General features: G+C 45.5%; 1 protein-coding gene across 1 annotated transcript; it reads left to right on the top strand.

Moving 5' to 3' along the window:
* The first annotated feature begins 11,997 nt into the window (after positions 1 to 11,997).
* LOC135883988 (rho GTPase-activating protein 20-like) lies at positions 11,998 to 71,836 on the top strand. The gene is made up of 15 exons (XM_065411265.1): positions 11,998 to 12,078; positions 41,634 to 41,716; positions 46,809 to 46,979; positions 47,599 to 47,748; positions 50,167 to 50,208; positions 55,569 to 55,653; positions 56,369 to 56,446; positions 57,624 to 57,690; positions 62,759 to 62,947; positions 64,979 to 65,154; positions 65,514 to 65,675; positions 66,731 to 66,840; positions 67,854 to 68,043; positions 68,969 to 69,086; positions 70,098 to 71,836. Exons 1-15 carry the CDS (start codon positions 11,998 to 12,000, stop codon positions 71,834 to 71,836), a joined length of 3,441 nt encoding a protein of 1,146 aa, XP_065267337.1.
* Positions 71,837 to 72,089: the final 253 nt, after the last annotated feature.

Raw genomic sequence — 72,089 nt, 5'->3', positions numbered from 1 at the left:
GGAGAAGTGTGTTGTAACTAGGTCCTTTGGCTGACTGTATTTGTAGTATAGCGAGGCCCAGAGGGTGGAAGCACATTAATATCAGCTGCCTTCAATCTGACACTACACTGTGTGTGTCTTTGGAATAGGCATTGTCAGACAATTTGTATTAATGTCCTAATGAGAGAGAAAGTTAAACAATTTCCAAGTCATTTTTGTAGGATTCTGTAAAAACTTGTGTGGAGAAAGACAATTTGAATCAGTTGGTTTTGAGCTTTCACGAACAGGCAGTTTCAACTGAGCACTGACATTTAATGCCCCTTTGAAAGACACCTAGGGCCTGGAGACCATAGATGCTGTCAGGTTTCCAAGTCTGAAAATTCCTCCATGTAATATCCAGGCTTGAAGCCAATATGGCTGGTTTGTAGCACTCATATCTTTTAAAAAATGTTTTTTAAGTGTTCATATTTCGGGTGAACACAGCATGAAAAAACATTGTGGAGTGATTCAGAAAGACAGGCAGAGGATGGACTGCATCAACAAAATCACGAGCAAAGACAATCCATGTAGAAATAACCTTCTTAAATTCCATGGCACCAGTTCTACTCTGAAGCAACTGTGCCCCAGCCTTTGTACTCTAGCCCTTCACATGATTCATCTGTTTCCTTTCCTCATATTTGATTCTAAACACAGCTGCTTTGACACTATAAAACAAACTTCTCTGAGAAAATGCTGTTCTATTTCTAAACCCTCTACCATGAGTATCATCAACCTGGACATGTAAAGCCATAATTTGTGAGCTTTTCTAGGAGGCGTTGTGTATCTTTGGATGGATGTTTATGAGAACAGGCAGTCAGGGAGCTGATACTCTTTCGTTAATCTGCAAGACAATGGTAAACCTGGTACCCTATCCCTCATAAATTAATGTCAGGTAACACAGTAAAGAACTGAATTCCACAGGACTATTATTGGGGTGTAGTAAATACACTGTACCTACGGCTTTTGGGCCCAGATCCTCAAAGATATTTATGTGCTTAACTCCCGTTGATTTCAATGAGAGTTAGGTGCCTAAATACCTTTGAGGATCTGGGCCTTGATAATTAATGTAAAGGTTGTTGTCAAAGTCTGATAGCTTGAAGAACTTAATGTTAGAAAAAGAGCATTCTTTGCCCATCAGGCTAGGAGATAGGTAGCAGGAGATTTAAATTTTAACTGGAGAGTTCCTCTGGGAGTTGTAAAGTCACTTTATTCACAAAACTTGTTCCTATTATTAATTATTAATATTGTAGTAGTGCTCAGAGGTTGTACTGGAACCCCCAGGGCAAAGATGATGAGGTAGGCCAAAGATAACATATAAATGTACAATAGAAACAGAAGTGAAAGCTGTCAAAGTGACATGGGCAGAAACTAAGACTGCAGCAGGATATTGGCAAAGATGGAAGGCAGTGGTGAAGTCCCTATGTTCTGCATGGAATAAAGAGGCATAAGAGAGAGAGAGAGCGAAGAGTGCCCGGAGGCCCATTGCACCAGGCACTGCACAAACACACACAAAAACACAGGATGTCATGTACCTAGGTGTCATTAATCCATGTCATATCAATCAACTCTGTCATTGTCTTGGATCCTAAATGCATCTGGCCTGTTTTTCCTGTTTGCCTTATTGCAAACACTGCCTAGAACTTAATATTCATAAATATTGTCCAACAATTAAATAATAAAATTAGAGCTGGTTGAAATATGTTGATTGTATGTTGTTTTTTATTTTTAATTTTCCATTATTTTGGGGGGGGAATGGGGTAGTTTTGCTTTGTCTGTCTTATGAAAAATTGAAACCAAAATCTGTGAAAAAATTGTTTTTCTGTTTTCACAAAACACTTTTTAAAAAAGATTTGGAGGATTTGCTGAAAAGATTTCAGGCAAAATGGAGATTGTCCATTAAAATATTTCCTTAAAGAAAAGGCCGATTTTTGTTTTAAAAAAAAATGGTTTTGAACAAAACTGTCACCTAGCTCTAATGAAAACATATCTTGCCACAAGACAGCCATTTTCATTCTACTACATTCAAATTCAGCAAAATAAGTAAAAGCCAGACCTGCAAACAGTTACTTCTATGTGTAACTTTGCTCCCATGCAGGACTTAATGAGGCTACATATTGCAATACAAATATTTATGGTGATAACCAATGTTGCTAACTCTTGAGATTTTATTGCAAGTCTCATTATATTTGATATTCTTCTTAAGGCCTCAGTTCCTGGGGATAAATAGGGGAACCTGATAATAGTCTTCAAATATGATAAGGGCTGTTATAAAGAGGATGGTGATCAATTTTTCTCCATGTCCACTGAAGGTAGGACAAGAAGTAATGGGCTTAATCTGCAGCAAGGGAGATTTAGGTTAGATATTAAGAAAAACTTTCTAACTATAAGGATAGTTAAGCTCTGGAATGGGCTTCCAAGGGAGGTTGTGGAATCTCCATCACTGGAGGTTTGTAAGAACAGGTTGGACAAACAGCTCTCAGGGAAGGTCTAGGTTTACATGGTCCTGCCTCAGCGCAGGGGGCTGGACTAAATGACATCTTGCGGTTCCTTCCAGCCCTACATTTTTATGATAGTATGTTTATGTAAGATTCTCAACTTCCATTTTAAAAGTAAATTTCTAATTCCCATGGTTTGGGAGAAAAGCTTGAAAACATGACTAGGGTGTACCAGAAGGCAAATGAAAAGAACCCAAAATGTACTATTATTTTTTAAATTTTTTTAAATCTCATGATTTGGGGGCGGGGAACTGACCCATGATTTTTGAATGCTTGAGGTTGGCAAGGATTAAGCTTTTCATTTAGAAGATATCTGAGTATATTATAGTTCAGGTTCTAGTCTATTTTCAAACACAGTCTAGGTCTAGAGGGTGTTTTATGGTATTGAAATCCCTCAAAGTGATGGCAATGTGAAAGTATCCCAGCCGTGTTATTTGTTTACTTTGGAAGATATTTTCTCAAGTGGCATCTTTAATGACTCAAAAGTGGACTTCCACACACAGGTGAGGTTTCCCTGTAGTGCAAATGAAAGACTTTCAACAGGAAACTTCACATGCGATACAAACTTTCCAAAGTAAATAAACTTGGATCCAATTAGATCTCATGTCCTTTTCATAAGGAATTATTTGGGATAAATTCTATGGCCAGTGCTATACAGGAGGTCAGACTAGTTGATCACAGTGGTCCCTTCTGGCCTTAGGGTATGTCTACACTACGAAATTAGGTCGATTTTATAGAAGTCGGTTTTTTAGAAATCGTTTTTATACAGTCGATTGTGTGTGTCCCCACACAAAATGCTCTAAGTGCATTAAGTCGGCGGACTCCGTCCACAGTACCGAGGCTAGCGTTGACTTCCGGAGCGTTGCGCTGTGGGTAGCTATCCCACAGTTCCCGCAGTCTCCGCCGCCCATTGGAATTCTGGGTTGAGATCCCAATTCCTGATGGGCCAAAAACAGTGTCGCGGGTGATTCTGGGTACATGTCGTCAGGCCCCACTCCCTCCCCCCCTCTGTGAAAGCAATGGCAGACAATCGTTTCGCGCCTTTTTCCCTGGGTTACCTGTGCAGATGCCATACCACGGCAAGCATGGAGCCCGCTCAACTCACCGTCACCGTACGTCTCCTGGGTGCTGGCAGACGTGGGACTGCATTTCTACACAGCAGCAGCTCATTGCCTTTTGGCAGCAGATGGTGCATTACGATTGGTAGCCGTTCTCGTCATATTCCTGGGTGCTCTTTTAGCCGACCTCGGTGAGGTTGGTCAGGGGCGCCTGGGCAGACATGGGAGTGACTCAGCCAGGTCATTCCCATCTTCTGCCTATCACCCAGGAGATGACGATGGCTAGCAGTCCTGCACCGTCTTCTGGCAAGCAGCCAGGAGATGATGATGGCTAGAAATTGCAGCATCTTCTGCCGAGCACCCAGGAGATGATGATGGCTAGCAGTCGTACTGCACCATCTGCTGCCAGCCTAAGATGTAAAAGATAGATGGAGTGGATCAAAACAAGAAATAGACCCGATTTGTTTTGTATTCATTTGCTTCCTCCCTCCCTCCGTGAAATCAACAGCCTGCTAAACCCAGGGTTTTGAGTTCAATCCTTGAGGGGGCTATTCTGTGTGATAGTTGTTTGTGTTTCTCCTTGATGCAAAGCCACCCCCTTTGTTGATTTTAATTCCCTGTAAGCCATGTCATCAGTCGCCCCTCCCTCCGTCAGAGCAACGGCAGACAATCGTTTTGTGCCTTTTTTCAGCCCAGACGCCATAGCACTGGGATCATGGAGCCCGCTCAGATCACCGCAGCAATTATGAGCACTTTAAACACCACGCGCATTATCCTGGAGTATATGCAGGACCAGAACCTGCCAAAGCAAAACCAGGCGAGGAGGCGACGGCAACGCGGTGATGAGAGTGATGAGGAAATAGACATGGACATAGACTTCTCACAAAGTATGGGCCCAACGCAATCAAAGAGCTGCTGATATCAAGGGTAGTGACTCTGGGAAATGTGCAGGTCATAGTGGATGGCTTTGCTGAAATGGGATTCCCTAACTGTGGTGGGGCGATAGACGGAACCCATATCCCTATCTTGGCACCGGAGCACCAAGCCAGCGAGTACATAAACCGTAAGGGGTACTTTTCAATGCTGCTGCAAGCACTGGTGGATCACAAGGGACGTTTCACCAACATCAACGTGGGATGGCCGGGAAAGGTACATGACGCTTGCATCTTCAGGAATTCTGGTTTGTTTCAAAAGCTGCAGGAAGGGACTTTCTTCCCAGACCAGAAAATAACCGTTGGGGATGTTGAAATGCCTATAGTTATCCTTGGGGACCCAGCCTACCCCTTAATGCCGTGGCTCATGAAGCCATACACAGGCAGCCTGGACAGTAGTCAGGAGCTGTTCAACTATAGACTGAGCAAGTGCAGAATGGTGGTAGAATGTGCATTTGGACGTTTAAAAGAGCGCTGGCACAGTTTACTGACTCGGATAGACCTCAGCGAAACCAATATTCCCATTGTTATTACTGCTTGCTGTGCGCTCCACAATATCTGTGAGAGTAAGGAGGAGACGTTTATGGTGGGGTGGGAGATTGAGGCAAATCGCCTGGCCACTGATTATGCGCAGCCCGACACCAGGGCGGTTAGAAGAGTACAGGAGGGCGCGGTGCGCATCAGAGAAGCTTTGAAAACCACTTTCATGACTGGCCAGGCTACCGTGTGAAAGTTCTGTTTGTTTCTCTTTGATGAACCTCCCTCCCTCCCCCCCTTGGTTCACTCTACTTCCCTGTAAGCTAGCCACCCTCCCCTCCCCCCTTTGATCACCACTTGCAGAGGCAATAAAGTCATTGTTGCTTCACATTCATGCATTCTTTATTAATTCATCACACAAATAGGGGGATAACTGCCAAGGTAGCCCAGGAGGGGTGAGGGAGGAGGGAAGCACCAGGGTGGGGGAGAAGGGAAGGACAAGGCCACACTGCACTTTAAAACTTATTGAAGGCCAGCCTTCTGTTGCTTGGGCAATCCTCTGGGGTGGAGTGGCTGGTGGCCGGAGGCCCCCCCACCGCGTTCTTGGGCGTCTAGGTGAGGAGGCTATGGAACTTGGGGAGGAGGGCTGTTGGTTACACAGCGGCTGTAGCGGCGGTCTCTGCTCCTGCTGCCTTTCCTGCAGCTCAACCATACGCTGGAGCATATGAGTTTGATCCTCCAGCAGTCTGAGATTGACTCTTGCCTTCTGTCAGCAAGCTGACGCCATCTATCATCTTCAGCCCGCCACTTACTCTCTTCAGCCCGCCACCTCTCCTCGCGTTCATATTGTGCTTTCCTGCACTCTGACATTGTCTGCCTCCACGCATTCTGCTGTGCTCTGTCAGTGTGGGAGGACAGCAGGAGCTCAGAGAACATTTCATCCCGAGTGCGTTTTTTTCACCTTCTAATCTTCGCTAGCCTCTGCAAAGGAGAAACATTTGCAGCTGGTGGAGGAAAAGGGAGAGTGGTAGTTAAAAAGACACATTTTAGAGAACAATGGGTAGACCCTTTCACGTTAAACCTTGCTGTTCACATTACATAGCACATGTGCTTTTGTTACAAGGTCACATTTTGCCTCTTATATTGAGGGCCTGCCGGTTTGGTGTGAGAGATCACTCACGCAGTGCCAGGAAACAGAATTCAGCTTGCAGGCAGCCATGGTAAGCCACAGTCTTTTGGCTTCTTTAACCTTCATAACATGTGGGAATGGTTTCAAACAGCAGCGTCCTCATTTCCCATACCAAGCGGCCGTTAGGTTGGCCATTTAAAATGGGTTGGCAATTTAAAAGGAGGGGCTGCGATTTGCGGGTTAGCGTGCAGCACAAACCCAAATAACCCCCCCCCCCACACACACAATTCTCTGGGATGATTTCTTCATCCCTTCCCCCACCGCGTGGCTAACAGCGGGGAACATTTCTGTTCAGCCACAGCCAAACAGCCGAGCAGGAACGGGCACCTCTGAATGTCCCCTTAATAAAATCACCCTATTTCAACCAGGTGACCATGAATGATATCACTCTCCTGAGGATAACACAGAGAGATAAAGAACGGATGTTGTTTGAACGCCAGCAAACACCGGGACCATACGCTGCTATGCTTTGTTATGCAATGATTCCAGACTACGTGCTACTGGCCTGGTGTGGTAAAGAGTCCTACCATGGCGGATGGAATAAGGCCGCCCTCCCCAGAAACCTTTTGCAAAGGCTTTGGGAGTACATCCAGGAGAGCTTTATGGAGATGTCTCTGGAGGATTTCCGCTCCATCCCCAGACACGTTAACAGACTTTTCCAGGAGCTGTACTGGCCGCGAATGCCAGGGCAAATTAATCATTAAACACGCTTGCTTTTAAACCATGTGTAATATTTACAAAGGTACACTCACCAGAGGTCCCTTCTCCGCCTTCAGGGTCCGGGAGCCCGCTTTGGGTGGGTTCGGGGGTTACTGGCTCCAGGTCCAGGGTGAAAAACGTATCCTGGCTGTTGGGGAAACCAGTTTCTCCGCTTCCTTGCTGTGAGCTATCTTCAATCTCTTCATCATTATCTTCCTCATCTCCAAAACCCGCTTCCATGTTGCGTGATTCTCCTTTGACGGAGTCAAAGCACAGGGTTGAGGTAGTGGTGGCTGCACCCCCTAGCATGGCATGCAGCTTATCATAGAAGCGGCATGTTCGGGGGTCTGACCCGGAGCGGCCGTTTGCCTCTCTGATTTTTTGGTAGGCTTGCCTTAGCTCCTTCATTTTCACGCAGCACTGCTTTGCGTCCCTGTTATAGCCTCTGTCCTTCGTGCCCTTGGAGACTTTTTCAAATGTTTTGGCATTTCATTTACTGTCTCTCCATACAGCGATGAGATCCCGTACCTCCCGTTCTGTCCATGCTGGAGCTCTTTTGCGATCCTGGGACTCCATGGTCACCTCTGCTGATGAGATCTGCACTTTCCTGCACCTTGCCAGGCTGGCCAAACAGGAAATGAGATTCAAAAGTTCGCGGACCTTTTCCTGTCTACCTGGCCAGTGCATCTGAGTTGAGAGCGCTGTCCAGAGCGGTCACAATGGAGCACTCTGGGATAGCTCCCGGAGGCCAATACCGTCGAATTGCGTCCACACTACCCCAAATTCAACCCGGCAAGGCCGATTTCAGCGCTAATCCCCTCGTCGGAAGTGGAGTAAAGAAATCGATATAAAGAGCCCTTTAAGTCGAAAAAAAGGGCTTCGTTGTGTGGATGGGTCCAGGCTTAAATCGAGGTAACGCTGCTAAATTCGACCTAAAATTGTAGTGTAGACCAGGCCTTAGAATCTATGAAACTACTCTGCCCTGTCAGACAGCAACTCTGGACTTTAGAGACCACTTTAGAGAGCATTGGTAAAGGAGGTATGCAAGGAGTTTGGGCCAGTCTCAGATGGAACTGACATAACACCCTACACCTCCATGTTCATCCTTATAAAATGATTGTGTGGTATCCAATGCAAAGTTTGTCATGTCGGGTGTCTTCAGAAGGCTCATGATGCACTGAGCATTGTTGTTATAGTGATGTTATAGTAATTGTTGTTATAGTAATGTTATAGGTTGTAATTTCATGTATATAGTTATGAGGCTGAAAATGTGTCCTCATGGCTTAAAACAAGCCCAAGCAAAAACTCTCCAAGAGCAGAGGGGCAGTTCACACCTCATCAGGGCATGTATGGGACAAACCCAGCCCAGCCTCACAGGAACAAAGGACACTGGCCTAGGCAGCAACAAAGGATCTGTTGGACTCTCGAATGAGTCACCCCACTTCCTTTGGTCAGTTTGGGACTACGATGAGGTAATGCTCACCTGACTCGGGGGGGAGGGGGGCAAAGCAAAGAGGGAAGAAAGAACATGATAAAAGGGAGAGACGTTTGCCATGCTCTTCCTCTCTCTTTCACCTCCATCTACAGACATCACCACCAAGCGACTGAAGCGCTGATCAAAGGGGAGAGCCAGGCTGAAGGGCAACCAGCCAGCCTGTGGTGAGAAGCATCTAAGTTTGTAAGGGCACAGAAAGTGTTAAGATCAGCTTAGAATGCGTTTTGCTTTTATTTCATTTGACCAAATCTGACTTGTTGTGCTTTGACTTATAATCACTTAAAATCTATCTTTGTAGTTAACAAATCTGTTTGTTTATTCTGCCTGAAGCAGTGCGTTAGGTTTGAAGCATGTCAGAGACTCCCCTTGAGATAACAAGCCTGGTGCATATAAATTTCTTTGTTAAATTGACGAACTCATATAAGCTTGCAGTGTCCAGTGGGCATACTGGACACTGCAAGACAGAGGTTCCTAGGGTTGTGTCTGGGACTGAAGGTATTGGCTAGTGTCATTCGGTTCACAATCCAAGCAGCTTACATGCCAGAGAGGCTGTACGTGAACAGCCCAGGAGTGGGAGTTCTCACAGCAGAGCAGGGAAGGCTGGCTCCCAGAGTCAAGGATTGGAGTGACTTAGCAAATCACCAGTCCAGATAACACCAGGGGAACGCTACATATCCCTTAGCTACATATATGGGGCCAAGAAACTGTGTTGATGGGGGGACATTAGAAAACCAGCTGGTATTTTAAAGTAGTGCCTAAGGATTTTAGCCTGCCACTGACTTTCAATGGGATTTGGGCACCTATCTCCCTTAGGGTCTTTTGAAAACCCCAGCCTCCTATATTATGGTAGTACTAATAAATAATCACTTCATGACAATGCCCACAAACACAATTGGCATTAACTGGCTTCCTTGTTGGCAGGCTCCAAAAGAGGCCAAGGACTGAATAGACCAATGAGACTGACTGACCCTCTCACATACAGAGATGGTTTCTCCACTCCAGGGCTCAGTCTCCGAGGGTGTCTAGCTGCACCTTTCACCAGTGCAGAGTTCACTGTTTTTTGTTTTTTTTAAAGAAAGGTGGGAAAAAGTGGTGAGTTACTCAAGTGACACAATGTTCCTGTCAAATATCCAATTGTAGAAAAGAGTAGATACCCAGAGGGAACAATACTGGTCTTGCCAGTGTGTCTTGGCATCCAAACAGGCTGGAAAGACATTGGTCTGGCAAAGACCAGTGCTGAGCCACAGCTTCCCAAAAATGTTTGCCTAATAAAAACAAGGAACAAAGCAATAGACGCCCATAGAGATCTTTCCAAAAGCAAGGATTTGCATTATTAAATGCACTCACCTTCCCATTAATCTGCTCTTTATGATCCACTGTGTTTTTCATTCGTCGATTCTCTCACACAGTGTTACAAACAAGACACATACCTATGTTTAGCCTCAAGGAGAGGGTCAGTGGATTGTAAATTCTCCATGAAAGGAACAGAAGAGTGGGAAATTGGGTGTCTGCCATGGCAGGTTGTTTCAGATCCATGCAGTGTGCTGCAATTATGACTTTTATTGACATGGGGGAAGGAATTACGGAAATAGTCCCAGGGAAGAATGTATGTCATCGCTGCATGGATTTATGCTCTCAAAAGAATTTCTGTAGAGCTCTCACCATAGAGTGTTTTATGGAATGAATGTGTGGCCAACGTGTGCGTCCATGTGTACCTATCTATTTTTTTATTTGCATAGTATTGTGGTAGAACTTAGAGGTTGCAATCAGGATTGAGGTTACATTGTGCTAGGTGCGGCACAAACTTAGAAGAAGATATGGTACCTTCTCTCAAATTAGATTGCAAACTCTTTTTGGAGAAGACTCAACAAACACATGTGACAAGGTAAAGTGAACCTAGTGTTGGTGGTGAAGGGTACCAGGATAACAGCCCCAGAGCCTGTAGTCTTCTATCCCAGAATGGGAACAGCATGGGCAGTAGCAGGGCAAGTTTCCCTCATGCCACCATGCTTCACCCCTGACATGGAGCAGCCACTTCTCAGAGTGGGGGCATTGTTCACTATCCCTGGCCCATTCAGTCCCTGGTCTCACAGTTGAGTCTGCTCAGAAAAGGAACCTGTTAGTGCCAACTCTGGGGTGATGCAGATGCAGATAGCTGTCCACTGGCTGCTAGACCAAGTCACGAATGGTACCAATTCTGGCTTTGTGAATTTTTATTCTGCAAAAACTGAGATTCTGCACTATGGGGCAAGAATTTGGTCAACGGCATGATTTTGCCGCTAATGCTTTAAAATGTGTTGTTGTTTTTTTGTCAAAGAAAGATATGTGCAGCTTCTACTCTGGAACAAATGGCAGGTTTTACCCTGTGTGGAAATGTCCATATTCAACAGAGATTCTGCCTTTTCCCCAGTAAACTACCTTCCTTTTTTATTATTATTTTTTTTTTATTTACTTTTTTGCCACATGGAGAAAAATGTGAGGTGAAAACATGAAGGTTTGTTTGTCTCACGCGCTCAACCCTGAAACGTGACATTCCTCCTGGTTTCATCAGTGGTGTGAATTTTTCCACTCTGCTTTCACATCTTGAGTTTATCTGGAAGGAATACAGAATGGGAAATGCCTGGCTGATTTGCTAGGGGAAGGGTTTGCTGTTCTAATAAAGACCAGGTTGTTTCCTAATATCTGGAATGTGCAGAAAGATTCAGCAGGCGAAAAAGAGGTATTGCTTGAGCCTTCCCAAACCTCCTCAACTTTTGAGGGGCTTGCAAAACTTTTTGAGTTCATACAGGCCTGATCCAAAGCCCACTGAAGCCAGGAGGAGTTTTTTCCATTTTCTTTGGTAGGCTTTGGATTAGGCCTTAAATAAAACGGAGGGTATAATTCAAACCATTGCTTTTCAAGGAAGATGGAATAACGAACATGTATTTTTAAGTCACTGGAAGCCTGTGCTGTGTAAACAAGAAAACTTTCTGTTTGAAAGTCATTCTTGCCCAGCCTCGGCAGCGATCGAGGCAGTGCCGTGCTTCTTTATTTAAAAAAAGCAGGAAGCAGCCCAGAACTGTGTTTTGTCAGAACCAGAACCTCAGAAGTGTTGTGTTCTGTTGTGAATCGATAGAATTCAGTCCTCAGGGAGTTCTGCATTTGGCAAAGCAAGGACTCCTGCCCCTTATTTCAAGAATGAAGGATCCCCTTGTGATCTCAGACTCTGAGTTCAGGTTCCTTTTCTATGCTCACTTTATGCAGCATTTTAGTTAAAGAGCAAGATTGCTGTTAGCAGTAAGTGCTTTCAGAAAGGAGCACCGTGTAGCCAACTGTGAGTCAATGTCCTTATTTAGGCAGTGCAAGTAGGAGGAACTTAGCTGGATCCCCTCTCAGCTGATCAGAAAAAGCAAGCAGGCAATGTTACTTGCTCCGGTCACTTGCTCCTGTGCTTTGGAGCTGGCAGCACCTAACGGAATCCAAGGATTATCTGACTGATACTCCAACAACTGGGACTTGTAAAATAGACCCAGTAACAACTCCCCCCCTCCTTGGGATTTTCCCCTCTCTCCCCTCTGACTGTGGCGATAGACAAACATGTGAGGTTGGGAATAAATCATGTACTCAGAAGAAGGACCAGCACCCAGCCAGGAGGATGACTCCTCAACAGAAGGCTAATCTGCCCAAGGGACAGAGCGAAGAAGACCCAAGAGTGTGGATGCAGGAGTGGGGGAAGGCAAGTACATGGCTGGCATGTTAAAGGGGAGATGAAAGCACAGCTGAGTTGTGTTTGGGGCTTCGGCATGTGGTTTAATTTGTCTGCAGAAACTGTGTGTTTCCATGCTAGGAACCAGTAAGCAAATCCCTTGGTCTTTTTCACATTCCTTCTACCCACTTCATTTGCTTAACTATCCACCACTTCTGTTTACTAAGCCCATGTTTATTCCCACTTAGAATCGGTCTGAAAACTGTTGTCTTTTTTCCTGAGGGTCCATAAGTTGCAGTGCCTCCATCTAAGGGGTTAGGTATTATTTTGTCTCACATGGTAGGTTTAACTTCTCAAGCCATTCAGCTGGCCTGTAACCTGCCTGTCATTCTCTCCATTAGAAAGCTGTAATAGGAGGTCATACAAATATCTCCCTACTCCATCTCATTGTGCACTAATATTCAACAATGAATCTCCATCAGCCCCTGGGCTATTTTATGGCTAAAAATAAAAGATGTGAGTTATCCCTAAAATCTGGAAAGGAGCAGATGCAGTTTCTGTTGGTGTCACACTGATCTTAGTAGTTTATTTCTATACAAATGATGGCATGATATCATTTAATCAGTGCTATGTAATATAAACAATCCAGTATTTGGCATTAAAGGGAGAAGTGTAGATGCCACTAGATTCAGAGTAACATCAACAGTCTTTGAAATGCTTAACTCACCACTCTATGCTTTTCACTTGGGATTTTTGGTAAAGATATTAGCCTGGGTCTCCTGATAACCAAAATTCTGCCTTGGGTTATTACAAACCCAAATCCCCCCTGCAGGTTCATTTGGCCACAAATTTCTTCTTCCTTTCTGAAACTGTTCTGTGGTGTCCCTGTTTATTGTGAAACAACTGATGTGTTCCACTCCAGAGGTGCTTGCATTTCAGTGGTAGGTGAAGTGTTTCCTATGTCAGTAATGTTTGGGATCCTTTGGGATGTAAAGTACTAGATAAATATCACATGACAATGTTTCAAATGCTGGTCGATTCAGCTCTCCATCCATAAATAGCAGGTTAAGCTTCACACCTATTGTGTTAGCAGGACAGCTGCAGTGGGCCAAGGGGAGCTATTGGTGCTAGCAACTGGGGGTGGAGGGGACTGTGTTCTCTGCCATATCTCTTAACATTGAAAAATAACAAACTTTTTTTTGGGGGGGGGGGGGATTTCAACACAAAAAAGTGGCTACCCTAATCTAAACCTATTATGAACTCTGAGCTAAGAGAGGTATGTCAGAGCTCTGCAGCTGCCTGTTTGCAATGCAATCCTAGTGATAGCGATGTTTTCAATGGCCTGATTATCAGTTTTGTCCCATGTGGCTGGGAGCTCAAAATCAAGGCACTGAGACTCGACTGCTTTGCAGAACTAAAAATGTTATTGATCATTGCTGCCTTCTCAAAAGATCTATATCCTAACCACACAGCACTGACGAGACCACCCAAGTCCTGTTCCACTGTGCACTAGGCTCAGTGGGTTCTCTGGGGCCAGTCTCTTCTACAGTTGTTACAAAGTGCTGGCGAGCAATCTGGAGGGGATATCATCAGAACTGAGGTTCAACTTCTGGTCTCCTTTTCTCTGTGTCCAGCCAGAACTGATCTTTTCTCCTACCCTTTCATATTGGGGCATCACTACCTTTTCATCCTCCATAGCAGCACCTTTCCTCTATCATTCTGACAGCAAATCCAGCCAGCAAAGGCAAGTAGGAGTGAATATTAATGCGTGTATCTCCTTGCCCCTGGAATTTAGGGATTAGGGATGGACAAATTGATTCAAACAAAATAACCTTCCAGAACTTTTGTTCAAAACTTGAACATTTTCTAAAATTGAAAGAAAAGCTGGGTTAATTTTTTAATGTCTTTATTAATTTTTAAATAATACAGCATCGTAATCTGGAATGTGGACAAGAAAAATAATTAAAGTGTAAAAAAAAAAAAAAAAAAGGCCTGGTCTGATACACCACCTCACCTCACCACACTGTGTCATGTAATGTTGGCCCCACATAATGTTTTTGTTGGCTTGACTGGGTCTATATTGCAGGCAGTGCCCCTGCAGATAATAAAGGATTCACTCAGAGAAACACTACAGCAGCAAGGAGCTTCACTAGTGATATGCACAGCTTCTCAAAAGAACTATATCCTAACTAACAAAACACATTTCTCCAAGATCGAATAGTCTATACAGTCAGTCAAATGGAGCTTGAAAGAGAATTTGTAATAGCATCTTTTAGTGACTCCCAATAATTTATACATGCTCCTTATAGAAGAAAAGAGAAAATCTATCACGTTTACTCTTAAAAAAGACTTATAATTTGCTGAAATCAGCTTTTTCAGGGTATTACTATTTAGCTTTGAGCCATGTTATTCAAATATGAATTACATAGCAAACATTTAGAAATGAAATCTCTCTGTTGTTTTTAGAACATGGCCAGCATGGGAGATATAGTGGCTTGCAGTGTCTTCTGGCTCCTCTGTGTTCTAGCAACTAAATACAAGGGGTTGTCAAAGGCTTTGTAAAGTTCTCCTGGTGAACAAAATTGTATATGGCTTATCTTTGTCTTCAACTTATTTTTGAGCATCTCTGTAGTCTGAGTTCCAACTGGGACCACAACCAGAATAAGGTTCTCCTGAAATTTCCAATTGCATGAGGCTGGGGTCAATGTTTGAATGTGGAGTGCTTCTCCAATCTGTCCCTCTTCATTGAGCCTTAGCTGCACAGACCTTGGAAATGAGAAAGTCCTGGGACTACTCTTGCACTGCACACAAATCTCCTGTGTGGTAATGTGTTACACTGCTACCAGGACTTCAATGGATGTGATCCAAGAGCTTCTATTCTAAACAAACACTAGTCAGGCTGCATCTTCTGCTTAGGTATATCAGATGATGAACACATCAGTATTTTTTTTTAAAAATTTAGCCACCAGCCTGAAGACCTAGTGGACATTCACTCTAATTAGCCAAGAGATGCTGAGTCCCCTTATTCATAATCTATGTAGGATTCTGACTTATTTTTAAAAATATGTGCTTTTTTTTTTTTTTAAATTCACAGTAGCAAACTATACCTCTTCCACCCCAGGCCCCTTAGGGGAAGCATTGGGTCTAGCCGCTGATTGTTGTGCTTCGTGTAGAATTGTTATTTCTATACAAATTGCATCTTGGTATGAGAAATAAGGAAGGAAACTGTTTAGCTGATTTGCTGTTCTCAGACAACTATGCATGTTACAGCCGTTCACACCTAGACACAGCCACGAGAGCATCTGATATCAGCACACCTATATGACATCCGCCTCCATAGCCGCCTTGATTTCATCTGTACTGTCATCTTCAGACACCTACATGACACCAATTCACATGTACACTCATAAACACCTACATAGCCTACATTATATCTGCACACATTCCTACATTACACCAGTGTACTCACTCAGACCAGTTACACACTCCTTCATGGATACCTATGCTACCATTCCAGAAACCCACATGCTGATATTACACTACTAAATCTACATACACATTCAAATCTCTACACTTCTGGAATACAGTCAGAAACGTCCACTCCTATTTACACCCACATTGTACTAGCACACATTCACATGGCCGCCAATCTTACACTCATTCACTCACTCCCGTGCTACCCTCACTTGCAGTCATCACACCCACTGTGCACCAGTACTTTATTCCAGAAGTACCATCTCCAAATGGCAATAGGATTGTGCCAGCCAGCCAGTGTTTGTCAGCTGGTATAATTCCAGTGGTTGGCAACTAAAATGTAGGTGTGGTCTTCCAGAGATGGTCCCTAAAGAATGGCTTGATCTGCACATCATTCATTGCCCATGGATGAAAGTTGGAGATTTGCAGGTTGCCAAATCCCCCTCGTTCTGTGGGTGCCCCTGGTTAGAGCTCTAACATATACACATTCTCAGGGGTACCCTCATCACCATGGCACAAGAGGATATCATCAACCCCATTACACAGGCGCTGGCATGTGTGTTTTAGCAGGAATATATATGATCCTCCCCATCACTGCCAGGGGCCCAGATTTACCAGTAAATGTTTCAATCACTGGGATCAGAAAATGATGCTGTTGCTAATTCTCCTGTTTCCCCTCTCACTGAGGTTGTCAGAGACTATACGTGAAAGTGTTGGGGGAGGGGGAGACACTCTCTCTCACCCCGTTCTCTTCCCCTTCTGCACCTCTCATCCCCCACCCCATAGTGAACAAACAGGCTGTTCAGATAAGAATTGGAAAAGTGACTGAGAAAGTTTCCAAAACCCAGTGCCCATAATCAGTCCCTCTGAAAACAGGCAGGGTGGGGTGTAGCCTATAGTGAGAGAGAGAGAGAGAATCTGAAGGAAAACAGGATGTTTTTGTGATAACTTATTTTTCATAATTCTCATTGAAATGTTTGCTTTGTTCTGTTTTTGGAGTTGCCTGCAGCCTTTATTGGAGACGAGACAAGCCAAAGAACTTTATGGGGGGGGGGAGAGGAGTATGTTGTGGGAAGATACTGCTAGGTAGACAACAGATAGGAGTAATTTAATGACTGCTAGCATATCACAGAGCATAGTCCCTCTCTATATATCTGGTGCAAATGCACCTGGGATGTTGTATTGAGGTTCTCAGTACTGAATACCAGACAGATTTTGACAAATTGCAAAGAATTCAGAGAAATGCAACAAAAACACTCAAGACACTGGAGGGATTGATGTAAGCATAGAGCTGTGGTGAACTCTGGGGGTAGTCAGTAAACTTCTTTAGGGTTTGTTCCCATCATTCTGGGGCCTTCTGCACCCAATAATGTGCCATGGCACTGTTTCCAGTTTCACCTGACTCTGTTTTCACAAGAATGTCCCTAGTGATCAAACAAAACAAACAGGAAAAGCAGAAGACAGAAAATAATATATGAAAAAAAGGAGAATCATCTTGAAATAAAACATTTCTCAAAGTTTCCCATTGCCCATTGGCAGTTCTTTAATGCTGCACAAGAAATAGAGACATAAGAATTGATACTGTATATCAAAACAGCCCGATGGCCTGCAATCTGGTATCTCGAGCTGCTAACCTGAGTTGCCGAGTCTTCAATGCTATTTTAACTTGATTTAGGTACCCTTAGTTAATAACACACCTTTTGTTGTAGTGTAGACATGCTTCAAGAGTGGCCAGTTGTGGGTGCTCTAGAAACTTTGGGAAACTTTGAGAAATGTTTTATTTCAAGATGATTCTCCTTTTTTTCATATATTATTTTCTGTCTTCTGCTTTTCCTGTTTGTTTTGTTTGATCACTAGGGACATTCTTGTGAAAACAGAGTCAGGTGAAACTGGAAACAGTGCCATGGCACATTATTGGGTGCAGAAGGCCCCAGAATGATGGGAACAAACCCTAAAGAAGTGTTACCTCCTTCTTCACAATGGCACTCTTTTATGCAAGTTCATCCTATGGAACAAAATGTCTTCCTGAGCTGAGCCTATTAAGAGTTAGCAGTACTATATACTCTCAAATCTCTTTGTCCCTCTCTAATCTCTCCTTCACCACCTCCGTGGGCAACTCCTCCTTCCTATGTTAGCTTCTCCCATTGTCTGTTCTCAGCCCTCTCACTGCTCTTTTACTCCCTGTTCCTTGCATGAATTCAAATAATACCTTTATGCTGATCACTCCCAAACCTCTGTCTCCACCCCAATCTTTCACCACCTGTTCAGTGATGTGTCTCCAACTGCCTCTCTTACAGTTCCACCCACCTCTTGCAGCCCTCTCAAAAACTAGCAAAAAAAAAAAAAAAAAGGCACTTCTTTGGCCAAATCCTCTTGCTATTTACAATGGTTGTGTAAAATCCAGAGTTACTCCCCTGAAGATTATGAGGTTCAGATCCAGGTTTTGATTCTGGAATGTTGCTTTCCAAAGTTTGGGGGTGCTTGAATCTTTCGTGAGCCTATCTCAAGTTTTAAGAAGGCGTTGGAAGGTGGGTTCTACTTGGAAGTATTCAAGCTGTCCCCATTCCAGTTGGCAGGTGGGTGAGTAATGCAAGGAGGGGACTTCTTTTCATGCTGTGTGCTTTGTAAGGGTCACTGCTGATTAGCCTGTTTTTTCCACCAGCCAGTTCTGAGAATGCCTTTAGTAAATCCAAAACTGTATAACACTAACGTGATGCTTATAAGGCATAAAGGGATTAATGTTCAACTCTAATGAAATCCAGATGCACACAGCTGCCTCTTTTCAAGCTCTCTTCCATTGCCAAGTTGCAAATGAAATGATTTAATTAATGTAAATACACGGGACGCACCAGACTCAGAATAGCTATAATATCTACTACATACTTAAACCCACAAGATACCAAGGCCATTGGGTTTCTGTTGACAGCTCATGCAGTAGGGAAGACTTAGTTATCCACAAACCAACTCCATTTGCAAATAATTCATTCGTGAGATAAACCTCATGACCTTCTGCAAAGGGCTCTGATGCAATAGAGCTGGGGAAAACTAGCAGAGGAATAAAGTTGCTTTTATTAATCAAAGAAAGCAAATGTCTGTGTAATGAATTGGTGGGTCTCAGCCCAGTTTCGAATGGATAGGTGTCCACATCACTAAAACCACCAGCGCAAATAGCAGTAGATGGCCTCTTTGATGGTAGTCTCATCTGAGGGAATGTCTACACTGCAATTAAAAACCCATGGCTGGCCCATTCCAGCTGACTCACGCTCGCAGAGCTCAGGCTAAGGCACTGCTTAATTGCGGTGTAGCCGTTCAGGCTTGGGCTGGACCCTAGGTTCTAGGACCCTGTAAAATGTAAGAAGCCCAGGATTCAGACTGCAGCCCAAGCCCGAACATCTACACTGCAGTTAAACAGCCCCTGAGCCTCAGCGAGCCCGAGTCAGCTGACAAAGGCCAGTCACAGGTGACTAACTGCAGTGTAGACATATCCTAAGAGACCAAAAATTCAATGGCTCATGCAGACAGAACTTCCTTCTCACCCCTAGGGGCTAAGCAAGGGAAGGTTGGTGCTGCAGCATTCTACCTCAGAGGTGGTTGTATTTTAGTGGAGGGGAATGAGATATCTGAAACCTTTGGGAAATGGGGATGGAGCTGGGGTATCATATCATATTCCCAATGGACCTGAAGTATTACTGCCTCACATAGTGTTTATTGTTGGCCTTTTCTCTCCCTTGCATGGTTATATTTTCCTTTTTCTCACCCCTCTCATGGTGTACTGTAAAGTCTCAGCCCCTGCCCACCAGAGGAGAAAGGAACAAGCCTGACTCTCAAACTCAGATCATAGAATCATAGAAAATTAGGGTTGGAAGAGACTTCAGGAGGTCATCTAGTCCAACCCCCTGCTCAAAGCAGAACCAATCCCCAACTAAATCATCCCAGCCAGGGCTTTGTCAAGGCACGCCTTAAACTAGGTAACCCATTCCAGTGCTTCACCACCCTCCTAGTGAAATAGTTTTTTCTAATATCCAACCTAGACCTCCCCCACTGCAACCAGGGGTGGCTCGATGGTTTTTGCCGTCCCAAGCACGGCAGTCAGGTGGCTTTCGGTGGCGCGCCTGCAGGCGGTCCGCTGGCCACGCGGGTTCGGCGGCATGCCTGCGGGAGGTCCGCCGGTGCCACGCCTTTAGCATTCCCGCCGCCGAATTACCGCCGAAGCCGTGGGACCGGCGGACCTCCCGCAGGCATGCCACCGAAGGCAGCCTGACGGCCGCCCTCACAGCAACCGGCAGGCCGCCCCCCGTGGCTTGCCGCCCCAGGCACACGCTTGGTGCGCTGGTGCCTGGAGCCGCCCGTGACTGCAACTTGAGACCATTGCTCCTTGTTCTGTCATCTGCACCACTGAGAACAGCCGAGCTCCATCCTCTTTGGAACCCCCCTTCAGGTAGTTGAAGGCTGCTATTAAATCCCCCCTCACTCTTCTCTTTTGCAGACTAAATAAGCCCAGTTCCCTCAGCCTCTCCTCAAAAGTCATATTCCCCAGCCCCCTAATTATTTTTGTTGCCCTCCACTGGATTCTCTCCAATTTGTCCACATCCTTTCTGTAGTGGGGGGCCCCAAACTGGACACAGTACTCCACATGTGGCCTCACCAGTGTCTAATAGAGGGAAATAATCACTTCCCTCAATCTGCTGGCAATGCTCCTACTAATGCAGCCCAATATGCCGTTAGCCTTCTTGGCAACAAGGGCACACTGCTGACTCATATCCAGCTTCTCTTCCACTGTAATCCCCAGGTCCTTTTCTGCAGAACTGCCGCTTAGCCATTCGGTCCCTAGTCTGTAGCAGTGCCTGGGATTCTTCCGTCCTACGTGCAGGACTCTGCACTTGTCCTTGTTGAACCTCACCTGTTTTCTTTTGGCCCAATCCTCCAATTTGTCTATGTCACTCTGGACCATATCCCTACCCTCCAGCAAATCTACCTCTCCCCCCAGCTTAGAGTCATCCACAAACTTGCTGAGGGTGCAACCCATGCCGGCATCCAGATCATTAATGAAGATGTTGAACAAAACCCCATGGGGCACTCCGCTTAATACCGGCTGCCAACTGGACATCGGGCCATTGATCATTACCCATTGAGCCCGATGCTCTAGCCAGCTTTCTATCCACCTTATAGCCCATTCATCCAATTCATACTTCTTTAACTTGCTGGCAAGAATACTGTGGGAGACCGTATCAAAAGCTTTGCTAAAATCAAGGTATATCACATCCACCGCTTTCCCCATATCCACAGAACCAGTTATCTCATCATAGAAGGCAATCAGGTTGGTCAGGCATGTCTTGCCCTTGGTGAATCCATGTTGACTGTTCCTGATCACCTTCCTCTCCTCCAAGTGCTTCAAAATGGATTCCTTGAGGACCTGCTCCATGATTTTTCCAGGGACTGAGGTGAGGCTGACCAGTCTGTAGTTCCCTGGATTCTCCTTCTTCCCTTTTTTAAAGATGGGCACTATATTTGCCTTTTTCCAAACATCCGGGACCTCCCCCGATCACCATGAACTTTCAAAGATAATGGCCAATGGCTCTGCAATCACATCAGCCAACTCCCTCAGAACCCTCAGATGCATTGCATCCGGCCCCATGGACTTGTGCATGTCCAGCTTTTCTAAATAGTCCTTACCCTGTTCTTTCACCACTGGGCTCCCCACACTGTGCTGCCCAGTGAAGTAGTCTGGGAGCTGACCTTGTCTGTAAAGACCAAGGCAAAAAAACCCAAACCTGAGTACTTCAGCTTTTTCCACATCAATTGTCACTAGGTTGCCTCCCCCATTCAGTAAGGGTCCCACACTTTCCATGACCACCTTCTTGTTGCTAACATACCTGTAGAAACCCTTCTGTTTACCCTTTACATCCCTTGCTAGCTGCAACTCCAATTGTGTTTTGGCCTTCCTCATTACACCCCTGCATGCTCAAGCAATATTTTTATACTCCTCCCTAGTCATCTGTCCAAGTTTCCACTTCTTGTAAGCTTCCTTTTTGTGTTTAAGCTCACTGAAGATTTCTCTGTTAAGCCAAGCTGGTCGCCTACCATATTTGCTATTCTTTCTGCACATTGGGATGGTTTGTTCCTGCAACCTCAATAAGGCTTCTTTAAAATACAGCCAGCTCTCCTGAATTCCTTTCCCCCCTCATATTAGCCTCCCATCAGTTCCCTGAGGGGGTCAAAGTCTGCTTTTCTGAAGTCCAAGGTCCGTATTCTGCTGCTCTCCTTTCTTCCTTTTGTCAGGATCCTGAACTCAACCATCTCATGGTCACTATTGCCCAGGTTGCCACCCACTTCTACTTCCCTGTTTGTGAGCAGCAGGTCAAAGGAGCATGGCCCCTAGTTGGTTCCTCCAGCACTAGCACCAGGAAGTTGTCCCCAACACTCTCCAAAAACTTCCTGGATTGTCTGTGTACTGTATTGCTCTCCCAGCAGATGTCAGGGTGATTGAAGTCCCCCATGAGAACCAGGGCCTGTGATCTGGAAACTTCTGTTAGTTGTCCAAAGAAAGCCTCATCTACCTCATCCTCCTGGTCTGGTGGTTTATAGCAGACACCCACCATGACATCACCCTTGTTGCTCTCGCCTCTAAACTTAATCCAAAGACTCTCAACAGGCTTGTCTCCAGTTTCATACTGGAGCTCTGAGCAATCATACTGCTCTCTGATTCCCTGTGTAGAGCAGCATGAAATAATGCCACTTGCCCATCCAACTGTCCATACATTTGTATTTTTAATATGGAAGCAGTGGAGAGAATTGTGCTAGAAGAAAAAACAGTGTGTGTGTTTTTTTTAAAGGCACAAAGGCATGTGTTACATTCTTCCATTCCTTGGGTTTGGCGGCTATGCAACTTTTTCATTTGGCTAAATCTTGGTTCAGTGAAGAATTTATTTGCACTTTAGAAAAAAAAAACTCTGTTCATAATTTACATTGGACTCATTGATGAATTTTTATACATAGAAATCCAATAAGTTCCCTCCCATTATATATACATCCGACTTCACAGTAGGGGCTTCTATTCCAAAGTCCCAGCTTTCATTAAAAGGTTTAAAAGGCATTTTTAAAGTCTGTCTGCATTGGTTTCCCATGCAGCGCTTCTTGGTTGTTTCTTTGGAATTGTTTAAGGGCATATTCATTACTGGAAATCATCCAGGCCTGATGGTAAAAATAATAAATATGTAAAAAATGAGAGAGACTCTTTCACAACTGGAGAAGCAAGAAACCGTTTCCTAAGAAAGAACGTTCCCAAGTAACTGGAGGGAGTAAGGAGATGAGAGTAGAGACACTCTACTGTCAAGAGAGTCTGTCCTGGTCTTTCTTGGGAAGACAAGTGACAAGGGAAAGTAATATTTAAAAAAAATAGACTATCTGGAATCTTTGAAAAGAACATCTCCATATGAGGCACTCAGATACTATAGTGATAGGTGTGGCAGTAGAACCTCAGAAGAACAGAACAGAACCTTCCTTTGTAGAGGGAATGTAGCAAATATTTCAAATATTAATACCTATAGATCAGAGATGAGTCTCAGTTTGGGTAGACGAAGAACTGCTCAAGGCTTGAACTAAAGCCTGTGGGAGCTTTGTGCATGTTAAAAAAATATTTAGCTAAGTTTACAAACTAATGTTTCACTTTTTCTGCTTCTTGTGGCCCTCTTAACTTGGACTCGAGGGGAAACCAATGAACTCCCATTCCAGAGGCTTCTTTTGCTGTATAATGACCTGGCCAGAAACAGGAAGAACTGGGCTCTTCTAAGATGTCTTTACTTATTGATTTCTTTAGTACCTGCCAACTTGTGATTTAATTGTTTTGATGCACACTGGAAAGATGTGAAAAGCTTGGTCTTGTGAGACTCTCAGCCCAGTTACTCAGGCAGATAGGGATGAGAAAAGCTTCTGAATTTCTGGGTGCCTCTTTGAACTGAAACTCAAACATTCAAGACCTGATCCTGTTGAAGTCAATGGTAAGACCTTGGGGGAACAGGAGCAAGCACTTAGTGGGTATCTGCCACCAATATAAATATCCTAGAACGTAAGCCACTGAATAAATTACACATACAAGAAAAAACAAACAAAAAATGATTGAGTACTCAAGCTGCCTCTTGTTAGGAAGAGGGCACCTTACTTTGTGCTTATACAGTGCTCTGATCCTAACTGGGGACTCTAGGTTCTATCACAATCCACATAATAACAATGCAGTGTGCACAGCAATACATTGCCCTGAGGATTGCGAGGAAACTTTACATACTTCCAGCTGCACCATAAATTGGTTGGTTCATTAGGGGTAAACACATATAACAGAATGAAATATTCTAGTTAGATAGAAACATACAAACAAGGCTCTAAAAACGGGATCTAAAACCATTAAAGCTTAGGAATAAGGCTGCACTTGGCTACTTGTTAAATAAACAGTTCTAAAACTTCACTTTATCTGTTAAGAGTCACCATGTCTATAACTGGCCATTGTATCTTCCAGTCTGATCTTTTATTTTCTGTACAGGATGGTATTTTATTCTGATAGGATGTCCCCAAAAATACAGACAGACACACCCAAGTGCTGAACTTCGAGATTTTTGGAGAAAAGAGGAAGCTTGGATGTTTGCAGCAGTAGAGGCTCTCATAAATTATCACAAATTCTGCCCATCACCACAGTGTCAATGGGCTGAAGCCTGAAAATATCAGGAGTTTTGCTTCCCTTGTATGTCAGTTCTCTGTTCCAGCAGGAATCATCTTTCTGTCTGTGATGCCAGATAATGAAGTGACTGCTATCTTGCACCATGACAGGGACTCCTAAGCACTACTGCAATATAAATAATAATAATATCTGTCCTTACCCTTCTGCTCAGAACTATGGGATTCCTTTCTAAAGAACTTCAACCCGTTTAGGTTTAGGTGTTGTTGCCAGTCACTAAGTTTGTGGGTCATTTACAATTCTCATAGGACTATCCTCTCAGAAAAAAAAACGGGAGTACTTGTGGCATCTTAGAGACCAACAAATTTATTTGAGCATAAGCTTTCGTGGGCTACAGCCCACTTCATCGGATGCATGTAGTGGAAAATACAGTAGGAAGCTATATATATATACACAGAGAACATGAAACAATGGGTGTTACCATACACACTATAAGGAGAGTGATCAGTTAAGGTGAGCTATTATCACCAGGAGAGAAAAAGAACTGTTTGTAGTGGTAATGAAAATGGCCCATTTCCAGCAATTGACAAGGAGATGTGAGGAACTGTAGGGGGGGGTGGGGCGGGGAATAAGCATGAGGAAATAGTTTTACTTTGTGTAATGGCCCATCCACTCCCAGTCTTTATTCAAGCCTAATTTAATGGTGTCCAATTTGCAAATTAATTCCAATTCAGCAGTCTCTCGGAGTCTGTTTTTGAAGTTTTTTTGTTGTAATATTGCGACTTTTAGGTCTGTAATCGAGTGGCCAGGGAGATTGAAGTGTTCTCCAACTGGTTTTTGAATGTTATAATTCTTGACGTCTGATTAACATCAGCATCATTTTTGCCATTCGTTTTTATGTTGTTCCAGAGATCCTGAGCATAACCTGCAGGTATAAATAATTCATGGGAGCTGAAGAGATGAAATGGAACAGAATAGTGTAGGTCAAACTATTCCCCAGTCACATCTCCTGGAAAACCCACTTGGCTGTTGGCAGATGAGTTCCGCCCCTCCGCTACCCACTGATATGGGACATTTTAAAATAAATTGGTTGGGTTCCATTTCTTGGAAGGAAATGAAGCTATTTTCAAAGCACGTCCTTCAGATGTGATTTAGCACCATCGGGCTCTGCATATTTTAAGAAATGTTTGGATTTGGATTTTTTCTTTTGGAGAAATAAAAAAGTAAAGAAAAGCAATTAGTAAAATGCCAAGTGAAAATGAGCTTGTGTAAAACAGCTCAGATAAATATATACAACCAATCTTCTTAGCTCTCAGTTCACCCTCAGCTGGCTCTTTCTCTGATGGGGCTTTCATCCCCAGATAAAATGCTGTGGCCACCCAGTGTTATTTATGCTTCCTCCTTTGACTAATTGTGGCTCCAAGAAGAGGCTGAAGGGTTAAAGAAACCTGACTACTGTTCATAGGGAAAAGTTAATGCTTTACCATATGCCTCTGCTGGCAAAATCCATCCCAAGAACTAATAAAACGGCTGCTTTCCACTGGCACCTCCCTTCTGAGTATGGAATAGTTTTCCCTTTCAAAGTGAAATAACATGAAATACTAAAATGTCCTTACCTGACATGAAGCAATATGGCACAGCTAGGCTAGTCAGTTTTTAACTTGTGATATTAGCCAGTAAAGCACTGAAAATGTGATGGTGTTGTAACTGGAAGATTTTCAGAGCAACAATATGGGCAATAGTTACAGGATAGTTATATGAATTGGCTAGTATGTATGTGAGCCACAGCCTTCTACTGGATGATTCAGAACTCTTAACTCCATGTCATATGCCCTATACTGTTTGTTGTTAATGGAGATTCTCCTTCAGTTCAAGTGGCAAGGGTCTGTACTTTTGGAGCAGAATATTCTGAGTTCAATCCTCCCTGATGCCAGGAATTTCCGAGTGGCTAAAGATTAGTTACAATGCTGTATAAGATTAATCTTCTTCGACTGTCTGCTCCTACCTTCCCACTCACTCCTTACATTATTAGTGTGGTGTCTGTCCGGATTAGAATGTAAAAGCCTGGGGCAGGGGCTGGGTCTCACTTGTGGTTGTTTACAATTAATAAATTGTAATAATAATTGTGGGGGAATGTTTCTAGTGATTAGAGGAGAGGACTAGAGTAAGGAGACCTGGGTTCTCTTTCTAATTCTGCTACTGCTTCTTTGTGTTATCTTGTGTTAGTTACTTAAGCCTTTTTGAGCCTCAGTTTCACCATGTTTAAAGTGGGCACTCTAATGCCTATCTACTGTGTGTAACAAGGATGCTGTGAGACTTAACTGATTCATGTTTGTAAAGTGCTTTAAGATCCTCAGATGGAAGACACTATAGAAAAGCAAAGCATTAGTGTATGTCTAGAGAAGATATAAAACAACCAATGGCACCTTTGCTGAGACTGGGCAGCATCCCACTTCTTGCAATGGTGGAAACTCAATCATGATCATATAGAGTTGTGCCAGTTTGGGTGCTGGCCCACAAGTAGGTAATGGACTAAAAGGGAATTCTTAAAAACAAATCATCCTTTTTCCAAGACGGGGTTTGCTTGTCTATTATAAAGCTATCCTGTCCCTACTTACATACACACATGCCACTGGAACAGAGGTTATAGCTTTGTGTAATACAAACACCCCAATGTGGCATTCATTCCTGGGACTGGAGTAGCTGAAGAAAGAAGAGAATCATAGTTCAATGCAAGTGGTGACTCCTCCAGCCAGTAAAATGTTGTTGTTCCTGAAATGAAAACCTGGCAGATTAACACCACAAGTTTAGCCCATTTCATTTTCTCCTGGGTATTCTGAATATTGGGAAGAGGCCCACCCCATGCTGTGGGATGGAATATCTGACACAGGGGTGATGTTTGTCGGCAAAGTCCAGCACTGCACGGAGGCAAAGACAGCAGAGTAGCGGAGGTTGCAGATAATAGAACCAGAACCAGAATTCTGGGCACCCAAAAAGGAAGAAGGGGAAAAAATTTCCCTCTTAGTTCATGAGTGAAAGTAGAGCAGGACAAAAGTGCAGCCTGTGGCCAGAAGTGCCCCACTGACACCAGAGGCTGAAATCATGTGACAACAGCTTACAAGAGTTCAGAGTCAACAAGTCTGAACCTGAAATTTTCCCGGGCTTATCCCTGAACCCAGGATCTCAACATGATTCACAACATTTAATTACCTGGGCCTCAGAGACCCCTAGGAGGCAGGGAAGTACATTATTAGCCCCATTTTACGGGTGGGGAAAGTGAGGTGATGTAAGTTGTCCATAGTCAGTAAGGGCTAGATTGTGCCATATAGGCAGAGCCCTGCATTGGGGACAGGGAGAAATGGCAGTGCCCCAGAGGGAGTACCAGAGATGTGGTGCCTGCACAGGGCAGAGTACTTTCCAATATACTCCTGTGTGCGGGGGAGCATACAAATTCTACACTTCTTTGAAGGGTGCAGCATACCCTATCCCACCAATGCATTGTGGGGGGAGGGGGGGGAAGGGTGCTGCCTACTTCACAAGCTTTCAGGGAGCTGTGCTCCCAGTGAGAACATCGCACTTCTCTGAGAGCAGGGGCTACAGTTTTGGCCAGGTCCGGATTAACCTTTTGTGGGCCCCCATGGAGACAATGGAGGATGGTGTGGGGAGGTCAGTCCCTGGAGCGAGGGGCCAGCCAGAGGCAATGGGGCCTGGCATGGCAGGGGTGGCCCCGCTCCGCCCAATGCAAGGGCACTATTTACAAACTGGCAGTTGCCAGATGCACAGTGGCCTGCCCAGCTCTGTGCTGCCAGCATGCCCCTTCCCCTCAGGGACAGGCTCATGCTGTGCCACACAGCCCCCTGCCCAACACCCCCCGACTCCCTATGGCCAGAGGCCCCCCCCCCGGACCCACCCACAAATGCACAGTGCCCTGAACACCACCACCCGTGCCCAGCGCCCCCTGCCCACAGCCCCACCACAACTGCCCAGCACCCCCCACAAAACCCCCACTCCCTAGTGCCCCAACACACACAGGTCTTCCCTGCCCCTCCACAGCCCAGCACCCCCCCCCCCCAGACGCCCCCCAGCCCTGCCTCCTGGCCGCACTCACCGGCCCTGCTGGGAGGCGACTGTGTCTGCCAGGCTGAGCCGGCAGCGCAGCCAGGGCTGGGAATCACTCCATCCCCTCAGGAGTGGTGCGATCAGCCAGGCCAGGTCCTGCCCCGGGCAGGGTCCCTTAAGATGCACTTGCCTGGAGGGGCCTAACCAAGCCCTCCACATTGTTCCCCCACACACACACCTGGCTGAGACTGGCCAGGTTTCTGCACCAGTCCCAGGCGGCTCAGCTCTGTGGAGATAGGTGGGGCTTCACAGGTGGTGGGAAGCAGAGACTGCCCAGAGCCAGAGGTGCACTGGGGTCTGGCCAGGGGGCTGAGAGGAGCAGGGGGATGGGGCCAGGGGGCAGAGAGGAGCTCTCGGCCAGCCGGCGGGCAGGCTGAGAGGAGCAATTGGTGGGCGGGGGGAGCCAGCGGGGTCTCGGGGTGCAGTGCAAGCAAAGCAGGCCAGGGCCCCTTCTGAGCATGGGCCCATCTGCATGGAACCACTGGAGCCATCGTAAACCCGGCACTGGTTTTGGCTGATCCTGCCACTGGCTGCACAAGGAAAGGAGCCTCTTTTTCCCTTCCCCATCACTTGGCAGCCACATAAGGTCTAGGCTGCATCTAGGCCAAAGTGGGTCAGTGCAGAGTGGGAAGTAGAACCCGGGATCCTGATTTCACATCCCTTGCCCTAACCACCAGAGGAGTCTAACCCTGCATGCAGGATGGCCAAGAGGCAGACAGCCTTAGGGATGCTGTGCATGGGAATGTAACACTCAGAAATATAAAGCATCCCCAGTTCCTTTCCTTTAGCATATGGAGGGCCATATTGCACAACCCTTACTCTTCTTCACTTCAGTGGCATTACTCATGTGAGCCAGCACTCCCCAACGTATGGTCCTCCTGAGTATTACTGCTCAGGTACGTGAAGGAATTTCCCTGAGCTATTCACTGGCCTTATGAGGGTTTATGTTTGGTCATAATAATGATTTCTAGCTGCACAAACACTAAGTAACCACACCATCAAGCAGCAAAATCTGTCTGAAAAATAGAGGCACAGGCATGCACTGGCAGAGGAATGGAGCTGAGCCACTCAAGTGCGACAATGGGAAGCATTGTGCCTTTCGGAGAGACGGTGCCTTCTGAAGGACCTCACTGAGCAGGGGGCTCGCCTCCCGCCCCTCAACTCAGGAAGAGGCAGTGTGCACTCCCTGTCCCTGTCTGTGCAGAAGGTGGGATGAGGTCAGGGTTCCACTTGCTCTTTGTCTCTCCTTAACTCTTTTGGGGGGTGCTAGCCAGGACTGCAGTTGTGGCAGTCCCCGGAGGGGAAGGGCGGAGACTTGCAAGAGCAATAAGCTGTTGAAATGTCTAAATTCTAGGGGCCTGACTCTCCCCTGCCTTGCACCTTGTTCTGTCACCTCCACCTTTTCAGAGAGGAGGCAGAGCTGCATGTTGGCATTTTGCAAGCACTTCAGACGTGTGCAAATGAAAGTTCAAGTTTCAAGATGGGAGAATCGGGCTCTGTTGATCTGCACCCTCAAGTGATTGTTGTCCCCCAAAAGGCACTCTCAGATATGTTCAGGAGCAATTTTGGAGGCTTTTTTTGCCACTTTAGCCTATGCTGCCTATACAAGCAAGGCACTGAAATGTCCTGGTAAAAGAGGCAACAACTATTGGCCATTGCTTGTTACTGAAGATCAACTTCACTTTCCCATCTGAGCATAAATATCCCAGTGCTGGCGCTGAGATAACGCAGGAACTGCCAAAGCAGCAGTGTAATTCCAAACCCACAGGTGAAAGTAAGCTGGTACGGTCCGGTACGGCGTACCAGCAAGAGCCAGTACACCGTGCCGGACCGCACCGGCTTCCGCCCGGGGCTCCCAGCCCAGCCGCCGGAGCTGTGGGCAGGATTTAAAGGGCTCTGGGCTCCCTGCCGCGGTCCCTTGTCCTTTGTTTTGTTTTGTTTTGTGGAGTAGACCAGCCTGGGATTTAACTCCGAGGTGTTTGTTGAAATTTGTCACCTTAACCTCCACTTTGACCCCTACCCAACTGTCACTCACTCGCTTGAGAGCAAATATCAAAAGTTTGGTGGAATTTTTCAGCCCCTCCACTTTGAGCCAACATCTCCCCGCCCCGGCCACTGGGACTTCAGTGCAGCCTTCTCCATGATCAGTGGCATTTAGTGAGAGAATCCTGGAAGGATGTGAGCTGCATGCTAGCAGGCTGGTACAGGAAGCAGCTGTTGGTGTCAGGAACTGGTTCATACAAAACACATTTTCCCAGAGAGGCTGTTTCATTAAAATCTGCTCCTGGCCGCCTCTGTCACCATACGGGTTACGTTGACCTGTCTGTTGCTGACAAATGCAAGGAAATCAACTAACAATGCATCATAATGATCATCATCATCATGCTTGTGCTGAATATAGCTTCTTTCACCAGGCAGGCATAGGGGAACGGATTTGGAGAAAACAGACACTCCTTTGTCCTGCTCCAGACCCAAACACAACAAATCTATTTGAAGGATCACATTTGGATGAGAATTTGGGGGGGGTTTCTTCTTCTAATAGCAGCTCACTAAGGAGAGCAAGACTGTGAAAGCACTCCTCTTATACCACCAGAGGGGCTCCTGGTGGGACAGGAGTGAGGCACGTGGCAGTGTGTGTAGATTGTGCTGCACTGACGAAACAGCTTTTCCTCTGACTATCTGAGGGCTTGGAAAAGTGCGGGAACTGCTATCCCCATTTTACAGATAGGTCAGATGACTTCCCAAAGGTCATGCAGTGAACCATAGTAGTCAGGACTAGAACCAAGATTTCCTGGCTCCCATTCCCCCATGCTAACTATTACTCCATATGCTCTATACGCCACACTGCACGTAAATAGCAGGACTTCATTCTCCACGGTATTTAAGCCAGCACTTTTCCCCAGCCCTAAAGTCACTTTAAAAGGAAACTGAGTAGACATAAGTCATCATAAAAATGACCAGTCACTGTTTTCAAGGTGATCTAATTCCAGATTCCCATTCACACAAAGCCTTCATCTCTTTCACTCCCTCTGCCTCTTGATTCTCTAAATAAAAGGCAAATGGAACATCTAAAAGCACTTTGCGAGACTGTCCTCCAGTCACATAAACAGAAGAGAAAACATCATGGCAGTCTCACGTCAAGAGATTTTTGTTGGAATGCTGCTGGTAACACAAAGTCATTATTAACTGGAAGGGACGCAGCAATTGATTTCATATGGATGGCTCTGAGCCCAAGTTTTTGATTTATTGTTCCTCTACTTTTACTTGATTCTTAAATAAAGCCCCTTCAGAAATTTCCTAAAAGCTGAATAATGACGTTATATCTGCATGGTGACTTTACAGTGTATAAATTAATCATGGACTCCATCAATGTGATACAGCCACCTCTGGGGTGACAGTCATTAGTTAATTAACATTATTCCGCAATTCGGCACAGAAAACACTCTCCAAGTGAAACTGCAGGGAACATTTTGGTAGGCAGAAAGCACTTAACAAAAAGTCATTTGTGATACTAACATCATCCCTACTCTAGTCCAAAGTGTTTTGAAATGTAATGTAATGATACGGAACCACCAGGACCTTGGTTTTGTGTTTCGTCTGAAAGACAGCACCTCTGGCAGCAGGGTGCCTCCTAACTGGAGGGGGTGTAATATTTGTAATGGAATGCAAAACTACTCAGAGTTCACATTTCTTCGCAAACTTAAAAAGCAAAATACCTTGCTTCAGTACATGAATTCTTTTGAGCAAAGTGGACATATTTTTCCATTGAAAAATAGACCAATTGTTCAAACTGGCTTTGGCTTTGCTTCAAAGACATGAGGGAAAATGAGCTTTGTCAGGTTTTCTTTGTAAACTGACACATATTTCCTAAAATTTGGGGAAAAGTGAAATCTGGGGAGGGTGATATTCATGTGAAATATAAATTGTGAATTTGCACACCTCCACTGCTACCATCTTGCTGTGACACTAGTTCTCTCTCTCTCTCTAGATATTTTATATATATATATATATATACAATATAGCTTCTCCTCTCCAGAGTATCTGAGAACTGACTCTAAGCCCTGGTCTACACTAAGGGGGGGATCGATCTAAGTTACGCAACTTCAGCTACGTGAATAACGTAGCTGAAGTCGATGTACTTAGATCGACTTACCATGGTGTCTTCCCGCGGTGAGTCGACTGCTGCCACTCCCCCGTCGACTCTGCTTGCGCCTCTCGCGGCGCTGGAGTACAGGAGTCGACGGGAGAGCACTCGAGGTTCGATTTATCGCGTCTAGACTAGACGCGATAAATCGATCCCCGCTGGAACGATCGCTACCTGCCGATCTGGCGAGTAGTGAAGACATACCCAGAGAGAAGAGTGCCCCCTTCTCTAAAACCATTTATTGATTAACCAACACTGCTTCCTGTAGCACCTGGATTCACAAGTAGTGCCCAGGCCTGACTCTCCTTGGCTTGTTAGGCCTGGTGAGATCCCTTTGCAGTGAAGATGTGCAGGAAACCTCCAGATCCAAACATCCATAAACTCTAGAGAAGCTCAGGTCTGGAATCATATCTGAACTCTGAATTTTGTATCGTCTCTAGAAGTTGAGTAACATGCGGCAACTCCATGATCTCAACACACAGTGCTTCTTTCCTGAAAGGCAGATGGAGAAAGTCCGTGACCCAACAGGGAATGCATTAATAAAGGCACAGGCACATTGAGTATGTCTTGCTTGACGTCCGTTCTGTCCGTACAATGTCAGAAGGAAAATCGACCCTGCACTCAGCAGGTGTATTTTTCTTCTGCTCCATCCCAAATTAATGGTCTGGATAATAACACTTGAGCACAAGGGTCAATGGGGCGGGGGTAAAAAAAACACCCAGTTTGCGCTGGCAGGCTGACTTGATATTGTAGGCCATACATGGGTTTGGAATGAGGGATATTAGACTCACAACTCTTGGCAGTGCCAAGAAATACACAGCTAAAATTGGCAGCTCTGGGATGAGTAATGTACACAAACAGCCTGGAGTGTTGCAAGTGTTCAAGCACTTTGGAAGTATGTTGAGTAAACGTGAATCTGTTGCTACGACAACAAAACAGAGGGGAGATCGTGCTGCCTCTCTGTGACAGCTTTCAAATTCCAGTGCCTGGTTAATTTGAACTGTGCTCACTTCAGTCTAGAACAGCTGCTCAACATAATGCCAAATGATGCAGGAGAGAGTTTCCCTCCACCTCTTCAAATAACGATTGTGGAACAAAGCCAGAGATCTCACTGGGCCAGTTGGAACTCAATGGTGACAGTGCAGGTAGAACTCAGATCCTCCTGTTTCAGAAGCACAGGCCTCTGCCAGTTGAGGTAAAGGAGAAAGGCTGTTAGTTGTTAGCAGCATGGGGTCTGTGACATAATTTAACAATGCTGGTTCTATCCAGTAGAAGGCAATGATACACATGCACTTTAGCCAGTTCAGAACTAGCACTTCTATTGTCATAGGAGTGCCCTGTATGTGAGAGGTCAGGAGATATGCAAATAGTTAATAGACAAGGTGCCAGTAGATGGCACTGAAGAATACACAGCTTTGTTGCTGGCTTTTGTAAAACCAATAAATATTGTTATGCACTGCAGATGGCTTCTTGAGCCCAGCTCTTAACATCCATAGCATATCACCCAAGAAACTCAAAGTACACCTTTAACTAATGAATCCTCATCACATCTGTGTGAGGCCCCCGTCTGTTACTAGAGAAGGAAAGTGACTTGACCAAGGCCCCTCAGCGTCAGAACCAGGACAAGAGCCCAGCAGGTCAGCCTCATAGCCCTGTGCTCTGCTGGGCCACAATGAAATAGCATACATGAGAACTAACCTCCGGAGAGCCAGTTGTGATAAAATAACTGACCTGTGCCTTCACCCAAACAGTTTCTGATGTGATAAAAGTGAGATTTTGACCGGGCTAGATTTTAATTTATATGCTGCCACTCCACTCTTCATTTCAACAGAAACGTAGTAGCTCCGGGGTACCATGGGAGAGACTGTTCTGTGGCGTTTCCAGCCCTGATGAAGGCAGAGAATACTCGGAACTTTCCTTGTATTCATCCAGAGATTCAAAAAAGCCTGTGATTATTCCAGGACTTTCTTGCGAACTAGACACAAGTCTGAACCAAGATACTGGAGCTTTGACTGTTTACTTAAGTTTTAATTTAATTTGGAACATAGGGAAGGGAATGTAACTTTCCAGAGAGAAACCAGTCCATGTGCTGTATGAGGACTTTGGAACAACCAAAGCGTAGACAGCCTCCTGAAGAGTCCAGCTCAGGTTTTATGTGACACCCAGTACATACAGGCACAGGACACTGTGGGAGTGTTTAGTCAGTTCTCTATAGCAGTGCTGTAGCCAAGTTGCATGCATTGAATAAAGCTGCTTGTCCTACACCTTATTACTGAAGCTTAGCATGCTTACGAGTTAGAACATGACAGAGAGCCTTCATGTGTGCTGTATAATATCCTTGTTCTATAAGTAACACAAGTTATATAATAGCATTCTTGGGAAATAAAATGTTCACAGGAAAATGGCACTGCGCAGAGATCTGGGACTTGCTATTTTAAATCCTGAACCAGTGCCAAAATATCACTCCTGGTCTGAGTGAGCAAGGAGTGGTTAATGATCCATGTCTGTACCACAAAAGGACTAGAAGTGAATGTTAGACACTACAACTAATTGGAAAATAGCAAGTATTTTTCAATTTTTTTTTCAGGTTTTTCAATGAAAAAGCAATGACCAAACATTTTTCACAGATACAGCTGTAAAATAAAAAAAAAATGTTTTTAAACCTCAAACTTCTATTGAAAATCTTTTTTTTTTTAGTTTTTTTTCATAATAAAAGGAAAATGTCATAAGAAATTAAAATTTTCATTTACAATAATAATATGAATTTTCATTTGGAAAAGAGTTTCAACTGAAAATTTGTGACCAGTTCTACTGAACACCATAGGAAAGATCCTGGCAGCTCCCTGCAGCAGGGAAATGTGCAGGCACAGAGGAGGCAGTGGGGGAGTCCTTTTGGGACCTGGCGGTGGGTCAAGTCTCTGCCACTTGGAACGCTGGTCTCTGTAGGTCTAGAATTGCTGCCTGACCCATGCACTAGATCCCACAGCATTTCAAAGCCTCCCTTAACCTTTGTGGGGAGGGGAGTTCATCAGAGACTCCCTGTGCTGCCCTGCTTGCCTCTCAGCCCTGGTCTACACTACGAGTTTAGGTCGAATTTAGCAGCGTTAGATCGATTTAACCCTGCACCTGTCCAAACGACGAAGCCATTTTTGTCGACTTAAAGGGCTCTTAAAATCAATTTCTGTACTCCTCCCTGACGAGGGGATTAGCACTGAAATCGACATCGCCGGGTCCAATTTGGGGTAGTGTGGACCCAATTCGATGGTATTGGCCTCCAGGAGCTATCCCAGAATGCTCCATTGTGACCGCTCTGGACAGCACTTTGAACTCAGATGCACTAGCCAGGTACACAGGAAAAGCCCCGGGAACTTTTGAATTTCATTTCCTGTTTGGCCAGCGTGGTGAACTCAGCAGCACAGGTGACCATGCAGTCCCCCCAGAATGTTTCTACGCTCCCTCTATCATCTCTGTCCCTGAGGTTATCGCAGATTAGAAGGCTAAAAAAATGCACTCGCAATGACATGTTTTCCAAGTTCATGCAGTCCTCCCGCACTGATAGGGCACAGTGTAATGCATGGAGGCATTCAGTGGCAGAGGCCAGGAAAGAATTGCTGTGTATGCTTAACGGCAAAAGTATCGTGCCTTGCTAGCGATCCTGCCCGAGCCAGGTTGCTGTGTCACATGCACTCCGCGCTGTGTCAGCCTGGGGCGGGGGCATGACCGCTTTGTGAGCAGGAAGGCCATAGAGATAGACATTGCATTAGGTAGCTTCTCTAGCTAGAGAAAACATTCCTGTGCATTCGGCAAAGTCTGTGGCAAAAAAAGAGAAGCCCTGTAGTGTAGTGGTTATCACATTCACCTAACACACAAAAGCCCCGTAGTGTGGTGGTGATCGCGTTCACCTAACACGTGAAATGTCCCTGGGCGGAAACAGGTCACTGTTCCTTTTTCTGACTCCCCTCCTGCATTTTTAGTCTTAGAACAGACCCGCGCTGTGAAATTTTACTTTGAATTATATCAATTATGAGTTAAATAATATGGAAGCTCTCTCTCAATTATAGTCCCGGGTTCCTTACCCTTTCAGCTGCTCTGATAAATTAACATTTTTTGTTAGGGGCAGGGGGAAATTTTCATGAAGCCTTTTATAGGGACTAAATGCTATCTAGGACTCTGAAATAATCTTAACGTGGCCCATAGAGTGCAATCCTTCGTTCTGGATTTGTCATTCCACAAGTTGAACTGCTCCTTACTACTGTCCAGGCTTCATGAGCCATGGGACCAAGGGGCAGGCTGGGGTAGGTGCGACCGCGCAGTAATGCCGACTGGGAGAGCAGCCTGAGGCAGAAGCCTCCAGCTCGCATGATATTCCAGGCAGGACTGAATCTCCATGAGACGAAACTTAAAGAAGAGAATGACCTGGAGTCACTCCCATTCGGTGCTCTAAGAGGAGGATAGCCATGTCTGTCCAGGCACCCCCTGATCGACCTCACCGAGGTCTGCCAGCTGAGCGGGGCTGAGCAAGACCCCGGCTGGCAGGAGCCGGCGGATGGAGCCCCAGACCGGTAGCGGGCTAAGCCGCTCAGCCCACCGCCGGTCTGGGGCTCTGTCTGCCAGCCCCGCTCAGCCCACTGCCTGCCTGGGGTTCTGATCATCCAGACAGGCAGTGAGCTGAGCGGGTCCCGTGGACGGGACCCCGGAAAAAAGGCGCAAAACGATTGTCTGCCGTTGCTTTCACAGAAGGAGGGAGGGAGGGGGGCCTGACGACATGTACCCAAAACCACCCGCGACAAAGTTTTTGCCCCATCAGGCATTGGGCGCTTAACCCAGAATTCCAATGGGCAGCAGAGACTGCGGGAACTGTGGGATAGCTACCCACAGTGCACCGCTCTGTAAGTCGATGCTAGCCGCGGTAGTGAGGACGCACTCCGCCGACTTAATGCGCTTAGTGTGGACATACGCAATAGACTGTATAAAATCGAATTCTAAAAAATCGACTTTTATAAAATCGACCTAATTTCGTAGTGTAGACATACCCTCAGCTCCCAATTACTCAAAGCTTAAAACTGAAACTAAACTGAGTCTCTTAGTCTCTTTGTCTCCGAGTCAGGCTGTTCCCTCACACTGAAGGGGCTGAGCAGCCCTGGCTCATCACTGACCCAGCAAACTGCTTTGCTATATCACCCCATGTAGAAGCCTCCGATTGGCCTCAGCAGGAGTTTCTAGTCCATTCTGTTCCTACTTGGACTCCAAGCATGCTGGTAAATGGGGTCAGAGGGCTCTGGTAGCCATTATGTTGTAGTCCATAGGGTAGGACCTCCTAGAAGCTCAGTCCAGAATTCCAGGAGTTGACAAATGCCAGATGAGGATTGCATAATGATCTCCAGAAACAAGCAGTGTCCGGAGCACTTTTTGCACATGGGAGTGCATCACTGGAAGAATATCCAAGGAGTTATGAGACTTATTTCCATGTCTGATAGCCTCTTGAGGATTGCATTAGCAAAGATGTCTTTCCCTTATAAACCAGAGATAGTCAAAACATTACCCTAGGTATAGCCTGATGCACCTTAAAATGGGATGCACAGCCCGGTGCTCTCTGGAAGGAGAGGAAAAGCTGAACAGTTGTAGGTTTATAGTATATTGCTACTGACAGTAATTTCTTTCCATCTAGCAAGGAAGATAAGAGCCAAAGCATAAATATTTCTAAAGTTATGCCAGTTAGGTCCACCTCCTATGGCCCTGGCAGATTGCCCATTGTACCATCTTATTGCGGTGTTTGGGTAATGCTATTAGAAGCAGAACAGGTGATTGGCTAGGGCAGCAAAATAATTTGTGACTCTGGTATAGGGTTGGGAAAGAGATTTTTCTAGTTTGCCAAGAGCCAGCGTTGTATCTCAAATGGATTTCCAATCCAGACTACCTTTTCTTTATTGAATTAGAGCCTGACCCAAATAAAACAACTTCAATACAGCAAAAGGATTTTGTCTGAAGTCAGTGAGTGAGAGACATATCCTCTTGTAGCCATAACACCTCAGATTAAGCCTGGTCACTTCATGGATTTGAGACTTCCACAAGTAACCTACTTGCTGCTGGGAGTGATGTCAATGAATTGTTCAGTTATGCTCTTCCTGCTAAGTCAATATGGATCCAATGCTTCTGAGACTGCTGTGCTGCTGGAGTTGCCAGTGTTCAGATAAGATATAAAACCATTTATGGTTATCCAAAAACCCACAGTGCTATTCCCAAGGATTCTGGCCACACTCCACTTTGGGTAATTACATTCAGACTGCCTGAACTTTAATTGAGGTAAGACATCCTTCCACACTGTCTATCCTGTGTGGTGTTGATATGCACTGCTAAACAGCTGCCACTAGGGTGACCAGACAGCAAATGTGAAAAATCGGGACAGGGGGTGGGGGGTAATAGGAACCTATATAAGAAAAAGACCCAAAAATCGGCACTGTCCCTATAAAATTGGGACATCTGGTCACCCTAGCTGCCACATTATGCCACAGATGAGACTGCACTTCAGTGGAAGGTGATTCCTTTACATACCAGTGGCTTGTAATGTGCTTTGAGATTTTGGGGGGCTGAAAAGGGCCAGGTGCATATAATATTATTAAAACAGTTTTAGGTGATACATTAGTCTCCCTGCCCCAAAGTGTTGGCTATATGCATCAACTCTTTGCAGATGCTCTACTGCAGGGGTGGCCAACCTGTGTCTCCAGAGCCACTTGCGGCTCTTCAGAAGTTAATATGCGGCTCCTTGTATAGGCACCGACTCCGGGGCTGGAGCTACAGGTGCCAACTTTGCAATGGGCTGGGGGGGCACCTGAGCCTGCAGTGCCCTCGCTCCTCCCCCTCCCCCAGAGCCTCCTGCATGCCATGAAACAGCTGATAGGGAGGTGCAGGGAGGGAGGGGGAGGCGCTGATCAGCGGGGCTGCTGGTGGGCAGGCGGCGCTGCAAGCAGGGGTGGGAGCTGATGGGGGGGCTGCTGACGTATTACTGTGGCAATGTACATTGGTAAATTCTGGCTCCTTCTCAGGCTTAGGTTGGCCACCCCTGCTCTACTGCATTAACTCTAGTCACATCTCTAACTGCTGGAGCCCACCCCCAACCCTGGTCTCCCCTCCCTAAGATGCTGCATGACTGCTGCTTTACTGTATCATGTTTTGTAAGAACATTTTATCCCACTGGGGTACCTCTGAAAGCCAGATGTTCCCTCTCAGCATGGCCTCTTCTTTTTTTAAACAAACATTTTTGAGCTGATGTTATTTTTATTCAGTTCCCTCTGTGAAACTCCTTAGGACAGAAATGGCTCTTTGCTTAGCAGAGTCACATCAGGGGAAAGGGGGAGGTATATATATATATATATATATATATATATATATATATATATATATATATATATATATATATATATATATATATATATATATATATATATATATATATATATATTCAAGTGTTTGACCTTGCAACCTTAATAATGATATATATATACACACTTGAAAGTTAGGAAATACCTGAATTAAGGTTGCCTGGGCAACCTTAGTTCAGCCCCCTTGTGCATATGCATTATGATCCAGTCTTTAGTTACATGATCACACGCTATTTTTTCCGCAGGACCCCTGCTTTATTCAGTGCACAGGATGGACCTGCTCTGGGGGGTGAATTGGGGTTGTGAAGTAAAGGAGACTTTCATCTGCAGGACTCCCCACCTCATTTGTTGTAGATGATGAAAGGTGTGTGGTGAATGAGGCAGGGATTACAGGAAAAGGAAAGGAGTTCAGTTACCATGGTGATGAGCATAGTTTAGACACTAGACAGATAATAAAAGGTGCCTTCTTGAGGAAGACCATGCAGTGTATTCAGATTGTATTTAAATTGCTACCTCTTTGGGGGCAGGAACCTTGTCATCCTACATGACTGCAAAACAGCTAACAAGCTTTTGGCTCTATACAAATAAATATGCTTTTTTATTGTTATTATTATTTATTTTATTATTTTATTATATAAAACAAGGAGGGTAAAAACTTACTTTCCCCTGCATTCTCAAAAAGAGTGTTATCAAGAAAAGAGAGCAAGTGTTTCAATGAGCTTAGAGGTGTCTTTCCCTGATAACCAGTTTATCCCTGGCTGACCTCATGAATGGTAGGGACATTAGTGGTCCTTCTGGTGGAATGTTCCATTAGAGAAGGAATACTCCCTCTCTAATTGAACATCCCACCCATGTCGATGTCCCATGATTTATAATTCTCAACATACTCTCTGCTACTGGGTTCTTAAAGCTGGAAATAGAGGTGCTGAGCTGTTTAGGGTAACTTTTTCTGCCACCCTTATTCTCAGTTAGTAGTGCTTTACTCTGCAAGTAGTATTAATGATTCCAGGATTTGTCACCAGGCTGGAAATCTGGCATCTTTCCCCAGCACAAAATTTATTGAAAAAATAAAAGACCTCCCCCCCCCCATCCCCTCCCCCCCCCCACACACACACATTCACTGGAGGCCTTACCCTTCAAACTGACAAGGATCATCATTATAGTCACTTCATTCACATGGCAGATAAGATTTCTCTGGTTCAGACAATTAAAAATGATGAGTGTTCCGAAGAGAGACACACTCTTAGGGGTGTTAATAATAGGCTGTATGCTGAATCCATGAATCATAGAAATTAGAGATAGAGGAGACCTATTAGGTAATCTCATCCAACCCTCCAGCCAATAAATGATTGCTCCCTATATACTCTCCATGGCTTTGTCCAGTCCAGTTTCAAATGGGGTCTCCATTATTTCTCTTACTAGACTGTTCCACTGTCTACTAGACATGAATGTTAGGTAGTTTTTCCTGATATTCAGCCTAAATTCTCCTTTGCTCTATTTCAGCCCATTACTCTTACTCACTTTGATTTTTGGCTGTGAAAACTGGATATATTTCCAGTTAGGAAAATCTTGAATCTCTTGAGTAAATGTGAAAACTGACGAGTGTTTGAATAGCAAGGAAAGGAAGTGAAACTTCAGTGGAAGCACAATTCATGTTGCTTTCTATGTCTAGGGTCAGTGAGTGGTAACTATAAAAAAGAAATTGCATATAAAAAAGCAGAAGGCAATAAACAGAGCTGCAGTGGTAAACTGAGTGCAGAGCGGGTGCTGGTTACACTAACTGGAATATATCTTTCTCCCACAGAAAATGAAGCCCATAGTCCAAAGGAGACGCTCCACCTCTTCTGCCATTAGCAAAGCTCTCAACAAGTCCAAATCCCATTCCAGGTAAGGAATCGTCTCCCCAATATCCCCATCAGTCCTTTAGCCCCCTTTTTACAAATAAAAAAATCAAATCAAATAGATTTGCTAATCCATGTTTTAATTCAGCTGCCGATACCAGGGACCATTAGTGTCTGGACAGACCTCCCATCTGGAGGGGTTCCAGTTTCCTTTTTGGAACATGCTTTAAAAATGTGATGCTGAAAACATGTAGTGCCAGACTGTGATCTCACCTACACAGATGTAAATCCAGAATAACTCAATTGCCCTCAGTGGAGTCACTCAGGGCTTACACTGGTGTAATGCAGGTCAGGATCTAGCCTTTACTGCCTGGAAAAGCAGATGACGTTAAGGTGAAGTTTGTATGCCAGTACCAAGCCACACATATGATAAATATTTGGTTAGTCATCACAGCCTAACTGTAATCTCTCTGGAAGCCAAACAACAGATGTCCAGTGAGTCCCTTAAAAGAAATCAGGAATTTTTACTTTAAAAAAAAAATGTCAAAAACCAACAAAGAACAAAAATTCCAGTCCTCCATTTCACTTTCTCGTCCTGCTCTAAATGAGATAACCCCTCTCTCAGCTTCTCTGTGTAATTCCAACTGGGAAGTCAATGAATGTTTGCCTGATGGATTCATTGCTGTTTAGTCTGCCATCTAACCAGCAACGGGCAAGAGTATGAGAAGCCGAAACAGAGATGTCCTAAGAAACTAAGTTACTGATGTAATGGAAAAGTAGACAGAAGCAAACTTCGGAAATACAAAGCTGCCCAGAGCAGACCTCACTTGAAGGACTCCTCTGTCCTTGGTTATTGGTGCTAGTGATGTGCAGCCATCGGTGAAAAACAGCATTGGCAAGTGTCAAAACAGAGTCTCTTGATACAGAGAAGCCCTTTAGGGGCTGGGCTTGCTCCTGCTGCAGTCAACTGCCAACTTGCTTAGGAGAGATCAGGGTCAGGGCCCACATGGGACTTTCACTATAATCACAAGCAATGGTTTGAGTCTGGAAACTTAATCAAATCTAGAAAATGGGAAGAATCAAAATGGCACCTGGATGAGAGGAACACACAGAGACAATTATTCAGTCGCCCAACAAGAGGGTAGGGATGGGCAGCGATACCAAAGGCGTAAGCTTTGGAAGTGAATGCAGGTGCTGTGAGAGAGGGTGGGTTGGCAGCCCTGGTTAGTTATCCTCAGAGCCATAGGCGCTGACTTCTGCTCCAGTGGTGGGTGCTCGACCCCCCCCCCTTTGCCCCTGGCCCCGCCCCCACTCCACTCATTCCCCCAAGACCCCAAGACTCCAAGTCCGCCCTGCCTCTTCTCACCCCTGCTCCACCTCCACACCACCCCCATTTTACCCCCTTCCCCAAGTCCCCACCCTGGCCCCTTGAGCACGCTGTGTCCCCGCTCCTCCCCCTCCCTCCCGGAGCGCTGCCAAACAGCTGTTTGGCGGTGGGCAGAAGTGCTGGGAGAGAGAGGGAGGGCAGGAACGCGGCGCGCTCAAGGAAAGAGACGGGGGGAGCTTGGCTGCCGGTGGGTGCGGAGCACCCGCTAATTTTTCCCCGTGGGTGCTCCAGCCCCAGAGCACCCACACAGTCGGTGCCTATGCTCAGAGCAGGTGCAGTGAGGAAAAGGGCAGCCCGAGCTCTCTGTACCATTCCACCAATGTGCTTCCATGCCCAGCCACTCCAGGGGAGAGATGGGAATTCAGTGTTTGTGACCCATTCTGTCCTCGCCTTCTCTGCTGAAGCTGTCAATACGATGGTTGGTTTTGAGCTACGGGCACATTTCTGCTAGGGACTGGACAGACTTCTCTAGACTAATTTCATACAAGTCACTTTTCAGATGGTAACAGCTTTCATTCACTACCAACCTGGGCGATATATTAACTGGTGACCTCATGTGAAAAGCTCCCTTTCCCACTTACATGGTCTGGAGCCATCCAGTGCCCACACTGACTTTAGTTTCTTCAGATATAAAGCACCCAGACTTCCAGTGTTTATAGTCAAGTATGAACACACTGACCTTCCAACTCTTGTGCTGAAATATCAAGTGCTGTACAGTAGTCAAGCCTCACAGCCCTTTGATGGGAGAATAACCACCTTAGAGCTCAGGCAGTTTCTCCCCACCCTGCACAGTGTAACAATTAGACGACAGATAAAGGAATGTCATGCTCTTTCTCTGTTTGGTCCTGATAACACCCTCATAAATAACATTGCTGCAGTGATTTGTTTAGTTAAAATAAATATTTGTTTAAAAGATAAAAACTTAAGTGATTTACATTTTGCACCAAGCAACCCTTTCCAAGAGCAGCAGTTTCCTTTCACCCTGTATTTAACTGCTTGGGAGTAAGTTCTGCTTTTGTGAAATGTTCATACAGAAGCCAATGTTTTAGGGTGGTTTAAAATAAATGGCAGAAATACCGTCATCTATGTCTCTTGCCCAAGTAATGTGGTCTCAGAAATGCTTTTGCTTCCCTCCCTCAACCATCCCCTCCACCCCCCCCCCCATATCACACTGACTCAAAAAAGAGAAACAAATTCTTGACTTTATTTGGCTGGAGAACATCTTTGCAAGGGGAGGGAAGCTCTAAACATTTCTCATGATGTATTGCCTCAGAGGGAGCTGGTACAATGCCATCTCTACTTGGGACACCAGAGCATTGGTGAAATTTTTTTTTTGTATTTATTTATTTTGTTGTTGCTACTCTTCTGTTGTGTTTACCAAACCTTGTAACTTCTCCAGCATTAAGAAATCACTGCTGAGATCGTTTGGTGTTCCTGTCTCCACTGCTCCACTGTCACACAGGGGAAGCTTTCATAGGCATGTTTTAAAGTGAACTGATCTTTTCACTTGTAGAGGCAACAGGCTTATGTGCTTGTCTGTGAGCATAAGCGAGCCAGGCTGGGACAAGCCACAGACTCCGGCCTGCAAGAATGCAGGTGTTTGGGGACTCTGCAGGTGGGATTTTCAAAAGCAGTTCGTGTTGGCTTAGCCCTGCTCCCATTAAAGCCAGTGAGCGGCTTTACTCTTGAGTATTAGCAGCAGAGTGAGGCTGTTGAAAATCTCACCCTATAAGTACAAAGGTTTGTTCAGTATTGTTTATTTTAATGGGACCACTCACACTAAGGTACTCCTCAACAGGAGTAAAGGTGGCAGAATCTGGCCTGTTGTGCCCATCTCCCTGAAAACTGTACATTTACAGCCATTTCTATGAGACTAATAAATCCAACTAGGACTGATTGTGTACTCACACCACCAAGGGTGCTTCGACCTTGCAGACAGTCTGGGCAGAGCACTTGAGCATATTCAGTAGAGGCAATCCCACATACTACAGCTAGGGTAGCAGCAGAGAATGAAGATCTGTCCCACCTCTCTTACTGATGATTCTGTGACATTCTTCACAACGTGCCATTGCTGCATTTATTACTAAATCAATAGAGTAGGAGGGAGCATATGCAATTCATACTTGAGAATTTTGAGATGGAAAGGGAAAAGAATAATAAGATGGTGGCGTTATTACATTTTGCTCGTTTGCATGAGTAAGGAATCGAGTTTAATCCCAGCAACTGCCTGCTGAGTGCAATAGAGATATAGCAGCCATTGTTTCTTTGGCAAAATATTGCACCCAAATCAGCCTAAAGTAGCAACAAAAATAGTTGGATTACAATAACAATAATACCTAACTCTTATATAACGCTTTTAATCAGTAGCCTTCAAAGTGTTTTTATAAAATTATAGCTAGATCCCTGAATCAGGCGCATGGAACTAGACTAGTATACACAGTAAATATTCATCCTGCTACAGCCCAGGCACGGACAAGCAATTTGGTGTGGATGGAACTAGCATTGATAAAAATGGAACTGATCAACTACACTGCAAATTTGCCTGCACTCCCTGCTGATGAGTGACCTCATGCATGGATCTCAGCCCCTTTTCCACTTATAGGATCACAATCTGAGATCTTTACTCAGATAACAGTACTCTTGCCCAGTGATGAGCTGCCAAAATCTTAACAACTGGTTCCCTATAAAAAGTTCTGATTTAAGGGATGTGCCACAGTATGTATTTTTTGTACCAATAGGGTTACGTCCGTATTTTCCCGGGAGGAATTTTTAAAATTTAAAAATTTCTCCCGGATGGCGATTTAAGAACCAAAAAGCCTGACATGTCCAGGAAAATACGGATGTATGTTAACCCTACCTAAAGTTCTTTTTTAAAAAGATGGGCCTGAACTAGAAATGAGCTCCGTTTCACATGTGTGGGTCCCCGCCACTCCCTGGGGGTGTGTGCACATGTGTGGGTCCCAGCTGCTCCCTGCCCCCCTCATTGAAGCAGGTGTGCAGGGTTACTGCCCTGGGAACTGCAGGGCACCAGTGGACGTGGGGCTGGCTGCAGACAGGGGTGTGGGGCAGGGCAGGCTGGAGGCAAGGGGTGAAGGACTAGCTGCTGGCAGGGCAGGGGGTGTGGGACTGGCTGGAGACAGGAGGGTGCCTGGTTGGCTGAAGGCAAGGGAGTATGGGCTTGGCTGGAGAGAGGGGGTGTGGGACTGGCTGGAGGCAGGGCAGGGGCTGACTGGAGGTAGGGGCTGGCTGCAGGCAGGGCAGGGGGGTGCGGCAGCAGTTGGCTGGAGACAGAGGAGTGCGGGGCTGGCTGGCTTCGGGCAGGGGTGTGTGGCAGGGGTTGGCTAGAGACAGGACAGGGGGTGCGGCAGGGGCTGGCTGCGGGCAGGGGGTGTGGGGCTGGTGCGGGCAGGGCAGGGGGTGCGGCAGGGGCTGGCTGCAAGCAGGGGGTGTGGGGCTGGCTGGAGACAGGGGCTGGCTGCGGGCAGGGTGGCGAGTACTCACAGGGAGAGCGGCTCGGAGCAGCCCGAACAGCAGGCTCCAGCTCACCACTGCTCTTGCCTGAATAAAGTAAAAACTGAGTAAGGACCTCAGGATTTCCTCCATATTCAGTATAAAATATATAGACAGCTTTCATTAAGCTGAGTCTGAGCCTATGTGAGAAGAAATGAAATAGCCATTAGTCTATTGGGTTATTAACGAAGTCTATAGGAGTTGCAATAATTGTACAATTCATGTAATGATTTTTTTCCAGGGAAATTACTCTTTCCTCATCGCACCCAGACAATGGGCTACCAACCGGAGCTTTTAGTAACCCAAATTCTGTTTTCATCTTGGATGAGAGGGTACAACTTACCATGGGACTGCAGACCCAGGAGAGACATTTGTTCCTCTTCAGTGACATGCTGGTCATTGCCAAGTCCAAGTAAGAGAATGTGGGCAAGCTACACAAGGGTTATGTCTATACACCTAGTAGCCAGTGTGAGCCAGGATCAAGGGCATTTGTGGATGAGGGTACCAGGACAGCCGCATTTTTAAAGGGGCTTCTAAAATTTTGCAACTTCCCCATTCCACCCCCAGAAATGTGTTGGCCACTGCTGGGAATGTCTACCCTTAATTTATCACTGCATTTTCATAAAGCAACATGAGCTGAACTAAGTAAGTTTGCTCTTTGCTTCATGAGACTCCTTGAAGAAGGGACATGGCATTCTTGTCAGTGCTGAGGAAATCGAGTGAAAGGGGCTCCATGCAGAAGATAGAAAATTAACTCACCTTTTGGCTAGTTCTCTTCAGTTCCTACTTAGCTGATAGGTAAATAGCTTAGCTGATCTCAACAATGCTTACTTGTTTGTGGTAGTAATTTGTCTGAATCACAAAACCACCATGGTATGGCACATGGTTTGGTAAGACTGAGGCCCAGCATCGGGATACTTGAGATGTCCGTTCAGATGCATCAATGGAGATGGACAAGGAGGTCTGTACGTGTGCTATGCCTCTCTCTAGCCAGTCTCATTAGCCTAAGCAATCTCTGATTTGAATTCCAGGTCCTCCTCCAGCTTGAAGCTGAAGAAGCAGGTGCGCCTGAGTGAAGTATGGACAGGTTCTTGTCTCAATGAAGTGTCCGAGAAAAAGATGAGCCCTGAGAATTCATTTGTCATTGGCTGGCCTACCACCAACTCTGTTGTCTCCTTCAGGTATCATGGCACAGTAACAAACCCACTGCATTGCAGTCTTGCAGCTATCACTATGCTGCATAGTTAGAACTAAATGATGACGGAGAGTCTAGAACTCTGAGCCCCTGTTCCAAAAATACAGACCCTCACTAAGTGAGCTAAAGAAGAAGAATTTCTGTTAACTATTAGCAGCCAGGGCCGGCTCCAGGCACCAGCTGAGCAAGCTGGTGCTTGGGGCGGCAGATTGTTGGAGGCGGCATTCCGCCCAATCCTAGGGCGGCACGGCCGCTTTTTTGTTGTTGTTGTTGTTCTTGTTCCGCTCCTGCCGCCCTGTAGGGGGCGGCGGCGCGGAGAACCAGAGCGCCCTGCAGGGCAATCCTCTTCCTTCCCTCCCCGGCACCGGAGCGGAGCCCTCCCAGCAGGCAGCAGGAGGCGGCGCAGCGGGAGGGGCCGCGTGGCAGCGCCCCTGCTGTAGCCCTGGCCGCCCACTTCTCTCTCTCTCCCACCCGCTCCCTCCCCCTCCCCCCTCCCCAGCCGGTCCCCCTGCACCCACGCTCCAGCCGCGCTGCAGGTTTTTTTGTTTTTTTTTTGCTTTGCCGTTCTGGCCGCCCCGTTTTTTGTTTTTTTTTTTGCTTGGGGCAGCCAAAAAGCCAGAGCCGGCCCTGTTAGCAGCACAGTGAAAGTGAAGAAGGATCATTCAGGGGTGATGTGCCAGACCTAGCTTCAGGTCCTGGTTCTACCACAACCTTCCTGTGTGATCTTCAGGAAGTTACTTAGGGTTTGTGTACACAGCCCATAGCAATGAGCCTCCCAGCCTGGGTTGACAGATTTGGGTTAGTGCCCTAAAATAGCTGTGTAGACAGTGCTTTGAAGTTGTGTCTCAGGCTGGAACTCAGGCTCTGAAGCCTGGGGGCGGGGGCTGGGTTCCGAGCCTGAGCTTCAGCCCCACTGCAACTTCAAAGCCCTGTCTACACAACTATTTTCAGAGTGCTAGCACAGGCCCCACTAGCCCAAGTCTGTCATCTCGGGCTGGGAGCTCGCTGCTGCTGGCTATGTAGACACACCTCTAGATTCTCTGGGCCTCAGTTCCTCCTAATAGTACATCTGTACCTCACAGGGACGTTGTGAGGATAAATGCACTAAAGACTGTGAGCTGCTCAGATACAATGGTAATGGCGGCTGTGTAAGTACCTTAGATGGAGTGGGGTTATGGCACACAATTGAGTGGCTCTGATTCCACTCAGGATAGGCCTCTGGTGCATATGCACACTAGCCAGTTCAGTGCGGTTCTCTGGACCCTAAAGAGTGCAATGAATTCTTCCCCTCTCCCTCCTTATCTCTGCTTCCCCGTGAGAAGGAGTTCTTTCAACCAACACTTGTTTTCCTGGTGCATTAAAAACATCCAATCCATTTTAAAATAAAACATTTGCAGGGTAAATACAGGGTAAATATTCACATATTAAGATCATCTTGACTAACCTGACAGCAAACGGGAACAGGTCCCATATGGCACTTTCTGAAAAGAACTCCAGGCTGTTCAGTGAGAATGGCGTTTTCCTCTTTGGGGATCCCCCTTCCGGCTGTTTTTCTGCCCACATTTTATTATTAGGGAGAGGTGAATTATGCGGGTGAAAGATGCCAGAATGACAGCCCTGGAGAGCCACACACCTGGTACAGTGTGAGAAGCTACATTGCAAGCTTCCTTCACACACCTTGTCCACCAGTGTGTCTCAATCATGCAGGGATAAGAGGGTATTTCGGTCTCCATGGACCATTCAATCCTGGGCCTTTTGGCTGATAGCCAGCAAGGAGTGCTAGTCAGTGCTAAGGTACTGCTGATGTTTGTGCTTTGGACAACTGGCTTGGTGGCAAAGGAATTGGGATCCACCAACTCATTTCACACTTGTTGTTCCATCCCCTCTGAACAGTGGGGATGCTGCTTTTTACTTTATTAGGCCATGTGCACTCAATTCCTGCACTGGAGGCCTCAGGCATCTGTCGCCTGGATAGATCTTTTTTTTATTCAAACCATAGCAGCGGAGATATTAGTGACGAATACTGCCAGCGAAGGCTTCTAGGAATTGTAAGCATAGGAAAGGAAATGATAGTAGAAACAAAATATCAATTAAAGGTCATTACAAAAAAATAAAGACACACATGACTTGCTAACTCCGTCACAGAAAGATATTTGTTCCTTATCTGAACACCCCTTTGGTTGGCCAGGAAATCTAGTTCAGCTCGGCTGCTCTTGGGGTTTTATTATTATTATTTCTTTTTGTTAAAATAGAACAGAACCAGGAAAGGACTGCACTTTTGTTCTAGGGCTTCCAGGAAGGAACTGAGACTTATGGCTAAATATAAGCAAAGCCTGGTAGAGTCTCCAAACGCTATTAGTCATTTAGCCATTATTTAATATTTTGCCTCTCTTTTTCTTCTCAGCTCATCTGAAGAGAAGGAGCGCTGGCTCTCAACATTACTGTGGTAAGAGTCGCATCCTTCCCCTCTTGCTATGCTGTCCCTTGATAATCCTTTATAAACAGCTAGGGGGAGAGTTTAGGTGCTAGATACCCCACTCCCATTGCCTTTCAATGGGTTCCTAATTGCCTTTTATGCATTTGAAAATCCCTTGTCAGCAGCCTCTGCCTTCATGTGATCTGTGAAGGGAGAAGGGGGCCAGTAAGAGAATCTGGGTTACAGTGTGAGCCTTTAGCTATTACATGAGACTCAAAGGGGCAGGTGACAAAAGCCCACAGGTAAGCATAAAAAAAGGCAACCTTAACAGAGAGCTAGATATTGGGGGGGGGGGGAGGGAAGGGGGGAAGGGAGGGAATGACAAATTACAGTAGGGTTATAGGAGCAACAAGAGGGAAACCCATGGGGGAACCTGCTCAACATCTTAGATGTCTATACACAAGTGCAAGGAATATGGAGAATAAACAGAAAGAGCTAGAAGGATTAGTACATAAGCTAAATTATGACTTCAGTGGCATCACAGAGACTTGGTGAGAGAAATCGCATGATTGGAATATTGGTATAGAAGAATATAGCTTGTACAGATAGGACAGACAGGGAAAAAAGGGAGGAGGTGTTGCCTTATACATCCAGAATATATGCACTTGTTCAGAGATCTAGAAAGAAGCGAGAGGCAGACCAGTTGAAAGGCTCTGGATAAAGATTAAAGGGGGGGAAATAGGGGTGATATCATGGTAGGAGTCTACTATAAATAAGGAAGAGGAGGTTAATGAGGTATTTATAGAACAAATTAACACAAATATCTAAAACACATGGACCTGGTAATAATGGGGGACATCTGTTGGAAAAGTAATATGGCAAAACACAAAATTTCTAATAAATGTAGTGGGACAACTTTTTTGTTTCAGAAAATGGCAAAAAATAACCTGGAGGGCAGCCATTTTAGGCTTGATTCTGAACAACAGGGAGGAATTGGTTGCAAATCTGAATATGGAAGGCAATTTGGGTGAAAGTGATCATGAAATGATAAATGTCATGATTCAAAAGAAAGGAAGGAGTGAGAGCATCACAATAAGGACAACTGGACTTCAAAAAAGGAAACTTTAACAAATTCAGAGAACTGGTATAAGGTCTCATGGGAAGAAAATTTAAGGTATTAAGAGTTTAAGAGACATGGCAGTTTCTCAAAGAGACAATATTAAACACACAACTGCCAACTATTCCAATGTAAAAAAAGGAAGAAGAACAAGAGGCCTATATGGTTCCATCAGAAGCTCTTTAATGACCTGAAAATTGAAAAGGAATCCAACAAAAAGTGGAAACATGGACAAATTGCTAAAGAGGAATACAAAAGAATAGCACAACCATATAGGGACAAAATCAGAAAGGCTAAGGCACACAATGAATTACATCTAGCAAAGGACATGAAAGACATAAGAACATAAGAATGGCCCTACTGGGTCAGACCAAAAGTCCATCTAGGCCAGTATCCTGTTTTCCAACAGAGGCCAATGCCAGGTGCCCCAGAGGGAATGAACAGAACAGGTAATCATCAAGTGATCCATCCCCTGTCACTCATTCCCAGCTTCTGGCAAACAGAGGCTAGGGATACCATTCCTACCCATCCTGGCTAATAGCCATTGATGGACCTATCCTCCATGAATTTATCTAGTTCTTTTTTTAACCCTGTTATGGTCTTGGCCTTCACAACTTCCTCTGGCAAGGAGTTCCACAGGTTGACTGTGCGGTGTGTGAAGAAATACTTCCTTTTATTTGTTTTAAACCTGCTGCCTATTAATTTCATTTGGTGACCCCTAGTTCTTGTGTTATTAGAAGTAGTAAACAACACTTCCTTATCTACTTTCTCTACACCAGTCATGATTTTATAGACCTCAATCATATCTCCACTTAGATGTCTCTTTTCCAAGCTGAAAAGTCCCAGTCTTATTAATCTCTCCTCATACGGAAGCCGTTCCATACGCCTAATCATTTTTGTTGCCCTTTTCTGAACCTTTTCCAATTCCAATATAACTTTTTTGAGATGGGGCGACCACATCTGCACACAGTATTCAAGATGTGGGCGTACCATGGATTTATATAGAGGCAACATGATATTTTCTGTCCTATTATCTATCCCTTTCTTAATTATTCCCAGCATTCTGTTCACTTTTTTGACTGCTGCAGCACATTGAGCAGATGTTTTCAGAGAACTATCCACTATGACTCCAAGATCTCTTTCTTGAGTGGTAACAGCTAATTTAGACCCCATCATTTGATATAAAAGACAATAAGACGGGGTTATTTAAATGCATTAGGAGCAAGAAAAAGACAAAGAAAAAGGTAGGTCCTCTACTTAGTGGGGAAGAAGGGCTAATAACTGATGACCTCAAGAGGACAGAGATGTTTAATGCCTATTTTGCTTCAGACTTCACTAAAAAAATGTAATAGTGACCATATACTCAACATAATTAATATTATCAACACGGGGGAAGAAAGGCAAGCCAAAATAGGGAAAGAACATGTTAAGAATATTTAGATACGTTAGATGTATTCCAGTTGGCAGAGCTGGATGAAATTCATCCTACAATTCTTGAGGAACTAGCTGAAGCAACTTTGGAACTGTTAACAATTATCTTCCCATGGAAGATGGGTGAGGTCCCAGGCAAATGGAGAGGGGAGACATGGGAGGGGGAGAGGCGAAGGGTCACCTGCCCCTCCCCAATCACCTGGGGGAGGGAAGGGGAGCAAGGGCCCAGCAGCACCCAGGGGTCAGAGCTTGAGTGTGGAATGTGATGAGTTCTGTGCTGTTAACACCTTCTGCCCTTGGAGCAGGGAGTTTGTTTATAAACAGAGGCAGGGTGATTAAGATAACAAAAGGCTTGTCATTAAGTTTAATTAAGGATTGTTAGATGATCCTGAAAACATTCCCAGTTAAAAGACAAGAAACAGAGGGTAAGAATAAATGATCCATTTTCAGAATGAAGAGAAGTAAATAGAGGTGTCCCCAGGGGTCTGTACTGGTTTGGGATCAGTGCTGTTCAACATATTCATAAATGATCTGCAAAAATGGGTAAACAGTGAGGTGGCAGAGTTTGCAGATGACACAAAATTACTCAAGATAGTTAAGTCCAAAACAGACTGCAAAGAGTTACAAAGGGATCACACAAAATTGGGTAACTTGGCAACAAAATGGCAGATGAAATTCAGTGTTAAATGCAAAATAATGCACATGGCAAAATATAATCCCAACAATACATACAAAATGATGGTGCCTAAATAAGTTGTTACCCATCAAGAAAGAGATCTTGGAGTCATTTGCAGCATTATGTTTCCAGAGTACTGCAAATGTCCTTCTCACTGTACCTGTATCATCCTGAACTCATTCTCCAGCATCAGAAGACTTAAAAATTATCTCCAGTCATCAATGGGACAGATCCAACAGAATACTGTAGCTGTCCTTAACGTGCAGGTCACATGGGAGGTCACATGCCCCCCTTTAGCTGGTGTCCCCCTTTGTGTCCCTCCAACGTGTCACCTAGAAAACTTAACTTTGATACTAGAAGATATTGGAGCAAATTAAACAATCAATTTGTAAGCCTCTAAGGGACAATAGGGTTGTAAGGAATAGCCAGCAAGGATTTGTCAAGAACAAATCATGCCAAACCAACCTAATTTCCTTCTTTGACAGGGTTACTGACCTAGCGGATAGTGGAAAAGCAATAGACATGATATATCTTGATTTTACTAAGGCTTTGACACAGTCTCACATGACATTCTTATAAGCCAACTAGGGAAATATGGTCTAGATGAAAGTACTATAAGGTGCTTGCACAACTGGTTGAAAGACCAGACTCAAAGAGTTGTTATCAAACTGGGAGGGTGTATCAAGTGGGGTACCAAAAGGATCAGTCCTGGTATTAGTCAATATTTTCATTAGTGACCTGGGTAATGGAGTGGAGAGTATGCTTATAAAATTTGCAGATGACACCAAACTGGGAGGGGTTGCAAATGCTTTGGAGGGCAGGTTTAGCATTAAAAACAACCTTGACAAATTAGAGAATTGGTCTGAAATCAACAAGATGATATTTAGGAAAGACAAATGAAAAGTACTTCACTTAGGAAGGAAAAATCAAATGAAAAACTTCAAAATGGGGAATAACTGGCTGGCTAAGCAGTAGTATTGCTGAAAAGGATCTGGGGGTAATAGTGGATCACACTGAATATGAGTCAACAATGTGATGGAGCTGTGAAAAAGGCTAATATTATTCTGGGGTATATTACAGTAATGTTGTATATAAGACACAAGATAACTGTCCCACTCTAGTTGGCAATGCTGAGGCCTCAGCTGTAGTACTATGTTCAATTCTGGGCACCACACTTTAGGAAAGATGTGGACAAATTGGAGTGAGTCCAGAGGAGAGCAACAAAAATAATAAAGGGTTTAGAAAACCTGGCCTATGAGGAAAGGTTAAGAAACTGGTCATGTTTAGTTTTGAAAAAAAAATACTATGTGGGGGACCTGATAGTCTTCAAATATGTTAATGGCTGTTATCAAGAAGACAGAAATCAATTGTTTTCCTTGTCCACCGAATGTAGAACAAGAAGTAGTGGGCTTAATTTGCAGCAAGGGAGCTTCAGGTTAGATATTAGGGAAAACTTTCAAACTATAAGGGTACTTTAGCTCTGGAATAGGCTCTCAAGGGAGGTTGTGGAATCCCCATCACTGGAGGTTTTTAAGAACAGGTTGGACAAACACAGGTCAAGGGTGGTCTAGGTTTACTTGGTCCTACCTCAGGACAGGGGGCTGGACTTGTTGAGTTCTCGAGATCCCTTTCAGCCTATGAATCCATGACTATATAGAAAAAGCCCCTTAGAACACAGATGGGCAGGTGGATGGGTGGATATAATGGGGCTTCTAGGATTGAACAAATCTTCTAAACCAATTTGTCTCAACACAACAGGCCTTGTTTCCTCTCAATTCCTTGCTCATAGGCACTGACTTCCCAAGCAGGAGGCTGGGATCTCCTCTCCAGTAGCATGGTCACTTATGCTCCTTCTGATGAGAGCAGAGTTTGGCCCAGATAGTCCAAACAATGTCCCCAACTGTCCTAGAGGCAGTTGACACTCTTAGGTCACCTCTATTCTCCAAATAATCCACAATACATTCTGATTTTTGTCATATCCAATCCATTCTCTGAGGTTAGCATCGATCGGGATCTCCTGATGTGGGATTAACCAACACCCTCAACTTGAAGAGGTCACTTTTTGATAGTTGCCTCATTGGGTGTTAAGATGCATTTGCTGTAGTTATTTTCTCAAACTCTGTTTTGATGTGATTGTTTCTGTTTTTTCCACCCCCTGATTTTCAGGCAAATCAATGAGATGAAACAGAATGAATATCCAAAAAACCTACCGGTCCAAATCCTCCTTCTGGATGCTGACAACTGTACTTCTGTGAGTAAAACCGAGAACCCATTCATCAGACCAACACTGCATGGAGATCTGGAGTGGGTATGAGGAGGCTGTTATGCTGATAATGTATCCAGCATCCTTGCTAAAGTAGCTAGGCCAGGGGTGGCCAACCTGAGCCTGAGAAGGAGCCAGAATTTATCAATGTACATTGCCAAAGAGCCACAGTAATACATCAGCAGTCCCCCATTACCCGCCCCCCCGCTCCCAGTGTCTCCTGCCCACCGGCAGCCCCGCCGATCAGCGCCTCCCCCTCCTTCCCCGCACCTCCCGATCAGCTGTTTTGTGGCGTGCATTTCATGAGTCCCACTGGGATTCTGTGGTTTGCATTTCCATTGTGTTACTTTTGTGTGCCGTGTTAGAAAAGTGATAGAAAGAAGGTGGTGAGCATTGTTGTTCCATTGTAATATAATTGTGCTTAGGAATGATCCTACCATATTCCCAGGTTGGTCCAAATCTTCCACATCCAATAAAAATACCAGTGTATTATCAAGCTAATAAATTAGTGGTAAAACCCTAACCTTCATGGTGTTATCGTTGCTTCATGTTTGGCAACGTCAGACACTACCCTGCCTAAACAGGTGACAAGAAAGTAGCATCTTGCCTTGATTTTCAAGCCATGTGACAATGTTACCAAACCTCAACCCTCGCCATTTCCAGTCCATTAGCTTTCTAAGTACTCTTTGTCTTCCTTGCCTAGACCACTACAATAAATGTGTCCAACACAGAAACGGCAGACAATGTGATCAAGAAGACAGCTAATCAGCTTGGACTTCCTGTAAGTAGCCACTGCACATCCTACCAGATATTCTGTTGGAAAGTTGGCAACATCTGTTCTACAGTACGGTACAGATATGGTGGAGTCTGGTAAAAATGGACAATGACTGGCTCTAGCCATTAGAACACTAGTATTCTCCAGACTACAGAGAATATGTTTGTGCAGATATAAAGCTTTATAAAAACACACATCCATGTAATGGACCAAATTTGTGTAAGTAGATGCAACTCCATTGATTTCCAGAGACTTATATCCACTTCTACCAGAGCTGATCTTGGCCAGGAATCTCCAAACAGTTATGAATAAAGCTGTGAAATTACTGAACAAATCATTGCTAGTATCAGCTGAGCCTTTGCTAACAGTAGCGGTCCATCACAATATTGAAGAGAGGCAAAACAACATCCCAATAAATTAATGCCAAGGGTAGCTGTGCAACACATTGACTATACATTTATGTGACGCCTCATTTCTTATTAATTATTAAAGAAAATCATTTCTATGGTGTCTTAAATTAACATGCAACTTTACATATCCATAGCTAGTCATGTTCCTTGCCTCAGAGAGCTTGCAATCTAAGGCAGAAATGAATATTTTATCTCTTTCTTCAACTTGCATAATGAGTGAACACAAAATATTATGCAAGCCTGCTTGCACTTCATTATGCAAGCTGATGGGAGATTGGAAATACTTGTGTCTGTGTGAACTTGAATAGCAATATTTGTAACCTGACATGTCAGTCAAGGCAAAACATAGAAACCTTCTGAACTTGAAGCTCGTACTGAGTGTTGCACTCACCCCTTTGTAGCCAGTAAATGCCACCATTCCTGAGGGGTCTTGGAATTGAGTGATGATGTCTGATCAATATGTCAAGAGATTTCCTGAATCTGAGTCTTCTATGTGGATGTTGGGGAAACCCTAGTTTGTTTTCATCCTTCTGATTACCTTTCTCTCCCTCTCCTGAACCTTTCACCTTCCTCTGCATGTCAGACAAACAGATTCTGAGAGCTTATAACAAGGTTGTTTTCCCAGATGTTTACAGCTATTCATTTCCTGACTCTTGGCCTGTTCCACTGTTACCTCTTCCAGTTGTTTTGTATGCTGTGTCCAGCTGCTCCAGTCCTTCTTTTCAGTCCTTGGCCCCCTTTTATATTTTTCCCTTCTGTTCCTCAATCCACAGGGTAGACCAAGTGACTACCACCTCTGGGTGATATCAGGAAAGGATGACCCTGCTTATCCCCTTATTGGTAAGAGCACTTCCATTTTTCATTTAGGTATGCCAGCATGTAGGTGCTGATGTAGCAGGTCAGTGATGATGATGATACTAATAATGTTGGTCACTGAATAAGGGAAGCATCTCTGTCTCTTTGCAAAATCCATCTCAACCTGCATGTTGACTCTTTAAAGATTTGTTGTTGCACTCACAATCCATTGTTAAGAAATGCTGTGCACCCCTGGGTGTGAGCTCTTGGCATCTGTCTACCACTTTCAGTTGGTTGTTCCACACACACACAAAGGACTTGCCAGATTGGACTCTATCAATCAGGGCTGAGCATCTCCCACTAGGTCCTGAGTGCCTTCAGCTATTATTGACTTCTTGGGGAGCAAATCACACCCTAAAACCTAAAGCATAACAAGAGCTGCATGTAGCATGTTGCGTTAGATGGTAGCAATGGCTTTCAATTTTGCAGGGGAAGCAGGTCTTGGCAGGTAAGTAAGTGAAGGAAGAAGTGTTTTTAAATGTATTTGTTGGTGACGTTTAAGCCTGCTATCAAGAGCCCAAAGTATTAATCTTTCTTGTTTCATATTTATTTTTCAAAGCAGTCCAGCTCAGATTTAAAGAAATTGTTTTTCAGGCAAGAGGTCATAGCCCATTAAGTAGACAGTTCATTTCACAAGGCTTTTTGTGTTGCTTTAGTCTGAATACCCACTCTAATCTGAAACCGATCTCACAAGGAGACACAGGGCATTTTGGGAAATGTCCTTTGCAAATTGTTTATTTGAAAAGTTCCTTTTTTTTACAATTTCTATTTAGATTATAAAAACTTTGGGAGGTTAGAAGGAAAATAAATGTGCATATTGGGGTTTCAGAGCCAGGGCACTATCAGGGCTTTACGTGAGATGATTTCAGAAACTCATCACCACCAAACAAAATAAAACACAGTGTTTTGTCTTATTAATTCCAGGCATTAATCTTAGAAAGTACCGAAGCTGAAGTTTGCAAAAAAAATATTTTTTTCATATTTGCATCATTGGCAAAAACAAGACAGTGAAGTAAGATTAAATGTACAATTAAAATTAGGCATGGTATTTACTTTGGCAAAGTGTATGAAAAAAGTCTCTCCACTCTTTCCCATAGCAATTCATAACAAATTCTATTATTATGTATGACGCTGTGATAGAATCATATTTAGGGAAGGGCCATTTGGATAAAATAAGAATCAAACCCAACCTGAACTTTTTCTGAAGTTCAAAAAACTTTGGTTATTTGTTTTAAGTTTTATTTTAATATCTGTTCAAATCTTTGCAGTTCCTGTCAGAGACCAGAATCCCCAAAATACCAGAAGGTACACTGTCCTCCTGATACTTTTAACATGACCAGAGCTATGAAGTACTGATCCTTTTGAAAGAGACAGGCTGCCCTTGTGCTACTCTCGTAAACACAATCAGAATTCTATATGTGATCTAGCAATGGTGAGGGAACAAAGAATCACTCTGTTATTGTGTGTTACACAATGTCCAGATCAAAGTTGCTCTGAAGCATCTAAACCAGTGCTTCTCGAAGTCGGGCTGCCGCTTGTTCAGGGAAAGCTGCTGGCGGGCCGGGCCGGATTGTTTACCTGCCGCGTCCGCAGGTTCAGCCGATCGTGGCTCCCACTGGCCACGGTTCGCCACTCTGGGCCAATGGGGGCTGCGGGAAGGGCGGCCAGCACATCCCTCGGCCCGCACTGCCTCCCACAGCCCCAATTGGCCTGGAGCGGCGAACCGTGGCCAGTGGGAGCCACGATCGGCTGAACCTGCGGACGCGGCAGGTAAACAAACCGGCCTGGCCTGCCAGGGGCTTTCCCTCAACAAGCGGCGGCCCGACTTTGAGAAGCACTGCTCTAAACTGCGGGTTGCATATCTGAACAGAACTTTTTAAGGTCCAAGCATCACGCCCAATATTTTGACCATTACCCTGAGGGCTGAACTGATGATTAGCTACCTAGGCTAAATCTTTTGAGGTTCAATCATAACATGTAATGGCTTGAGTGGTACCTCAATGGACAAGTTTTGCACTTGGATACACAGTCAGCTTCCAGTGATGCCTGTCAAAATGTATTTCTTATGCAGCGTAGTTGCAGAAGTATTGGTCCCAGGATATTAGAGAGACAAGGTGGGTGAGGTAATACTGTTTATTGGACCAACTTCTGCTGGTGAGAGAGACGATCTTTCAAGCTATACTGAGCTCTTCTTCATTTCCCAGACCTGAAGAAGAGCTTTGTGTAGCTTGAAAGCTTGTCTCTCTCACCAACAAAAGCTGGTCCAATAAAATATATTACCTCACCCACCTTATCTCTCTAATGTGTATTTCGTCATTTTAAAAAATAGTTACTTTCCCACTGTTGCTGAATTTGAGATGTGGTTTCCTTTCTGGATTAATTCTCCTCTAGGGTTTGAACACACTGGTTTGTTATTGTAGGCTTGCTCTTAAGAGCTTGTTGTCATCGTAAGATTGTATTGTAGGGTTATTTATGAGCACTTAGCAGCACACATTGGTTTGTGATTGTTGGTGTTTCTCGCAAGTGCTGTCTGAGCATGCTTTTTTGTTACGGACATTAGTGAAGGGAAGCACCTGCTGGACTTTTATTGTAGGGTAGCGTGTGAGCACAGAGTAGTGAACGTTAGTATAGGCTATGTACACCAGTTGGTTGATTGTAGAATACCTCGTGAGCACAGGAATTCACACACTGGATTGCTGTTGTAGGGTAGCTTGTGAGTAGAGGGACACACATTCTGGTTTGTTACATAGAGGTGTGCACATAGAGTGTTATCTAGGGTGGCTAATGAAGCTTGGGCTGGTGGCTTTTGACTGATTGATTGATTGATTTTAAAAACAGTCCTGACATATTTATGGAGTGGTTGGGGGGAATGTAAATAGTGACACCCCCATAAAAACACAGATGTGTGCCCAAAGGTAGATGGATCAAGCTTGATGCATGTCCCTTTGGTGTCTGTTTAAAGTAAATAAAATTATATTGTCTTTCCAAATGAGATTGTATTCACATCTGATAATGTGAAACTATTAAGAAAACAATTCTCCCCACCCTTCAGTGCATACATACACATGTGCTCACACACGTAGCAAGAGTCAGCCTCCATCCTTCAGGAACCTTTTTCGTATCTCCAATGGCCAGTATTATAATGGGTTACCAAATCCAGGAAGGTTTTAAAGTAAACTTTCCACTGCCACTACAAGCAAACAAGCTGAGAATGGGTGACTCAGAGAGGGGTGTGTGTTTAGTAGATAGTGCACTGGTCTGGGAGTCAGGAGAGAAGGGGGGGGGTCTATTCCCAGCTCTGCCACTGGCCAGGTGTGTGACCTTGGACAAGTCACTTTGCCTCTCTGTTTTCCCTCCCACCCTTGTCCATCCTGTCTGTTCATGTAACTCCAACAGACCCCAGTCATCGGCAGACAGGATCAAACCTGGGGCCGCTGAAGCTAAATGCATGAGCTTCAAGCCATATGGCTCTTAGCTAGGGCTGTAAAGTAGACTCATTAATCTCTCTCTAAGTGGTCTCAGTGTCACTTGATGGGATAGAACACCACACCCAGGAGGTGTGTGGGTTACATTTAAACTGTAAACTCTTCACAACAGGGATCATTTCTCACTATGCATTTTGTGCAGTGCCTAGCACAATGGGCCTCTAAGCACTACTGTCATTCAAATCTTAATAATGATGTGTTCCTCTGTATTCAGATTTGGGAAGGCTGAGGCATGAATGCCTAGTGAGGCCATCCAGCATATCCTTCCAAAATATCATTTTAAATCTAAGAGTTGCTGCATTGATCTTTACACTCCTGTCTGTGTTCTTCAAGGCAACTTCTCACATCTGAAAAAGCAACTGAACCTTCACTTTTATCCTTCTCCTTTTTTCCTTAGATTTCTTTTCCCCTAGAGTATCAGAGAGGTAGCCGTGTTAGTCTGAATCTGTAAAAAGCAACAGAGGGTCCTGTGGCACCTTTAAGACTAACAGAAGTATTGGGAGCATAAGCTTTCGTGGGTGAATGCCCACTTCATCAGCAGTGGTGAATGGGCATTCACCCACGAAAGCTTATGCTCCAATACTTCTGTTAGTCTTAAAGGTGCCACAGGACCCTCTGTTGCTTTTTCCCCTAGTGAATGTCGTGCTCGTCTAAGTTCCCTCTAAGCTGCGTGGCCATGCAGCAGCCTCTTAAGCCCCGCGCAGGCACTCGGCTGCGGTGAAGAGAGATGCCTCTCCCCCAGCCCCGGACCTGCCACAGTGGGGAGAGGTGCCCCTCCCCCAACCCCGCCCCAGAGCTGCTGCAGCCGGAGGAGAGGCGCCTATCCCGCAGCCCCAGCCCTGGAGCTACCGTGGCAGGGAGAGGCACCTATCTGCCCCAGCTCAGGTGCTGCTGCGGGGAGAGAGAGCTGGGGGGAGTCCTCTCTCCCCGGTGCAGCCTGCACCCCAAACCCTTCATCCCCAGCCACACCCCCAGAGCCTTCACCCCCAGCCAGAGCCCTCATCCCCCCTGTACCCCCTGCATCTCAACCCTCTGCCCCAGCCCTGAGTCCCCTCCCACACTCCGAACCCCTCAGCCCCACCCCCACCACATGAATTTTGTTATGTGCACCAATATGGAGGTGATATGTCACACATCACCTCCATATTGGTGCACATAACAAAATTAATTCCGCACATGCATGGGAAAAATTAGAGAGAACACTGGTGCTCGTGCAAGGTTCTAGGCTGAAACCCACTTCAGTCAAACTTTTCTCTTTACCCCAGAGCATGTGCAGCATTGGCACAGCGGAGCCAATTGGCTTCCCCAAATCCTTGCCACTCAGCAGTGCACCTCACCTCTGACCTAGAGGAAAGCACATCAAGGAGTAATAGCAGAGCTCAGTCTCCATGGCCCATTCAGTCCTTGGGCTCTCTGATGAGATTGCCACCAACTCACTGCTGTGGAAGTTGTGAGATGTGGATGTCTGACCACTACAAACCAAACCGGGTCCCCTAATTGCTTTCACAGTGTGAAATTCATGAGTTCTGCATCCTCACCTGGTCTTTCTGTGGCTCTTGTCGCAACAGGTCATGAGCATCCTTTCAGCATCATACTGAGCTGCCTCCGAGACTCTGTTGACCAGCACCAAGGAACCAACAACAACACACTCCTAGCTGATGGGACGGAGGCTACCATCCTGGATCAGCTTCCCAAGGACAGGCAGTGTCAGTTCATCCTGAAACCCAGACCCCAAGCTCCAAGGCAGCTGAGGAGAGGTGAGAGCCTGGATGATACCGTGTGTCCCTTCAAAGGACTTGGGAGCTCTCCCTGTGGCAGTTGCTGACTTTCTGTTGCATTGTGTTTTTATTTTAGAGAGATACTCTCAGCTTGACTATATCTGCAGTGAAAGGAGGGTTGATTTTGTCCCTTCATAAATCAGAGCCTGTTCCTGCTCCCACTGAATATACATTGACTTCAGTGGTAGCGGCACTTCACCCTTAACCATTACTTTGGCTCTCGTTACCAAATTTTAGGTACTTGATTAGCATTCAACAGAAAGTTACGATCCCCTTGGATGAATTGCTATGCTCCACACACAGCATCACCAAAGAGACCATATTTAACTCTCTGACCGGGTCATCCCAAGAAGCACAGAAGATATGTTGTCTCTGAGGTCTTTGTTTATTGACTGGCTAATGGTTTACTGATGCCTTGAACGCAGCATGTAATAACATCCATGCTAGAGCCATTCAAATGATACAAGAATTATCCATGACAAATGTATTTGCCAATTGACAAAAAATGCACCAGTAGTTTCTCTGATGAATATTATTTGACCCTCTGTAGAGCTGCACACATACTAAAAAAGATGATTCACAGATAACATATTCACCAAGAGATAGAAGAAGTTAATCACTCAGGGCTGAATGCACAAAAGAAGTTAGGTGCCGAAGTCCGTGTTTTAGACACCTAAGTTCCAGTTTCGGGTTCACTGTGATGAACAAAACTCCTGCTGAACCTTGAAAGTGCCTAAACTCACTTAGCACCTATGTTTTTGCACTAAAGTTCCCTAGGTGCCTATGTTTCTCACTCTGGGCATATGCATGGCTGCCTGCCTGTGGGCATTCAGGGGCCTATCTCCCAACTAAGTCCTGGAGTGATTCTCAAAACAGGGGAAGAGAGGCACTTGCCAGCCTAACTCACCTGATCCGATAGGTGTACTCAGGGGCTGCCTACCAGATCCGGACCCCATAGGTGAGCTTACATGACGCAGCAGCCCCTCCCCCCGTAACATTATTAACCCACAGTACAACAGCTTCAACTTGGGAGACTGAAGGACTCCCTATATATGGAAAATATCCCACAGCCCAGTGGGTAGGGCACTCACCTGAGAGGTGGCAGATCCCTCTTCAAAGAGGGGAACTTGAACTGTTGGTCTCCTGCATCCCAGGAGAGTACCCTAACCACTGGGCTCCTCCTCTCCTCCATCTCCCGCCTGCGTGTTGCTAAGATGGTACAGGCTCCTTAAATCAAAAGGGGGCTCCCAGCTAAGAATCAGAAACAGAGTTAAGCGCCTCCCTGCAGCTTGGACTTAGGTGCCTATCTCTTAGAAAGGGGTGGAGATTAGTACCCACCCACCCCCACCACTGGCTCCCCGCGTAGCCTGCTGGCTTTTGTGACTTGCATTCTAATGGCTAGCTCTCCCCAGTCATTGTATAGGAGCCTAGGCACCTAACTCAGGCGTTGTGAATAGCAGTGATTTTCCCAGGCCCCTAAAAGTGACGCGTTGTGGCACACAGCATCACAGTGCCTAACTCCTTTGGAGCATTCAGCCCTCAAAGTGCTAGGGATTATGCCCAGCCCTAAGCCACTCACGGCACTGCAGTAAGGAGACACATGACTGAATGGTGTCCCCAGCATTAAGGCTGCCCAGCCCTTCTTCACCGCAGATAAATTACTGTTGTTATTATTACTAACGTTTATTACGGTAGTGCCGAAGGGCCAGCCAAGAATGGGCCCCCATCGTGCTAGACGCTGTACAAACACTTTGTGCGATGGCGTGTTTGTGAACTATTTGCCCTGTGGGTTTTCATTGGGTGACTGACCTTACTCTGCCCACTGGATTTAAGAGACTTCTCCCAGTCAAGACTCCCATATAGTTCCAGTCCATGACGTAGGAATTTTGACATTACATGTCACTGTAATAGATATAAACCCATCTGCATGACTCTGGCCCCCACCACGTGGCTAATGCAGTCCTTGCACAATGAGCACACTGTAACGCAAGGGGCTCTTGGCTATTTCAGAATCCTTGCAGAAACATACCAAGAGGAAGAAATCTTTGATTGACTGGGCTTTGCGCCGGACTACCAGCACCCCCACGGGCAGCCCAGCATCACATTCTCCCCCCACCCCACGGAAACTCTTCGGCCTGTCTTTGTCCTCTGTGTGTCCTGATGGAATCCTCCCCAAGCCTATTATGGTAAGAGGGGGATTATGTCCTGAATCCCAGCATGAGTTTGAATAGATCATCTAGCCACCGACCTCTGTATCTGTCATCTGTGGTATCTCTGAGGCTCCCGTCACCCAGGTGTGTATGGGGGGGAGGCGGAGGAGTCCTCTCCTGTGCTATAACATTGATTCAGTACTCATTCAACATCATGAACGAAAGCATCCCCTACAGAGTCACCCATAGCACTTCCTGTACCATCTAGGTTTCCTTGAGAATCTCCTATCTAATGCTGACCAGCCTTAGCCCTGCTTAGTTTGTGAGGTCTGACACAATATGGGTTCAGATGATAAACCCTTCTAAATCTATCTTGGGGCTGGGCTTTCTCCTAGGACATGCTGCTTCTGCTGTACCATGAAGGTCCCTCCACAAGGGGCATTTTCAGGCGCTCCGCCAATGCCAAGATCTGCAAGGAACTGAAAGAGAAATTGAACTCTGGAGATGATGTTCAGATGGATGGCGAGTCAGTCTTTGTAGCTGCAGCAGTCATCACTGTAAGTTACTCCAAGCGATGCTGCCCTCTGGGCTAAAATATACCCTAGCACAGCACTTTGCATTCAGTGAGGGGAGTAACATGAGCCTGCCAGCCAGGGGAAAGCATTTTTAATTGGGCACATTCTGCATACCCCACCCCCATCTCATGGCTGGGTACATGTAAGAGAGGAGACATGCCCCTGCATGAATGGAGATTTGCTGCTTTAATGGTCTTTAACATGCAGAAAGGAATATTGGCCCTCAGGCCAGGATCCCTTTTTGTACCTTCTAATGCAAAACTACAACAGAACCTCAGGTAGCAAGGGGTTAAACAGATTAGGGCTGTGTCTGCACTGCAGAGTTAACCTGAATTACCTGCATTCAAGTTATTCCTGTTAAGTTAGCCTAGCTCAAGTGCAAGCAGCCACACTGCAGTATAACATTCGAGCTGCTGTGTCCACACGGCACTGCTCTCATTGGCGTATGTCGCTAGGACTTTGGGGAGTTCTTTGTGCTACAGCAAGTGGAGCTGCTCTGTGAATTATTTCCCAGTGAATTGTGGAAGAACTTGTGGGAAGGCACTGGAGGACTGAGGTGTAAATGAGATGAGAACAGTTCAGCCTGCACTTGAAATGTGTTCCCAGTTCTCCACTTGTTGGCCAGCCTACAGGGTAGAAATCTCCCCAGGTCACTGTTTGCTTGAGAGGGGGATTCAGACTGATTCCAATTCAAGCCATATATTAGGCTGTGGAATAGTATCCCAAGGGAAGTGGTAGAAACCCCATTGTTTGGACATTTAAATCTGGACTAGACGAAGCCCTGGCAAATGTACAATACTATGGAGAATAATCCAGCTCTGGCCAATGGATGGATTAGATGGTCCTTTTCCTTCTATGACACACAGACCAAGTCTGTTTGCAGTGCTGCATGCCATGGGGAGCAGGGAGGCCTTGTGGGAATTGATTTGTATCATGTTTCATTTTATCTTATGTTTAATAAAAATGAACGTTTATGCATCATGAAACAAACGATTCAAAACTGACCAGACTGCTCTGCATATATATATTTAATTCAGGATTTTCTACGAAATATACCTGATAGTGTTCTATCCTCAGACATGCACGGGCTGTGGATGGAAGCCGTGGACACAGTAAATCGAGGGCATAAGATTGAAGCCATCAAAAGGTATGTAAATGTCCCACTGTGACTCTCTTGAGGAGGCATGTATCATTTCCACCCACACAGCATAGTTGCCATGTTCTAAGAGACTCCTCATATTGCTCTAGGCCAGCTCACTGCTCTTGTTCCACTGGCTGCTGATGCGTATGAATGCCAGTTGCTAGCAGAGCTGGTCAGAACATTTTCATCAAAACAATTTTTTAGTGAAAGATGTTGACATTTTTGACAAAACTGTTCATGAGATTTTTTTTTTCTTTACCAAACCTCCGCCCTGCCCCCTACCAAAAAAAAATCTTTTCTGATGACCAGCCGTAATTACTAGAATTCAAGCAAAGAAAGGACAGTGATTTGGAACTCAGTGGTACCATTGGGTATAAATGGAATTAGATGCTTAACTATGGTGGTTCTTTCTTGCATGCACAAAGTTAAAACGATAGCCACATCAGTGTGATAGTCAGGAAGGAGTAGCCTGCCAGACATAGTATCAGGGACCTGATGAGTTTATTTACCTGCCTCAGACTGGCACATTGAGCAGAACTTGTCCATTAGCATCACATGGGCATAACCTATATGTCAAATCTCTTCCTATACCTGGCTCAGCCCGGAGGGGGGGGGGGGGTTAAAACGGTAAGTTTGGCTGGTCCTCCTTCCCCTCAGATCTCTGTACCGTAGGTCCTAGCAAAGTGCATCACTGTCCGTGCTGCTGGCATTGGTCTGTATGTGTGTCCTCCAGGCATTCTAGCATCTGCTGAGGCACTATGAACTAAAGTCCAAATTTTCCCAGAATGCATTAGACAGCATGGTAGGTGTGAATGCACAAACATGATAGCGACATAATGGTGTGGTGAACGTAACTAAATCCTATTTGTTGTAGAGGGGTCAGATGAGAGTGTCACAAACAGGTTACAAAAATGCCATTGTACCTGTAGTATAGGCAGGGCTTTTGAAAGTCAATTGTCATTTTTGGGGACCAGGTTTTACAAGCTCCTTGTTTTACTTTGTTTCTTTTCCCTGGACAGTTTGGTGAAGCAGCTCCCAGAAGCCAACCTCATTTTACTCAGACACCTGTTTGGAGTCCTGCATCATATTGAGCAGAATTCAGGGGAGAATCAGATGAATGCATTTAACCTGGCTCTTTGCATAGCTCCCAACATGCTATGGCTTCCTAGCCCCACTGGGCCTGAAGAGGAAAGCAGGTCTACAAAAAAGGTAAATACTCTTGTGGGATTCTGCCCATGACTTTCTTCCCATCTCCTATGACATGTTCCTCTTCAGCCTACAAAGGAAATATAGTGATAAACTACTTTAGGTAAGTAGTCATTTTAGCTTCACCCCCACCACCCTGTGCAGCTTGTTATGGGGTGACTTGGCCACCGAGGTTCTCCAAGGATGGAGGCACCAAAAGAAGTCATGATCTGCTCTAACAAATGGACTTCCCTGCTGGACATCTTGTGCTGGGAGTGGTTAGGAGGCAGGGCCGGCTCCAGCATTTCTGCCGCCCCAAGCAAAAAAGAAAAAAGCCGCGATCGCGATTGGCGGCGGCAATTGGAAAAAAAAAAAAAAAAAAGCCGCGATCGGCGGCGGCAGTTCCTGCGCTCCTAGAGGGAGTGAGGGACCTGCCACCCCCGAATTGCCACAGGTGCCGCCCCTCTCCCTTGGCCACCCCAAGCACCTGCTTGTTAAGCTGGTGCCTGGAGCCGGCCCTGCTAGGAGGGCACTTAGCATCCCATTAGAAGGGAGGGAACTGTGTCCCCATCTGAAATATCTAATAATGGTGGCGCCATCCTGCAGAGAGGAACAAATCTAACATCATGACACATCTCCCCAGAGGCAGAATATTGCCTGTGAGATGATGACACTAATAATTAGGACCACAAGATTTACTGTATCAGCTCACACTATTGGTCCATTTAGTCCAGCTTCTTGCCTCCGGCTATGACTAATACACAAGCATCCAAGCTAGAAGAGGTGCTTCCTAGCTTTCTGAGCCAAAGAGAAGCTTCAGGATTAAGTGTTGAGTTTGTGCAGAGAAAGGCATCATCATATTGTCTCCCTGGGCTAAATTGTCTTGGAGGATAATAGAGGTGGATATATTTTCCCCAGACTGACCCCTGTGTTTCCTCTCCTTTGGCAGGTGGCCATGTTAGTGCAGTTCCTGATTGAAAACTCAGCAGAAATTTTTGGAGGTGACATCACTTCGCTGTTTCAAAGACCAGACAAAGAAAAGTCAAAAAGCTCAAAGGATTTCCTGGGTAAGGCTGTGGCACCTCCCCAGAGATGTCTGGTCACTCACAACCACTGTCAAATGCCTCTTACAAAGAAGACTACAATTCCCACACTCCTTGTCCAGGGGAAACTAGAAGAGGGGACTCGTTCTCAGCCAGTCCTTTCCCCTTACTTCCTACCTATGTTTTGACAAGGGCATTGGAGGATGCAGGCACAGCACCTCGGATATGCATCCCTATTTGGCAGGCTTCCCCCTTCTCCATTACCCCGCTGCTGTTTCCAGCTGCTCCAGGTTTGACAGACAGACAGTTTGCCTCAGAATTCATGGAGCAAGCACCATTTCCCAACAGCCTTTTTTTTTTTTTTTTTTTTTTAAGTGGAACAGTTTAAACCAATTTTCTAAAATTAGACTTGGTAGGTCAGAATTTAAAGGGATCCATGTGCCTCTACTGAATACACACAGACTGTTGTCTAATGATGAGAGCCTGAGTCTTGTGAGCCAGGACTCTGGGGTTCCATTTCCACTTCTGCCACAGACTTGCCGGGTAGCCTTGAGAAAATCATTTCCCCACTCCAGGCCTCAGTTTCCCCAACTGTAAAACACGGTGAATACTTCTCCTTCTGCCTTGCAGAAGTCTTGTGAGAATTAATTAATTAACATTCATAAAGCACTTGAAGATCTTCAAAGGGCAGGTACTCGGTTGTTTCAGTTGTAGTAGTAAATGCAGTAGAGTATGGCTGCACTTTGCGCTAGGGGGGTGAGAAGCTGCGATGCTGGACACACACTCAGGACAGCTGGCCTTTCCTGCCACTCGCAGCACCACAGCTACCCTCTATTTTTAGCGCACTAGCTTGATCAGAGCTAGCATGGGTTTGTCTCCTCAAGCTGGGTATCGCCTCCAGCTCTAAGTGCAGACATACCCTTTGGTACCTAGTTGATAGGCACTTTGGCAGGTAGATAGGAACACAGATAATTATGTGCATTTCTATAGAATTGCAAAGAGTTAATTTGCATTCTCTCTGCATGTCTTCCCCAGGTATTGGCATGGCTCAGCACAACGATTCCTCTGATGAGATGGAGTTTGCTGCCTGTGACCAGGAAAGACCAAAGCATCATCGCGTGCCTGAAGCCGTCTCCATGTTTGACCCGTCCAATGGTTTGTTACTTGAAGAGGAGCAGGAAGACTGGGATCTGTTTAGTGAGATCACTGCCTGCTACCAAAGCAAAACCAGGAAGAATGCCAGCGCAGACAGCTATGACCTCCTAGAGGAAGAGGGTTCCTTCTGCTCCATTGACTCGATACGTTCACTGAGTCCTGCGAGGGATCGGTGCTCTTCTGAGCCCAGTGTCTGCCTCAGCTCTCAGCTCCCCGCCCAGTGCCATGAGCCGGTGGCCCGCCAGTCCAGCTGTGATGCCACCATCATGCATAGTCACAATGATTACATCCAGAGGCTCAAGCAGCTGCAGCTGGAGAGCCAGAAGCTGATTGATGAAGGCCTGAGCCCTGGGCTGAATAAGACCAGGCAGAATTTCTGGCAATCACCTCAGACCAGCTCTAGGGTGAAGAAGCTCAGCCTTCAGAAAACCAGCCTGTCCAACAGGTCCAGCTTCTCCAGCCTTTCCTCGACCACCACTTCCCCTTCAGCCTCCTCACTAAGCTCCTTAGACAGTGCTTTCTCCTACTGCTCTGAGTCCTCAGCCTTCAGCCCCACAGATGTCTCCTCCCTGCCTTTCATGTTTGGCACTTCCACCCGACTCCATGCTTTGTCTCCAAAGACAGCACAGAGGTCCCTGAAAGAATGGAAAAAGCCCTTGACATCTCCTTTGCCCTTGAACCCTTGTGACTTGGACTCATGGAGCAAGTATGAGCAGAGGGACATGGGGAGCAGTCATAGCATTGGGGAAGTGAAGGGCTTTGTGCCCATCAATGGGGCAGCCATGGGAAGCCTGTTAAATGAGAGTGACTGGGAGGACGAGGAAAGACAAGTGAGATGTGCCAGAGGCTCTGGACAAGCTCTCAGAAAACAATGTTATTTCAAGGAGTCTGAATGTAAAACAGACCCCCCCACTCATATCCCAACCAATGAGAGCTCATCAGCGATTGGCCAGCAAGGGCCCAGGGAGAAATCAGTTAAGCACATTGAGATAAAAGGCCCAGAGGTTTGCCCTCCCAGGCAGGAAAGCCTGAAGCGCACCAAGATAACCTTTTACATGGCCCCAAATAAAGGAAGCCCACAGGGGTCTCCAATGGAACAGGAGGATGAGGGTTTCTCAGTGAACGTCCATAGCACCAAATCAAACAGCAGCAGTGACCAAAACACGTCCAAGAGCCAACAAACAGTAAGAGTCCATATACCCCAGACAGTGTTCTATGGGCAGAACACCCCTTTGGTGCTGCAGTCTGTCTCCAGGAGATACCATCATGAAGCAACGAGCCAGCGGCTGCAGGTGGAGTGCAAAGAGACTCCCCAAAGCATTCCCCCTGCAGAGGGGCTGACGGACGATGCTCAGCATGTGGCATCTGCCAAAAGCCACAGAAAGAGCGTCAACGCCTTCAGCCACACCATCCGCATCATCCTCCCGGCCTCCATCCGCAACACCGTCAGGGAATACTTCAAGCACGATGAGGCTAAGAACTGCCATGCAGCAGATGCAGAAGCTGTGGAGAGCGAACTCATCCGGGGCAGGGTGGAGTGGCTCAAAAGCCAACCACACACGGATGCATCTCCAGAGGAGTGCAAGACAGTGGCATTTGCAGAAGAGACATTTGTCTAGGAGAGGAGAGAGTGGGAACTGTGACTGTTTTTTATACAGCGTGCTGGGAAAATGTTCTGTAAGATACGATCAAGGTGTGAAGAATCTAACAGACTGTGTGGGTCAATAAGTGTGAAGTGATGCTAATGTGTAATTAATGTTTGGGTTTGGGTTTTTTTTTATTCTTTGCTACCTTTTTTCTACAAAAGGTACTTAACTGACCAGTGCCCAGTGGGCTGAATCCTCCCCTAGAGTTTTAAATTAACTGAATTGT

The sequence above is a fragment of the Emys orbicularis genome, chromosome 9, assembly GCF_028017835.1.
Source record: "Emys orbicularis isolate rEmyOrb1 chromosome 9, rEmyOrb1.hap1, whole genome shotgun sequence".
Classification (NCBI taxonomy): Eukaryota; Metazoa; Chordata; order Testudines; family Emydidae; genus Emys; species Emys orbicularis.
Note: the sequence above shows the minus strand (reverse complement) of the source record. Positions and strands in the feature narration are given on the sequence as shown.

Bases quoted from the DNA above. Each gene is read 5' to 3' on its own strand.
- LOC135883988 (XM_065411265.1), top strand. From the start codon at position 11,998: ATGACTCCTCAACAGAAGGCTAATCTGCCCAAGGGACAGAGCGAAGAA. The intron at 12,079-41,633 runs GCAAGTACATGG...TTTCTCCCACAG, and splicing joins GGATGCAGGAGTGGGGGAAG to AAAATGAAGCCCATAGTCCA. The intron at 41,717-46,808 runs GTAAGGAATCGT...ATTTTTTTCCAG, and splicing joins AAGTCCAAATCCCATTCCAG to GGAAATTACTCTTTCCTCAT.